This window comes from Pinus tabuliformis, chromosome X, assembly GCF_031772625.1.
Source record: "Pinus tabuliformis cultivar Carrire ecotype Pingquan chromosome X, CPIR1, whole genome shotgun sequence".
Lineage (NCBI taxonomy): Eukaryota > Viridiplantae > Streptophyta > Pinopsida > Pinales > Pinaceae > Pinus > Pinus tabuliformis.
The window spans coordinates 1509891259-1509963347 of NC_142308.1; positions in this window are offsets into that span (position 1 = coordinate 1509891259).

A 72089-nucleotide genomic window follows, 5' to 3' on the forward strand; every position below is an offset into this window, starting at 1 on the left:
ATTTCCCTTTCTCAGTCCAAGTATGCCTGTGATATTCTATGCCATTTTCACATGGAAGACTGTAAGCCTGCCCCTTCTCCCTTTCAGTCTGGAGTCAAACTTTCGGTCACTTGTACTTCTCTTGAATTTGATGCTACCTTATACCGTCAAATTGTAGGAAAACTTTTGTATCTAACCCATACTCGTCCTGACCTTTCCTTTGCTATTGGCCTTGTTGCTCGGTTTATGCAAAACCCACGTGAAAATAATTGGAAAGCAGCTAAAAGAATACTTCGTTATGTTTGAGGTACAGTTCAATTTGGGATTCATTACAGTGCCGAAGAAGCTCCTCTATTGGTTGGTTTCACTGATTCCGATTGGGCTGGTGACCCTGATGATCGGAAGTCTACTGCAAGTTATGTGTTCACTCTTGATTCAAGACCTATTACATGGGCTTGCAAGAAACAAGGTGCCATTTCTCTTTCTTCACCAGAAGCAGAGTATCGTGGTATCGTAGAAACTAGTAAGGAAGCCTTGTGGCTTCGTCAGATCCTGTTAGAGTTTGGCTTTGAGCAGCAGCATCCGACTACACTTTGGTGTGATAATCAAAGTTCCATTCATGTATGCAAAGATCTAGTCCAACATCAGCGCAACAAACAGATTAAACTGCACATGCAGTTCATCAGAAAGCTCATTCATGACCATGTTCTTGAAGTGCGATATTGTTCAACAGATGATCAAGTTGCAGACATCTTTACAAAGGCTCTCACAGAGGCGAAGTTCACTAAACTTCGATTTGTGGTTGGAGTTCAGGAAGTTGTCACTAAGGGGGGATAGGCTCTAGTGCCTCCTTCCTTCTCCTATTGTGTCATATTTTTAAATCCTTCAATCCTATCCCAAGTTGTTCTTAAGGGGGGATGTTAGGATATTCCGACACATAGGAAATAGTTAAGTACAACTTGGTCTAGTATAGAGTTAGGTATAGAGTTAGGTAAAGTGTGTTTCTTTACTATGTACATTTTGTAACTTACAGTCTGACGGTTCATTCTCTCCTTGGTATTACTGACACTTGATCCGTGGCTTAACACCCGATTGTTCCATGATCTCTATTTAAAGAGCATGGAGGGTCATTTGTAGGGTAATCCGTCTATGAGAGAAGCATATGTAAATTTTCATTCTTTTATTAATAAATTGCCTGAAGTGGCCGCGTTGGCTCAGGCCGTGGACTGTTTCCCTCTTTGAGGGTTTTAACCACGTCAAAATACTGGTGTATTGATCTGTGATCTATTTGTGAGAAGTGTCCTTTGGTGTTCTGTTTGAGGAACTTACCCTGTAAATTCCTACAGCCATATGAATTAGTGTACGATGCTAAAGATATATTTCCAACATCACTTGGAGTACCTGTAATGGAACTAATTCAAGGACTAGAAGAGCAACCAAATGCTATACAAAGGAGAATCAATCAGCTGATAGCCTTGCAAGAGAAGATAAATGAAGTGTATGATAGTCGTCAACATGGTTAGAATAGAATCAAGAATACATTTGATAAAAAGACCAAAGAAGTTAGTTTTCAAATCCATGACAAAGTGCTGAAATGGGAAGCCAAAATCGAAGAAGGCAGGCACGGTAAGTTTGAGAATTTGTGGAAAGGTCCTTATCAGATTGCTGCTTTTCATGGAAATTTAACACGTACATTCTGCAGGAAATTGATGGAGAATCATATGCTGGAGGACCTATCAATGGCAGGTTCCTAAAGCATTATCATTGTTGAAGTACTATCAATATTTCATAACATTATATATATCTGTTTTATCACCTTTATTTTCGCTAATAATGACAAGTTGAAACATAAGGCTTAAGCCCGAGGTGAAGGTCCAAGTAGCTTAAAGGGGATGCTTGTCAAATAAATTTATTTTTGTCATAAGGGGATGAAACACTGGACCTATGAGTTCTTAGTGTCCCACAAGGGCACACTATCCCAAGTGGAGCCACTATTATCACTTAAGAAAAAAAATTTGAATTCTGAAACCTAGAAGGGAGTCTTGTTGGTATTGTCAAATACGGTCAACACTCTAGTTTTGCCTATCACTGGTCCCGCATCACCCATAAATTTCCATGTGTCAAACTCGTGTCAAGGTTTTCATGTGTTACGAAACTGCCTAGGAGTTTTCGTAACGCAAAACCTAGAATTTGCACTAGTTGCGCTACAAAATTGGGGATTCGTGAAGATTCATGTCAAATATCACCTAGCTGTCCATTCTATCTGAATCTGTTAAATCTTACATCATCAACTATCAGTCCATACACCATGCTTATCACATGCAACTGCTCATTCTCATTATTAGGTTCATTAGGTGTCTTGGTACGCTCGAGTTTCAAATTTCAAAAAAGTGTCCAGGTGTTTTTAGTTATGATTATGTTTGTTCTCATGCATGAGAAGCAAATTGACAGGCATTAAATCAGAATTCTTTGAAGTCCAAGTGAGGCAGCTTCCCTTTCCATTTCAAGCGAGGTAGTGATCGAGATAAGCCGGTGGAAGCTCCTTCAATTTTCATTTTGTAGGAATTCCATTGAGATGTCTACAGAAAAGAAAGATCATAGGTTAGGCAGGTGTTTGAGGAATGAGCCTAAAGGTTTATATGTTCTCCTGAAGAACAACAAAGTTGAACAAGCTTTCAAACAGGTTGGTTGTTCGAAATTTTGTGAAAAACTTCAACGAAGCCACATGCAAGTCACCAAGGAATTTACTTTCAATTTCATAGGATTAAATTTGAAGGTTGGAGTGCTTGAATCACCTATCTCTCCAGAGGTCATATCTACAGTCACTAAAATTCCAAGCGGACAAGAGAAGTGGTTTAAAAACTTCAAGTTTGATATGACTCCTTGCAAGGAATTCTTAAAGCCAGAGTTCGCTGATTCAAACCTAAACAAGTCAGTGCCTGGGATCTTTGTCAAGGATTCATATGCTAATTTTCTTACTTGCATACAGAGGCACTTTACCTATGAAGGAAGGTATCATAAGGTGTATTCCTATCACTTCAAACTTCTGCTTCATTTCACTGGAAATATATCTTTGGATTTGCCTTTCTACATGTTTCATAGCCTAGGAAAATGTGTGACAAGGGTTAGTTGAAGAAGGAAGATTGTGAGACCTCGTTGTTTCATCATGGCTTAGTCAAATTGATTATTTTACATGAGCTCTAGAAAATAGATAGGAAGTGGTCTGTTTTCTATTTTATGTCTGGCTTCAGAAATGAAACTGGTCTCAGCCCTCAGGCTACGAGGATTTCTTCATCAGCAGTAAGTCATCGGGAGGAAACCAGATCAAGAAGATTCGTGAAATTGAAAGCCGGAAAGCAGGTGAAGGAGCCCATGAGACCACTAGTAATTCAAGGCACACCTTAAAAGTCACAAGAAAGGAAAGATCGGATCAAAGAAGGTGTAGAAGAGAAATCCACAGGTGAAACGTCCAAAGAAGAGTAACCAAGAGCCAACTAGCTAGAGAAAAATGTAAGACAATGATTACTGAGGGGAGCCCAACTTCAAAAGGAAGTTTGAATAATTTGATTCAAGCTATTGACATTGAAGAATCTCATCTGGTCTGAGCAGACTTAATTGAAGCAAGTAAAGCCAAAATGGGAAAATCCAAAACCTCTGAGAAGCTCAAATTTACTCAGCAGGCTTATGAATTTGTTTTTAAGCTAAGAAGACTCGTGACAAGGCATTCAAAAGAGATACAAGAGGCACAACCAGAATAAAGTGAGACGAGGGAGGTAGTTATCACTCAACAAGAGGAATGTAGTTTTGAAGAGTTGAAAAAGAAATTGAAGCTGGAAAATCTTGAAATTGCCAAACTTAGAAAAACCTTAAGGAAACATGCAATCAAGGAAGCTCATTTTAACAAAATGGAGGCTCTGTGGGAAGATAAAACAATTTCAATACCCGAAGTGGTTAGCTGTCATGCTTAGTACTTCACCTTGATGGTCCCTGCTGTTAGCTACCTATACCAATAGGTTTCATTTTTCATGATTGGCAGGGGAAGTGCCAAATATGCTCTACTTTGATGATGCAAAGATCTCATATTTTTGTGGAAAATACCTATCTACAGTTTTTTGATGTTGTCCTACTTCTGAATGGGTGATCCAACAGTCTAAGTTGGGTCATGCCATATTTCAGTTTTTGTTGTAGACTAGAGAAAGAAATCTGTCCAAACTGTTCAATCTTGGCAGATAAGTAGTTAGGTAGAGAATGAAGGTTCCCAACAGCTTAATCTGGGGCCTTGGAAGTAATAAGGCTAGCCTTAGATATAAAACAAAAAGAAAATGGAAAAGGAAAAGAAAAAGAGCAATTGAGGGTTTGCCATTCTAAGTGCACCCTCCTTGAAGTAACAAAAAATGCTAGGCAATAGAATGGGTAGGTAGATGGGGTTGCGGAAGCATGATTTCTTTCATATCACTGGCCTAAGCAAAGGAAACACATGGTGGCCAGTGCAGATCTTCCTATTCAACAGTTTTGTAGCAACAAAGTGAAGCATGTCTAACTTCCCAATCATCGCCTATCAGACTTATTTCTAACATCCCAATACCACCTTTGTTCGTAAGAGAAGTCAAACTCTTTTGTTGATTCTTGTTACATAAAGAGCCACATTTCTTGTGTAAAAATCTTTTCATTTTGATCTACTCTCGTAACTAAGTTTCTTCCCTAAAAGGCTTAGTGTTTGATCTTTCACCTCCATATTTCCCACCCAATACTAACTACTAACTCCATTACTACTTAACTCCCTATACTTCCCTTTTTCCCTACTACTATATCACTATTGTGAAAAGGCCCACTAAATATGTAAATCCCCCCTTTTTTTGGCATTATAGCCATATATTCAAATATTTGGAAAATCAGGCAGAATCAACGGTTTTGTTTGGTTTGCTTGAAGTTAGGGATTAAACTAACACTTGGTTAGTTTAATAACCTATTCCCAACCCTATCCCCTTCACAAACCCACTATGATGTATAACCCGCGCTATTTGCATAAAACCCGGTTAAAACCCATTTCCTCCACTTATCCTAAGTTTTTACCTCTCGGCGCACTTACCACAAAAAACAAAGGAAAAATATTATTTAAATGTCGTCGGGTCCCGCCGTATCATGCTGGCGATTTGCCCTCCCGTCGTCCGTAGGATCTGGGCCCTCCCTTCTGACGGCTCACATCAATATTGGACCGCCTCCGATGACCAGACGATAGCGCCCGAAATCTATCAGACCATGACGTCAGGGATCGGACGCGTGTCATTCCCAGACTGTATCGGAAGGCCGCCTGCCAAAACCGCTCCCATATAATAAGCGGTCTGAAATTACCACTTACCGCCTTTGTTTCTCCGCCATACGTCACGTCCATGTCATGCGTACGTCACTGCCACCTTAGCGTCGCATCACCACTCCATCCACTATTGCTCCGAGCTTTCCACCATGTCACCTACCCTCGTGGAGCCACTCACTGGCCGCCACATCATCACTCCATACCTGACCCCACCCATGACGTCATGCTGACATCATCCGACAAAAACGCGCCAAAAGCCAAATTTTCACTATTTTGCCCAAAAAACCCGTTTTTTCGCGTTATTTGCAATATTCATCCACTGTGCTCTTGCATGAGTTAGAACGTCGTTCACTTGCCAACTTCAAAGACTACACCCGTGCTGCAGACGCCCCGAATTCACCTACTTTTCCACCATTGCCCGAGTATACCTGGTATTTATCAAAATTTCCCCTCCGCGCCTGGCTTTTCACATAATTCACTGAACAAGCTAAGAGAAGAAAAACACAGTAAGTTCAAGAAATCCTCATGAACTAGTGCTCCTCTTCCACACTGTAAGCCCAATTTCACTCACAGAAGTCCCCATTCTGTCCGATTTCCACAAATTCACCGTTTTGTTTGCGCATTCGCAAATCTGAACCTCTGCTAGATGAATTCACTGGGAAAGCAAGTCCCAAATCCTAGAATTTGCTCTCTGAATCTATCCTAAGTGCATTTTGACTCATTTTTACCCCAGTTTACCTCTTCCCCTCTGCAAATTGCCTTGCTCCTACAAAATTCATTGCTCTGTGTTGCTGTGCCCAGAAAAACAAGTTCAAATACAATTCAAAGTACCAATTGACCATGGAGACTCCAGTAGCTCTAAACATTCCACCTTTAAATGCCCCACAAAGAGAGCTAGAATGGCTGGCCCTGGCTGACAGAGACTACCAGATGGCAGTGGGAATCCCAGATTACAACAAATACCATATTCATGTACTCAATGAGCTGAAAGCCAAACATCTCAGTGGAAATGATATTCTAGGGATTTGGGACTCCAATTTGCCCATCTTCAATCTTCCTCAAGTCAATATCCTCCCAGATTTAATCCATCGATGTAATGCCAACTATGATCCATGTCAGGGAGCTGTCCTCAATCCCTCAGGCTCAGTTTTGTTCCATGTCACCCCGGAGGCCATAAATCAAATGCTGCACTTTCATACTACAAAGCCATTGACTCCTCTATCTATGATGGACTTGATAAAGCAAGGAGGCAAGTTGTCTAGTGCCCAAATCATAGAGATTAATCAACTATTCATTCAATCAGGCTCTCAAACTGTGAAGACTCCTCCTATTGGAAATGTATATCTCAATGAGTTGGGAAAAATGCTTGTGGATATGATCAGTTATGTCCTGGGATACAGATCAACTGAGGATGTTGATGAAACCATTCTGGCAATGATGTCTATCTTCTCCCCTGGAAAGCCTCTTTCTGTTCACTATGATTATGCTACATACATTGCCAATAAAATTCATGAGCAATTGATGAATCTAGAAAAGGAAAGGATATTTAGATACACTTCTTACATCTATCACTTGTTCCTATTTTATCAGCTTGATAGCTTCCCTATTACCCTCAAGAAGTTTGATACCCAGGGGAACCAAAGGTCTGTGGTATTTTGGTCTTCAATCTTTCATCACATATCTTTTTCACCATACAGCTACTGTGAATTCATAGACCTTTTTATCCATCCAACCATGTCCTTACTGTTGAGTTCCCCTCCTCCAAGATTGACAGATGAGATGCAAAGAATCCTCCAGCTCTCAAAGGCCTACAGCATTGGGGATTGGTACTTTTACCAACACCATACAGTGATCAGAATATATGGTTGTGAGTTAGCCCCATATAGGCTACCAAGATTTCTCCCTATGAGACTTTTTGCTTTAGAATATTTCAGACAATTTGGAAATGCAGACATGATTCATTTCCACAGTAAGAATAAAAGGGCTCAACTCAAAGTCAAAAACCAACTTGGCCCATTTATTTATAACAAAAGAGAAGACGCATGGCAAGAAGCAGACAAGATCCTAAAGTGCCTCGGGTTGAAAACCAGTTTCCTCTGGATAACCTATGATCCCAATCATTTCATTAGTCTTAGAAGGGTCAAATATAAGTTGGCTAGCTATGATCATGTCAGGTTGCCTCATATTGAAAAATATGCAAATCTATTAAGATGGAAAGAGGGCACCCTAGAAGAGGCAAGTTCTAAAGAAGAAATAGCACAAAAAGAAGCAAAGAAACTTGAGAAGGAAGCTGACTTGGAATATTTTGGACAAGTTTCTTCTTCTTACCATACTCAACTTGGAGTAGCTACCTCATCTTCTACAGCCCCCCAGCAAGCAGCTCAAACTACTCCTCAAGCAGCTAGCACAGAAAAGGGAAAAGAAATGGAGCAGGAGCAGACACTCCCAACAACAGAACAACAGAAAGAACCGATAGAACAGCAAGAGGAAATGGTTGAGGCCCCTCTATCCACAGAGCAACAGGCTCAAGAAAATGTGCCTCCAAGGCAGGAAACAGCAATGGATACCTCGGTACTTCAAACCCCAATAAATGAAGAGAGAACTGGGAAGAGGGACAGACAGCAAGAAACTCCCCTCACTACATCAGCAAGTCAAAAAGGGGAGAAAAGGCAAAGATTAAACCCTTTTTTTGAAGAAGAGATGCCTATTGGACCATCCATGGGTATGGGCCCTCCTAGCATGGAAGCATCAGCCAGTTCCTTCCAACAGGAACAAGAAAGACCACCTGGAGGAGAGGTAAGCTCCTCAAGCCAGTAAAGAAGGTCAGAGTCTGGAATTAAGAAGCAATTCATGGATATAAAAGCTAGGAATGAGCCAGTCAGACTCCAGCTTTACAATCATTTACTCAAGATGGCTCCCACCAACCAACAGAGGCTCATGTTAGCATATGACATTGCAGAAGGGAAGATGACTATGAGCCATTTCATGCCTGCCTTGCTGCAGCCACAGTTAGTTGCAGATTACATCAGGACCAACCTAGAAGTGTTTGCAAAGGACATCCACCAAATGGACCAAATAGAGCTACACAAGCAAACGGGTGAGATGGTCTACTCTACTCTTGCAGATAAAACACTTCTAGCCCGCAAACTGCAGAATTCTCTCCATAATACTACTGCCCAACTAGAATTTGAGAAATCTTCTTCTCAAGCCAAAGACAATAGGATTAGGTCTTTGGAAGATATCATTATAAAGCTTGGGCATGACCCAAGTGATCCCAAAGTTGTGCAAGCACTAATGAAGAAAAAAGATGAAGATATATCAGCTTTGAGGAAGATGGTCAAACTTCCATCAACCCTTCACCCCCAAACAGAAGATGTTGCTCAGCAGAGAAAGGATCAAGATGTAGCAGCCATGCTACTGACATTACACAAGCAATTAGTAGAAACAGAAGGACGATTGGTAGCAATAGAGGGTGCATTAGAGGCAGCCTTGAAACAGAAACAAGGAGAGTAGGTACCTCGGCCCTCTCAACCAGTAATAAATCTTGAGGAGCCTCCTCAAATTGTAAGTCCTCCCCTGGTACAAACAATAGGAGCAGGTACCTCAACTGCTGGGCCTCAACCCACAGAAAAAGAAGCAGCAGCAGAGCAAGCTCCAGGCCTCGATATGAGAGATATGATGAAGGAACTGCAAGCTCTTCAAACCCAAATGAATGAGCTGAAGGATTCCGAAGAAAAGCTGGCCCAGCTAGATGAGAAATACGATAAATCTAAGCAGCAAGTGGCAGAAAAGACCAGGGAAGTTAGGACACTAGAAAGAATGATAAAAGAGCTTGAAAAGGAGCTCACCATGAGCAAGGTCATAACTGAGGTCAAGAAGATCCTATGGGCTAAGATTGGCCGGTCAATCACAGATCAGTGGCAATACATAGAGACAATTCATGAGCAAATGGATCTGCTGAACAGGGCTCATGCTGAAAGCCAAAGGGCCAGAGCCTCTCTGGGAAGTATGCCTGATATTGCTACCAGGATGATCAATGTCCTGAATAATAAAACTGGCCTTCAATTGGCATCAATGGGTATCAGTGATAGTACTGATACAATTTTCTTAATCAAAAGGGTGCACACCCTTAGAAGCTATGTACAAACATTAGAAAGAAAGTGCCAAGATATTCAAGCAGAAATCAATGCTTTTGCCACCAAAATCACAGCATTACATGTCAGAGGGCTTCCCAGCCTAGTGACCAGTGCAGGAAGATTGTTGTCCCATGAATAGTATGCTAAAAGGGTCAACAATTATGTAGCTAATCAGTTGACAGCTACAGCAAGCAGTTCAGAAGAAGTTGGCCCACCTTCAGGGCAGGAAATTTATAATAAATTTGAGAATTTATTCTTCATAGAACATGAAATTAAACATCTTTTTGAAGTGCCCCCTAATTATTATAAGTATACAGAGGCAGATGAGACCCTCATTAAGATGCAGAGACATCAAATTCCCACTGATGAATGGTGGACGAATATGATAAAGACTCTGCTTTAAATCATGTCTGAATTTTGTTCTAAAAAGTTTTCACAACAACAGGAAAGCAATTGAATGAGGTGGACAGTGACCATGCATAGCTGGAGCATCACAGATGACCTGTCCGAATAGAGCACTGCCCTAACGCGATAGCAGAAAGGCAAAAGCAATCAAAATCACCGAAAGGAGCTCAGACGGCCCATAAACTCAAAAGTCAAGAATTTCTGACAAACAACAAACAGATGTTGTATGTGTATTTAAGTAGCTTTTAATTTTGTAAGAAATATCTTAGAAAGTTGGCAGGAGCAGTTATTGTGCAATAACTCAGTGCTGAGATATTTTTGTGATATTTTTGTATATATGCACCCCCGCATAGCTTATTGGGGGTTGTTGTTACTCATTTGTTCAAGAGAACTCGGCTGTACATCCTATGAAAGATATAATACACAGGAGCTGTTGGTTTCCAAAGGAATGAGTTTGGCTTGGAGCTGATGTGATGAAATTATTGACTGCTGCAGGATTCTTGTGTTATGGCGTGATACAATAAGTGTTTTCTAACTGTATCTGTGTTTCATCTCTTGCATAATCTGTCTGTGATGTATGGTAATTAGTCTTGGTAGAAAAGAAAAGGAATAGTTCAGGATTTGTCCACTAAGAACACCCTAAACTCAATATTTACTACTAAATATGTTTTCTCCAGGGTTAGCTGCAACTATGGAATTCTTAAATGCTCCTGTTTGCTCTAATCACATGATAAGTCTTTATTCAGTAATTCTTATTTGCTGTTGATTATGATTTGTCTATTATTCTCTGTTACACTATGAAAGAACTCTTAACTGCCTTTTACTGGTGTAATTTATACTGTTTATTGTCTAAAAATCAAAGTTTGTATCATGAATACCCATCTGGCCCTGCAGTGAACCTCTCTTTATCACATATAGCAAACACTTTCATTTCTGGACTCCACATGCCCAATGGATTGAACTCTCTTTGATATTTGCATGCCCTTCCTTGAACAACAGCCTGCAACCAAAATTCAAACAAAACTCCCATCTCATAACTAGCCTAAAATCTTCAAAAAACAAAGTTAAAACTAAAAGAGAGAGCCCTCTCTGATTATAGGTAGGCTAGAACCTGTAATCCAAAGTTTGGTTAGTGGTTACCCCGGCCGTATTCCCTCGGGAGTCAAAGGGAACAACCTGGGTGTTAACATAAATGGCGACTCCACTGGGGAACTGAATGAAATTCATAAACCCCTGTCTGATTCTTAATACTGTAGATAAAGCCTGAGTGACAACCAGACAGCCTTAGAAACTGCCTCTGCTTTGCATTTGCAGGAGTATATAAAAGCTGCCTCAGTCAATCTTTATTCAGTCTTAAGTTCCATACAGTTGTGCTATACTTGATCAGTCCTTGTCAAACATCAATACTTCTTAGAAAATTCTCCTAAAGAAAATCATAGAAACTGGCTCCTAAGAAGAAAACTCGTCATACAAGATCTAACCCGGATCCAGATCCATCACCTGAGTTCCAAAATCCAAACTTGATTCCAAGAATCCTTAAGAAACACAAATCAGAAGGGACTTTATCAGATTCAAGTTCTGAAGCAGGATTTCAAACTAATATTCCAACCCCAGCTAAGGTTTCTCTACATCCTCATACCACCGTTCCACACTCTCCTAGTTCTTCGTCCACTTCACAAGGTGTCCTTTCAACCCCTCCATCAACTACACATACCCTTCTCATCCCCTTTCCTCCACTTGTCCCATTAGTTCCTGTTATCCCTATTTTCCCACCAAACATGGCTAATAGATATGCTCCACTGCAGTTACCTGCCAATCCAGGGCCTATGCCCCAAGATTATCAAACCAAAATATCATATTTTGATGGTACTGGCTCTCATTCATCCCTCCAACATACTAAGAAAATGCAGGATTATTTTGAAAATTATGAGATAGATGATGATGGGGTTAGAATGAAGATTTTTGTGCAAAGCCTAATAGGAGATGTAAGGTCATGGTTTAGGTCACTCCCAGCAAACTCCATAGCTGACCCGGAAGCCCTGTATCAAACCTTTATCAACAGATGGGAGAAGAAAAAGGATCCACTCCATATTTTATCTGAATACAATGCTATCAAAAGAGGTCCCCAAGAAATTGTCTTGGACTATTGTGCTCGATTCAACAATGTCTACAATGCTATTCCGCAAAATCTCAGACCCCCACCTAATCTGGCTCTATACGCTTTTCCTGATGGGTTTGATTCAGATATGGCATACCAATTGAGAGAAAGAGCTCCCCAAACTTTAGCTGAGATGCAAGATATAGCAGTTAGTGTAGAAGCCAACCTGATAGCTAAGAGAAATAGGACCAAAACTGAAACAAAGACTACCTTCAAAGAAGAGCCTTCAGGCTGGGATCAGAAATTAGATGCAATAATCATTGGTATGCATAGATTAGGTGCTAGAGTAGAATCAGTTGAGAGGAAGTCATCATGGGAAGCACCACAGAATAATCCTATCAGGAATCCCAATTTTAGAAGAAATCAAAATCCTAATGTTGGCAAGGCCAGCCCTGAACCAGAGATTAGACCTCCATTCCAAGAAAACTATGCTGAAGCATCCACTTCTAATGAGCAGATAGACGATACCCATATTAATTTAATGGGCCTGAATGATGATCAGCAAGTTTTTGTGAGTCAAGAGGATCACAAAGATGTTGACATTAATCAGTTCCAAACTAAATCAGGTGAATCATTAGATTTCAAACAAGGCTATGACACAGCTGTTTTTGAAGTTCATAAGCAATACAAATTGAGAAGCAGAACTATAAATGTGACACAGCTTGAGAAAACAAAGGATAGCCAGGAGCCTAAGAAGGCTATTGTCACAGAGCCAATTGACAAAACTGATTCAATTACAAATGATGTAACAGTTGAAGAGATAACTGAAGCATTTCCCTCAAATCAACAACCATTGGCTACACCTCCTTTACAGCACAATCCAAGCAACACTTTTCAAAAGGTGAACAAAAAGGACAAACCTCAAGATCAGATTGAAAGTCAAGAAGAAACCTCTAAAAACTCAATTGAGAAAGAAAAAGTTGTTAACCAGAACACCAAGATCCAATCTGAAAAACCTTTTGACTTAGAAGCTGAAATTGGTAAATTAAAGATAGCCATTCCTCTTTCAGAGCTAGCCAAACATAACATCTACAAGAAACAAATCAAGAAGTCCCTTCAACTGACCCATAATAAGGATGATGTCAATGTGTTGGATGATACCCCAGAATTACTTTTCGGTCCAGAAGTTGATGGAAAGACAGGAGGTACTGGAATCTTACCTTTTTATGTGAGCTTGCATATTCATGATAAGATATTACACAATGAAATGTTTGATTCAGGCGCCTCTCATAACCTTATGCCTAAGTCAGTAATGGAGAGATTGAATCTAGACATCACAAGACCATATAAGGATCTATTTTCATTTGACTCCAGCCAAGTTAAGTGTTTAGGCTTGATAAAAGATCTATGTGTGTCCCTTGTCCAGTACCCAAATAAAACAATTTTAATGGATGTGGTAGTTGCTGATATCCCACCTAAATATGGAATGTTGTTATCAAGATCATGGGGAGCTAAACTCCAAGGTTCCCTGCAATTGGACATGTCATATGCCACTATCTCTGTCTTTGGGCAGCCAAAGAGGCTATACAGAGAATCACTCATGAAATACATGGTGAGCAGTGAAGAAAAACCTCAAAATTTCCCTATTTATGCAGTCCATTCTGACATGGATTCCTTCATTCTGTTCAATGATGATATAAGTCCAATATGTGGAGACAAATCTGTCTTACTTGAACAAGATCTGCATATGAATGAGTAGTCAAGTTCCCAAGAAATCTAGGCTCGGCAATCAATTGATGACACCATTCCAGAAGACAAACCAGATGAAAGACAAGATCTCCAGCTTATAATCCCAAGTCATAGAGAGGTTGTTAAACCTCCTCTAAATCACGAAATCCTTTGGTTTCTTGAGTTTGATGGATCAGTCAACAAATTAGGGGCAGGAGCTGGAGTGTGTATTCATAACAAACAAAGAAATCATGCAGAAGGTCAAGACTATAGGCTTAATTTTAGATGTACTAATAATATGGCAGAGTATGAGGCTCTTCTGCTAGGCCTCAAACTGGTAAGATCCTTACAGGCCACAAAAGTTTCAATCCTGGGAGACTCAAACCTCATTATTCAACAAGTGAAAGGCAATTTTGTCACCAATGACAAAAGACTAAGATCATATAGGTCTGTTTCTATTGAAATACTCAAAGCTTTCACTGAATTTCAAATGACCAAAATACCTAGGACCCATAACCTTCATGCACATAGTTTAGCTACATTTGCCAGTACATGAAAATTGCCTTTTGAACCCAACCATTGTTTTACAGCTGAGATAAAACACAGACCTTCTATCCCAAACAATGTTAAAGATTGGCAAGTATTTGAGGATGACACACAGATAAATAGCTTCTTGACCTTGCAGCATGAATTTTCAGGTTTAAATATTGATGTTGATTCTGTGAAAGACACACAACCACTAAGTGGACAGGACCAAACAACTATATCGCCCAAAACAACAAATCAAATACTTTGCCCAACAACCTTTGACAAGAAAAATATACAAGAACTCAAACAATTGCATTTTGATGAAATAGTTGGTGCAGAGGCTGAAATCATACAGCTAAAAGACAATTTTCTACCAACAGGCCTGACTCCATTGGAGGACATTTTTGACTCAAATGATGTTCCTAGAAAACCAAAAATGCAACCCCTTAATGCTGCCATTGAAGAATGCAACATTGGAACTATTGAAAAACCCAAGATAATAAAAATGTTTGCATCTTTACCTCCTGACCAGAAGCCCAAATAGATTGACCTCTTTAAAGAGTTCCAAGATGTGTTTGCATGGAGTTATAAGGATTTGAAATCCTATGACACCTCTGTTATTCAACACACCATCCCTCTCAAGCCTAATCAAAAGCCATTCAAGCAAAAATTAAGAAGAATCAATCCTATGCTTCTCCCATCAATTTATAAAGAGGTACAAAAAATGTTTAAAGCTGGTATCATAGCACCAATCAGGTTTTCAGACTGGATTTCAAATTTGGTCCCCACAAGAAAGAAAACTGGTGAGATTAGGCTTTGTGTTGATCTAAGGAATTTGAATCAAGTGTCCCTCAAAGACAATTATCCCTTACCTAAAATGGATCACATTCTCCAAAGAGTGGTGGGGACTTCAAGAATCTCATTGCTTGATGGGTTTTCAGGTTTCAATCAGATCCTAGTCCACCCTGATGATCAAGATAAAATAGCATTCACAACCCCATGGGGAACTTTCAAGTATGTCAAAATGCCTTTTGGGTTGAAAAATGCAGGAGCTACATTTCAGAGAGCAATGGATATTGCTTTTGCTAAAGAGATTCGTTATTTCCTTGTTATTTACTTAGATGACCTCACACCTTTTTCAAAGTCTGACCAAGAACATCTGAAACACTTGAGACAAATATTCATAACATGTAGGAAATATGGAATTTCCTTAAATCCTAAGAAGTCTCTATTTGGTTTGGAAGAAGGTAAGCTATTGGGTCATATAATTTCAAAGGATGGCATTCGAATTGATCCAGACAGAATACAGGCCATTTTGCAAATGCCCCATCCAAGAAATATTAAAGAATTACAAGCCTTCTTGGGAAAGATCAACTTTTTAAGGAGATTTATCCCAAACTTAGAAGAATTGATCAGATTACTAAACAACATGCTAAAAAAGGATTCAAAAGTGGAGTGGACAGTAGAAGCAAATCAAGCTTTTAAAGGTATTAAATTGGCCCTCACCCAAACCCCAGTCTTAACAAATTCTCAATTTGACAGAGAATTTATCATTTTCTCTTTTGCTTCCCAGCATACCATTGCTGCTGTCTTATTGCAGAAAGATGATCAAGGGAATGAAAAACCTATTGCTTTCTTTAGTAGAGCCCTTAGAGATGCACCTCTGAAATATCAAATCATCGAAAAGCAAGCTTATGCTTTGGTTAAGGCCATCAAAGACTTTAGGATTTACATCCTATACTCCCATGTTATTGCTTATGTACCGAATGCCATTGTGAAAGACATATTGACTCAAGAAAGTTTAGAGGTCAGAAGAGGAAAATGGATTGCTAACATTTTAGAATTTGACATTGAAATAAGACCTACAAAACTGATAAAGGGGCAAGGTTTGGCTAAATTGATGTCTGAAGAAAACTTCCAAGCCTTGGATATTAACCAACTGGACAATGAACTGGAGCTGGCGACCCCAAAGATCAATGTAACCTTTGAACAATCCCTGTGGTATTCTGATATCTGTTATATATTGCAAAACATGTGTGCTCCCCCAGGATTGTCCAGAACCAAATTTAGATTTTTAAAAATGAAAGCTTCAAGATTTTGTGTTATAGATGGTAATTTACTATGGAAAAATCATGAAGGCATATTGTTCAATTGTTTGAATATGGATGAGAAAAACAATGTTATGAAAGAATTTCATGCAGGTGATTGTGGTGGACATTTGTACTGGAAGTCCACTGTGGATAAGATATTAAGGGCAGGTTACTATTGGCCCACTCTGTTCTCTGATGTTAAAAGTTTCACCACTTCATGTCACAAGTGTCAAGTGTTTGAGGGAAAAAGAAAGTTACTACCACTCCCCTTAAAGCCTATTGCAACAGAAAGGCCCTTTCAACAACGGGGCTTGGACTTCATTGGGGAGATTCATCCTTCATATTCAGGCCAACATAAATGGATCCTAATAGCCACAGATTATTTTACTAAATGGATTGAGGCTGTTCCATGCAGACAAGAAAATGATTCTACTATCATTCAGTTCCTGGAAACTAATATTCTTTCAAGATTTGGTTGTCCTGATAAGATTATAACAGACAATGCTGCTACTTTCAGATCCAAGAAGATGGTGAACTTTTGCCATAAATTCCATATTACTTTGGGCCATTCTACTGCATACTACCCTCAAGGCAATGGTTTAGCTGAATCATCTAATAAAAGTCTTATCAACATCATTAAGAAGATACTGGAAGAGAATAAGAAAAATTGGCATAAGAAGCTGGTAAATGCCTTATGGGCAGATAGGCTAACAACTAAAAGATCTATTGGGGTCAGCCCATATGAGTTGGTTTATGGAATGGAAGCCAAATTCCATTCTTCATTAGGGGCCCCTGTCATGAAGCTACTTCAAGAAAGTCAGGCTGAACCAAATGACATGCAAAGAAGAATCAATCAGATAATTTGTTTACAGCAAACCAGAGATCAAGTGTACAGCAGAGTTCAAGTCCTACAAGAGAAGCTGAAGAAAGCCTTTGATAGAAGAACCAAGGCTGAAGATTTCTTTATTGGTGATAAAGTGATTAAATGGGATTCAAGAAGAGAAGACAAGGGAAAGCATGGCAAATTTGACTCCCTTTGGAGGGGACCCTATGTAATTCAAGCAGAACAAGGAAATAACACTTATTTCTTGAAGAATTTAGATGACACTGAAGCTGAAGAGGGCCCTGTGAATGGCCGGATGTTAAATTACTTTGACTACTTTCCATGTATATAGCATGGCTCTGCCCTGTACATTATCAGTTGTATATAGTATTTTCTTTCAGCATATAGATAGTTCAGCTTAAGAAGTTTTGTAAATAAGCAGGAAAAGGCTTTTTATTTCAGAAGTTCCACAATGGTGAAAGATTCCAGCTTTGAAATCTAAAGAGAAAGCTTTCAAGTTTTGATAAGAAGTCAAAAGCCAAGGTAGTCTGACCTGTTGTTCTTGGTCTTTCAGAGTAGAAAAACCATCCCCGAGTGGAGCCACTGTTAGCTACCTATAGCAATAGGTTTCATTTTTCATGATTGGCAGGGGAAGTGCCAAATATGCTCTATTTTGATGATGCAAAGATCTCATATTTTTGTGGAAAACACCTATCTACAGTTGTTTGATGCTGTCCTACTTCTGAATGGGTGATCCAACAGTCTAAGCTGGGTCATGCCATATTTCAATTTTTGTTGTAGACTAGAGAAAGAAATCTGTCCAAACTGTTCAATCTTGGTAGATAAGTAGTTAGGTAGAGAATGAAGGTTCCCAACTGCTTAATCTGGGGCCTTGGAAGTAATAAGGCTAGCCTTTAGAAAATCAAAAGAAAATGGAAAAGGAAAAGAAAAAGAGCAATTGAGGGTTTTCCAGTCTAAGTGCACCCTCCTTGAAGTAACAAAAAATGCTAGGCAATAGAATGGGTAGGTAGATGGGGTTGCAGAAGCATGATTTATTTCATATCACTGGCCTAAGCAAAGGAAACACATGGTGGCCAGTGCAGCTCTTCCTATTCAGCAGTTTTGTAGCAACAAAGTGAAGCATGTCTAACTTCCTAATCATCCCCTATCAGACTTCTTTATAACATCCCAATACCACCTTTGTTCATAAGAGAAGTCAAACTCTTTTGTTGATTCTTGTTACATAAAGAGCCACATTTCTTGTGTAAAAATCTTTTCATTTTGATCTACTCTCCTAACTAAGTTTCTTCCCTAAAAGGCTTAGTGTTTGATCCTTCTCCTCCATATTTCCCACCCAATACTAACTACTAACTCCATTACTACTTAACTCCCTATACTTCCCTTTTTCCCTACTACTATATCACTATTGTGAAAAGGCCCACTAAATATGTAAATCCCCCCTTTTTTGGCATTATAGCCATATGTTCAAATATTTGGAAAATCAGGCAGAATCAACGGTTTTGTTTGGTTTGCTTGAAGTTAGGGATTAAACTAACACTTGGTTAGTTTAATAACCTATTCCCAACCCTATCCCCTTCACAAACCCACTATGATGTATAACCCGCGCTATTTGCATAAAACCCGATTAAAACCCATTTCCTCTGCTTATCCTAAGTTTTTACCTCTCAGCGCACTTACCACAAAAAACAAAGGAAAAATATTATTTAAATGCTGTCGGGTCCCGCCGTATCATGTTGGTGATTTTCCCTCCCGTCGTCCGTCGGATCTGGGCCCTCCCATCTGACAGCTCACATCAATATTGGACCGCCTCTGATGCCCGGACGATAGCGCCCGAAATCTGTCAGAGCATGACGTTAGGGCTCGGACGCGTGTCGTTCCCAGATTGTATCGGGAGGCCGCCTGCCAAAACCGCTCCCGTACAATAAGCGGTCCGAAATTACCACTTACCGCCTTTGTTTCTCCGCCATACGTCACGTCCATGTCACGCGTACGTCACTGCCACCTCAGCGTCGCATCACCGCTCCATCCACTATCGCTCTGAGCTGTCCGCCATGTCACCTACCCACGTGGAGCCACTCACTGGCCGCCACGTCATCACTCCGTTTCCGACCCCACCCATGACATCATGCTGACGTCATCCGAAAAAACGTGCCAAAAGCCAAATTTTCACTATTTTGCCCAAAAAACCCATTTTTTCGCGTTATTTGCAATATTCATGCACTGTTCTCTTGCATGAGTTAGAACGTCGTTTACCTGCCAACTTCGAAGACAGCTGCCATGCTGCCGGCGCCCCGAATTCACCTGGTTTTCCACCATTTCCCGAGTATACCAGGTATTTATGAAAATTTTCCCTCCGCGCCTGGTTTTTCACATAATTCACTGAACAAGCTAAGAGAAGTAAAACACAGTAAGTTCAAGAAATCCTCATGAACCAGTGCTCCTCTTCCATACTGTAAGCCCAATTTCACTCACAGAAGTCCCCATTCTGTCCGATTTCCACAAATTCACCATTTTGTTTGCGCATTCGCAAATCTGAACCTCTGCTAGATGAATTCACTGGGAAAGCAAGTCCCAAATCCTAGCATTTTCTCTCTGAATCTATCCTAAGTGCATTTTGACTCAGTTTTACCCCAGTTTACCTCTTCCCCTCTGCAAATTGCCCTGCTCCTGCAAAATTCATTGCTTTGTGTTGCTGTGCCCAGAAAAACAAGTTTAAATACAATTCAAAGTATCAATTGACCATGGAGACTCCAGTAGCTCTAAACATTCCACCTTTAAATGCCCCACAAAGAGAGCTAGAATGGTTGGCCCTGGCTGACAGAGACTACCAGATGGCAGAGGGAATCCCAGATTACAGCAAATACCATATTCATGTACTCAATGAGCTGAAAGCCAAACATCTTAGTGGAAATGATATTCTAGGGATTTGGGACTCCAATTTTCCCATCTTCAATCTTCCTCAAGTCAATATCCTCCCAGATTTAATCCATCGATGTAGTGCCAACTATGATCCATGTCAGAGAGCTATCCTCAGTCCCTCAGGCTCAGTTTTGTTCCATGTCACCCCTGAGGCCATAAATCAAATGCTGCACTTTCATACTACAAAGCCATTGACTCCTCTATCTATGATGGACTTGATAAAGCAAGGAGGCAAGCTGTCCAGTGCCCAAATCATAGAGATTAATCAACTATTCATTCAATCAAGCTCTCAAACTGTGAGGACTCCTCCTATTGGAAATGTATATCTCAATGAGTTGGGAAAAATTCTTGTGGATATGATTAGTTATGTCCTGGGATATAGATCAACTGAGGATGTTGATGAAACCATTCTGGCAATGATGTCTATCTTCTCCGCTGGAAAACCTCCTTCTGTTCACTATGATTATGCTACATACATTGCCAATAAAATTCATGAGCAATTGATGAATCTAGAGAGGGAAAGGATATATAGATACACTTCTTACATCTATCACTTGTTCCTAATTTATCAGCCTGATAGCTTCCCTATTACCCTCAAGAAGTTTGATGCCCAGGGGAACCAAAGTTCTATGGTATTTTTGTCTTCAATCTTTCATCACATATCTTTTTCACCATACAGCTACTGTGAATTCATACACCTTTTTATCCATCCAGCCATGTCCTTGCTGTTAAGTTCCCCTCCTTCAAGATTGACAGATGAGATGAAAAGAATCCTCCAGCTCTCAAAGGCCTACAACATTGGGGATTGGTACTTTTACCAACACCATACAGTGATCAGAATATATGGTTGTGAGTTAGCCCCATATAGGCTACCAAGATATGTCCCTATGAGACTTTTTGCTTTAGAATATTTCAGACAATTTGGAAATGCAGACATGATTCATTTCCATAGTAAGAATAAAAAGGCTCAACTCAAAGTCAAAAACCAACTTGGCCCATTTATTTATAACAAAAGAGAAGAGGCATGGCAAGAAGCAGACAAGATCCTAAAGTGCCTCGGGTTGCAAACCAGTTTCCTCCGGATACCCTATGATCCCAATCATTTCATTAGTCTTAGAAGGGTCAAATATAAGTTGGCTAGCTATGATCATGTCAGGTTGCCTCATATTGAAAAATATGCAAATCTATTAAGATGGAAAGAGGGCACCCTAGAAGAGGCAAGTTCTAAAGAAGAAATAGCACCAAAAGAAGCAAAGAAACTTGAGAAGGAAGCTGACTTGGAATATTGTGGATAGGTTTCTCCTTCTTACCATACTCAACTTGGAGCAGTTGCCTCATCTTCTACAGCCCCCCAGCAAGCAGCTCAAACTACTCCTCAAGCAGCTAGCACAGAAAAGGGAAAATAAATGGAGCAGGAGCAGACACTCCCAACAACAGAACAACAGAAAGAACCGACAGAACAGCAAGAGGAAATGGCTGAGGCCCCTCTATCCATAGAGCAACAGGCTCAATAAAATGTGCCTCCAAGGCATGAAACAACAATGGATACCTCGGTACTTCAAACCCCAATAAATTAAGAGAGAACTAGGAAGAGGGACAGACAGCAAGAAACTCCCCTCACTACATTAGCAAGTCAACGAGGGGAGAAAAGGCAAAGATTAAACCCTTTTTCTGAAGAAGAGATGCCTATTGGACCATCCATGGGTATGGGCCCTCCTAGCATGGAAGCTGTTGTGGGGAAAAGTATCTGATGCGGATGACCCTATCCCTACTCTAAAGGTGACAGTCTTTAGCAACAACTGAAAGTAAAGTTTTGATGATTTCCTTTATGAAAGTACAGAGAGAATGAAGAAAGATTAACCAACCTGGTGTCTTTCGCTTAGTCGATCCTTATCCTCTCTCTTTGTCTCTTGTTCCCAGCTCCTTGCTCTCTTTGCCGGTCTAGCTACACACAGATCCTGCACAAACAAGAGAGCAAACTACAAGATACATGTACTCATAACTGAAGCATGGATTAGGATGAATCAAATATACATGTAAATACAATACATCAATGCAATACAAGTATATAGGAGAACATGCAAAACTTTATTGATAGAAGTAACAGGGTTCTGAGAAGGTTACAACCAATGATGGCTCCAATCCAGCAGCACCTCCCCAGCAGCAAGAACTCTCCTCTTCACCTCTAGTAAAACAATCACCCAATAGCTCTAACTGTAAACCAACAACACCTCCTTGCTTTACACAAAATTCCAGCCTCCTTAGAACTCATAGAAGAGCTCTATATATAGGAGAGAAGAAGAGAGGATGAGTCAGCTTGAGACTAACATGAAGCTGCCTTGTGTCCTCTCCCTCTTCAGTTAAACTTCAGTCCTTGAGTCCACTTGGAGATCCTTGCTTACACATGGTGATCAAGTACCTCTTACTCATCACAGGGCGAATCTCATGAACCAAGTGTCAGTTTGGAAGCTTCCTAGGCAGTTGACACCTTGCAGGATGACTGTGCCACTTGGCCAATCTCGCCCAGCGCAGGTAGCCTTCATTAATCTTGACTTCCAGCGCAGGTACAAGGAGGGACAGTTGCATTCCAGCGCAGATGCTCAGTGGAGCAGCTGACATGATCCAAAATTAGCCTGTTTTGAAGTGTTTTCAGGTGGAGAACTGATTGGAAGTGCTGTTGTTTGATGACCTTGTTCTTTTAGGGGTAAGAACAACATGTTTAGGGACTGAGGATCCCTGTAATTACTGACATTTCATGCTCCATGCTGCGAGGCACAAAAATGTCTATAACAGTTGCCCCCTAGAGTATGAGGCCGTTTATCGGGTGAAATGCTTTATCTAGAGGATCCGAAGTTCATTCTAGTGCTGAGGAGTGCCCTGTAATACAATACAATACAATACATTATTTTTCATTCTGTTTTCATGATCTAGCTGAGGCGGGCATTCCCATGCTCAGCTTTATAAATACATTTTGGTACATATGACAGACGATCGTCTGAAGGTAGACTGATAATTTTCTGCTGAAATTATCATCCTTTGAATAGGATGATCATCTGTTGCAATGATGTACATGACAAATGCTTTTATATTTCCTGAATATATATCGCAACCCGGATGGATGAAACTAGATCCGGGGTCTTCAAACTCGTTCGATCTTCACTCTAAGTACAAGTCGATCCATGTGAGAATTGCGCTGAAGTCGAACATGGAAAGACATCGCTTGATTACCGGTCAATAATGAAAACCGTTAACAAGCGCGAGAGGAATCACCAATAATGACGATGACCCTCAAGGTACTGCAGTACAATTCACGTGGCGTGAATAAAGGACTTGGCGTCGAACGCCACGCAAAATCTTCTGGTCGAAGGTCATTGATGTATACCTGTCGCCGGAAGTGAGAAACTTGCCATTGAGGCATGCAAGCTTCAAAGTACTGATGGGGGTGTTCCTAGATCAACTTCTTGGATAATGAGCTGAAGTCGACAAGAAGCGATCCTGTCAAAGGAGGGCCTTAATGAATCCTACAGCAATGACACGGAACGGAGCTAATGACTTTAGTGGAGGTGAAAACAAACTGTGACATATGATTCAGGGTGGCGATCATGAATGGATGAAGGATAATGTATGGCAGTGGATGGGACACGGTTGACACTTTCAGAATGACCCCTCTTGAACATATAACGACACTGATGCGATGGATCGGTAGCATTACCCCAAATGTGGATGGTTTGGCGAGGACCATGGCGGTGAGACCGGTGAATGAAACAACCCAACCCGATGTGGTACGGAGGAAAAGTGTCATGTTCAAGAGTGACTTGCTACCATTAAACTTTGATGTTCTCCCAATTTTTCCCCAGTCATTTCTGACTAGTACCTCTTTATTTTTGTCAAGCTTGAGGAGGATAACATATGCTTGTTCTATAACCTGCCCTTCGGGCAAGCCCATCGCTATGATTTAACGAGCCTAGCGATAGGGAAACTCGTTCTCGTCTAAAGACAAGTTTGTCGCTATTTAATCATTTTAACGAGTCTAACGACAAAGAAAACTCGGTCCTTTTCATTTTTAGAGAGTCTGAAAAGGTACGGAAAGTCAACTCCATAATTCCTTTTTCGTCAGCAAATCCCTTAAGTCCGAAAAAGTATAAAACAATACAGAAGGGATGGCTGTTCGGTACTTTTAACGAGCCGAACAAGACAAGCGCTCGATCCTTTTGTGCAATAATCCCTCAGGTCCAAAAAGATTAAAATTTAGAGGAGGGATAGCGTTCCGGTCATTTAACGAGCTGGAAGGCCAAAACTCGGCAAACTTTTCATATTTTACGAGTCAGTGAAAAGAGCTGAAAGAAGACTCGTCTTTTGAGGAACGAGTGATAAACAGGGATAGCTACAGATTCCAGGTACAGGTTGGAATTTTCCAATCACGGCAGTGTTACGAGGATGGCTAGGTGGAATCACTCTTCGCAGCTGTTTCTCAAAAGAGGTAAACACACAAATGGAAGTGAATGATCGGCCAAATGAACGGTGGAGGTGATGGATGAAAACACGATCAAGGTTCTTATGGCTGATGAATTTACAATCTCAAAAGGTTATTTACCGGGATAGGTTCATTTTTTCCATGAGCTTGAACTCTGGGGGAAACTTTTGCTCACACTTTTCTATTTTTTAACGAGCATAAATTCAGTCATAAAACTGCTCGAATTTTGCGTTTATTTTTTAACGAGCATGAACTATATGCTAAAACTGCTCGATATACCAGTCGTAAAAAGAACGCCTCCCGTAAGGACCAATTTTTATAGAGCTTATGCCTTACCACAGCTATGCTCACTTTTGGCAAATTTTACTTTTGCCCCACAAGCTTCTCTCATGCAAGTTTGGAAACGGCTAATCTTAAAACCAGATAAATAACCACCCCTAGCTTGCACTCCAGAAGGTTTTCATGCCCCCAGGTATAGGATAGAATTTCGAGGCTGCCCCTCCTCTCCCCTACTTCTGCTTTTCTTTGGGTGTTCACAGTTACTTGTCATCTTGCCAATCTAATGTTAACGATACTTGTCTTCTCGTTATTCTAAGGGGTCTTACGCAGTACTCAGGCTTCCCGTCGGCCCACTTTTAACAAACAGCTATTTGTGACAATGGAAGAACACTACTCAAAGATAAAACATTGGTATTATTGAGGGAGGCTTGCCTCTTTCTTATTATTCCAAAGACGGTTCGATTTGCTGCCGCAAATCAATCTCTTTCTTCGGCAATGTCTAACGTTGGGTTACTAAAGATGGTGACCACCCGTTGTAGCAATAGAATCTCTTTGAAGGCTGCCCCTGCTTATCCTTCAAAACATTTGTTTTAATGGGCGAGGCTTGAATTCAAAGACGGTTACTACTTGTTACCGCAAACGGTCTTCATCTTCGGTGTCCCTATTACCTAGACAAGGGGAGCGAGAAGCCAATTATCTCACTCACATAACTTTGACAAAAGAATATTATTCCAGAACAACCCCACTTCCTTCCACGGACGGGGTACGGACTACTCATATTCTTTTGCGGAAATTCTTCCTTATACCCGGGGTTTCTTCTGCCCGAAGCAGACCAGGGTGCATGCCCCCTGGGTTCTAGTCTTTCTTTCCGAATCACTCGCACTCATCGGGAAGAAGGACTGAGGGTGGAGGCGAATCTTGAGTGAACAGACCATTTAGGAATGGTATTTGACTATTTGCGATGCGAGATCCCGGAAACGAAAGTTGGTCTACGAGCTTGACCACCCTTCCTTCGTGTGGAAAACACATTACTCTAAAGAGTGAGGAGACTATCGCTCCCATGCAATAAATATAGTCCCGCCCAAGGAGTAGGTTATAATCCAAAGGTCCTTGGACGACCATCACGTTCATCTCGACGGTCTTCCCTTTCAATGTAACAGGTACATTGGGGAGGATCCCTAATGGTCGACTGGTTCCTTTATCAAAACCTGAGAGATTTCTCAACTCAGGTAAAAGCGCTGGGGAACCCAGTGCTTTCCAAGCAACAGAGGAAAGGATACTCACAGACGCCCCTTCATCAATGATAGTACCAGCCATGATTATTCTATAGATCTGGACAATGATTCTGAATGGTACACTGGCTGGTAACCGGGGTCTGCCTAGTTGATTCCAATCAAAGGATACAACCAGGTTGCTTGGTGGTGGGACCGAATATACGGCCGGATATGACTCTGATGATGTTCCTTCCTGCGATAAAGGAATGGGCACATTGCCCTGACGCTCATCGGAGTCGGTGCTGATGAAAAGAACCTGGATGGTGTCATCCTTATTCTCTTCAGTGAGGGTGTCGCATGAAGACGACTCTTCGGCGACGGTGTCATTTGAAGACGGATCTTCAATGACGGAGTCATTGGACGATAGAACCTCTGAAGGAAGAACCGGGTCAACTGCCGTTTCGACCTTTAGACTTTCGTCTGGTCTGGATCCAGTAGGTTCATTCTCAATGACCGACACTTCAGCTGACCACTTGAGCGGGCCAGCTGGATTTTCAACTATCGAGGGATTAGGCACGAGTTTTTGGTATCCAGGAGGAAGTTGCAACGGTGAAACCGGGCGATCTTCCAAAACTCTCTTTGCCTCATCTAAGAATGGACATTTGTGGAGGGCATGATTGCCTTCACACAATAGACAGGGTGATCTTGGTCCCCTTCTTCATCCTTCACTCTCGCTAGTTGACGGAATGCAATCAACATGACAACCAGAGGTTGATGCTACCGGATTGTGCAACCTTGGGGACCAGTCCCTTAGTATCTGGGGAATACAAGGACAATCACGATGGAAGTGGATCCCTTTGCAAATGACACATGGTGATTTAGGCCCGGTCGGTGCAGTGTGTGGGTTTTTGTCAGCTTTCTTCTGCTTGCCCCCAGTCGCCTTCGCCAGAGGCTCCTTCTGCTTCTTTTCTCTCTTCTTCTTTTCTTTCTTCTCCTTGGGAGGCTGACTTTTGCCAGCTCTACCTTGCGAAGATGAAGGATCAGAGGAAGTGTCATAAGAAGTGGAAGGCTGGTGGGTAGTTCTAGATTGTTCTGACTGTTGATTCGACTGCTCAGGATTAGTGGCGATCTGGACTACATTAGTTGAAAAGAGCCATACAAGGAGGCCAATTGTCAATCCTGGAAGTGACAATGTAGCCATATGAGGCGCACCAACATCTCCCCAAGAGGAGAAGGGATTTGGACTTCCACCAAGGTTACTTCCTTGGTTGGTGGGCTCCATACTTTTCAACTGAAAGATCAACGTGGGAATAACAGGTGATTATGTTCCGCTTAAAATAAATTTTATTAACGACGCTTTTAGACACAAACTTGCTTTTTCATGTTTTAAGAGTCGAGAAAAAGCTAAAGATGACTTTAGTCGCCTTCGATGTATTAACGAGCCCGAAGTGACAAATGCTCGGCTGGACTTTTTCAGTTATAGAGTTTGAAAAAGGCCAAAAGAAACTGCTCTGGAGATCTAGGCAGAGGGTGTGCCAAACCTTTCGCGAAACCACAGAATACGTTTTACGGTACGGGTGGTCGATCTTCGTGAATGCTGTGTTCACTGCATCGCGATCAGTAGGGCGGCCGACACGGTTTCCTAAGGATAAAGGATAAAAGCCTATAGGGGTCTCCCAATATACGCGACGGTACGCGGGAGCTCAAGTCCGTGTTAGTGCCACCGACTCTCAGGAGGAATCACCCACCTTCGTAGAGATCGACAGTCACTATGTTTAACGACGCCGGAACACGTCTCTACCTAGACCTCTAGATGTTTGCGTTAAATTCCAAATCGTTGTTATGTAAATTGAGTTTATTTTAATGTTGATCTTTCTTAACAGTTTTCCTTTCAGGTTCGCCACGAGATGTATATATACAACTTCCTATATGCAATCTAAGAATGAGAAGCAAATCTTTTCAATCTTTCAACTTTGAAAACCTTAATCTACTTGAGGGAAAAGAAAGACACAACTTTTTCCACAGATCAAAGAACACACACTAAAATGCACATCTTCCTAAATCGTCAAGCATACAGTCAAATGCAAAATGCACAATGCATGTATTTCTTTTCGTTATCCTTAATGTTGATGCTAGACAGAAAGGAAACTGTTGTATAATTTTGAATCTAATTTCAAGTAGAAATAAACAAGCTTCTCCACAATCAAAAAGACACCTTATGATAGACTTGTTTAAAATACAGGAAATGTATAGATTCAAACCATGAAATGAAAAGCAAACAAACTCAAACAGCCATGAACAGTAATAAAACTAGCTCTTAAGATCACAAAGACACTTTTACAGTTCAGGATCTAAGAGGCCACAGCTATACTGGTTCGCTTTTCACAATGGGAAACTGTAACTGAAGCAAGAAATACTGAAAGAACATTCACAGTTTCATCACACAACTGAGGCGGAATAATGTCAAGGAGAAGTGGTCTACAGCAAGTACAATGACCATCAAGCAATCAGCTAAAAATCAATGAAAACAGGGCCAAGACACGAAGGGAAAGCTGAGCAAGACAATGGCTAACTGGACCAGCGCAGGTTCTAGTCTGCCATTTTGACTCTCAGCGCAGTTCCCGAAGGGAGCACCTGCGCTGTAATGTAGACTGCCTGTGGACAGCCTGCACTGACACACGAGAGTTGCGTCTGCAAAGAATTCAGGGTCATAAAAAGCTCAAAAATGCACTGTTTTTGCTGAAATAAAAAGCTATAGGTCAAGTACAGGCTAAGGGATGATCAAGAGGATGAAGATCTATCACAAAGAGTAAAGAGTCTTTTGTAGATAAGCTCTTCAAATCTTGAATTTGCTCAACAAATGAGCAAGAGTAGCAGTCCCTCTACTTCGCTTTTGATATAGTCAAAAGCTTTTCGATTTGGTACTCTTTTCTTCAAGAAATGAATAGCAAAATACTACAAACACCAACAAGATACGGGAATCCCCAGCGGAGTCGCCAGTTTGTTGTGGGGAAAAGTATCCGATGCGGATGACCCTATCCCTACTCTAAAGGTGACAGTCTTTAGCAACAACTGAAAGTAAAGTTTTGATGATTTCCTTTATGAAAGTACAGAGAGAATGAAGAAAGATTAACCAACCTGGTGTCTTTCGCTTAGTCGATCCTTATCCTCTCTCTTTGTCTCTTGTTCCCAGCTCCTTGCTCTCTTTGCCGGTCCAGCTACACACAGATCCTGCACAAACAAGAGAGCAAACTACAAGATACATGTACTCATAACTGAAGCATGGATTAGGATGAATCAAATATACATGTAAATACAATACATCAATGCAATACAAGTATATAGGAGAACATGCAAAACTTTATTGATAGAAGTAACAGGGTTCTGAGAAGGTTACAACCAATGATGGCTCCAATCCAACAGCACCTCCCCAGCAGCAAGAACTCTGCTCTTCACCTCTAGTAAAACAATCACCCAATAGCTCTAACTGTAAACCAACAGCACCTCCTTGCTTTACACAAAATTCCAGCCTCCTTAGACCTCATAGAAGAGCTCTATATATAGGAGAGAAGAAGAGAGGATGAGTCAGCTTGAGACTGACATGAAGCTGCCTTGTGTCCTCTCCCTCTTCAGTTAAACTTCAGTCCTTGAGTCCACTTGGAGATCCTTGCTTACACATGGTGATCAAGTACCTCTTACTCATCACAAGGCGAATCTCATGAACCAAGTGTCAGTTTGGAAGCTTCCTGGGCAGTTGACACCTTGCAGGATGACTGTGCCACTTGGCCAATCTCGCCCAGCGCAGGTAGCCTTCATTAATCTTGACTTCCAGCACAGGTACAAGGAGGGACAGTTGCATTCCAGCGTAGATGCTCAGTGGAGCAGCTGACATGATCCAAAATTAGCCTGTTTTGAAGTGTTTTCAGGTGGAGAACTGATTGGAAGTGCTGTTGTTTGATGACCTTGTTCTTTTAGGGGTAAGAACAACATGTTTAGGGACTGAGGATCCCTGTAATTACTGACATTTCATGCTCCATGCTGCGAGGCACAAAAATGTCTATAACAGAAGCATCAGCCAGTTCCTTCCAACATGAACAAGAAAGACCACTTGGAGGAGAGGTCAGCTCCTCAAGCCAGCAAAGAAGGGCAGAGTCTGGAATCAAGAAGCAATTCATGGATATAAAAGCTAGAAATGAGCCAGTCAGACTCCATCTTTACAATCATTTACTCGAGATGGCTCCCACCAACCAACAGAGGCTCATGTCAGCATATGACATTGCAGAAGGGAAGATGACTGATGAGCCCCAATTTTTGGTATAATTTGGGCTCATTTGGCCTACTTTCTTTGCTCAAACCATTCACTTTTTACTGCTTATGCATGCATTTCTTAGTTTATTCGTGTTGTTTGTAGGAAGAAGGGTAGACATTTTATCTACGTGACTAATGCATGATGCTTTCAGGTTTTTGGCATTAAAAGGGAGAAAAAGACAACGAAAAAGGAGACAAGGAGACAATGACGTGGCACTGCTGGTTTTTAGGAGAGGATGTCCACGGTCTTGGGGACCTTCCTCGTGATTCCCACCAAGAACTCCGAGCTCCAATCCATCTCCCCACCGAGCTTAGAAGCAGCCAGCTGTTCTACAGGAACAGCAGTTATAACTGTTCTACAGGAACAGTAGTTATGACTGTCCTACAGGATCAGCAGTTAAACTTTAGTTGGACAGTCGAGCTCCTAAAATCAAGGACATCTGTTGGATGATCGTTTTTGCATAAATACTGAGGCCGTAGCCTTGCATAGGAGCTTTTTGAACCTTGGCATCACTCTTGTAATTGAAAAGTACGAGCTAGAGCTCAGTTTTTGTTCCTTTTTGTAAGCCAATTTGGCATGACATCAAATTATGAATAAAGAAGGCAGATTTTGATCTAGTTCTGAGTTTTCCCAAGGAGCTATAGCTCTCAGGTTAGGGCCCAACCTGAGAGCAATAGATCTCCTCAGTGTTGTAATGTGTTTGCATTTCGTTCCAGCACTTTGAGTTTGTTTATTTTCACATGCAATTCGAATTCACAGTTTGGTAATTTAGTCATTTTCATGAGCATAGATAGGACTAGTTTATGGTGATTTGCTTTCAGTTGCTTAAGTTTGATAGGAGGATAGATATAATCTCTTGGAGCTCCAGCAAAAAGGTTGTAAAGGCTCACTACCATCTCTCTATTTGGAGATTGGAGTGCAGCCTATACCAACCACAAAAATACGCAGTTCTTCACTTTATACATGCTGGAAGATAGTCTCGTTTATGATAGATCTTTCCATGCACTTCACTCTTGCACCATACACCTTCATCACCGCTTCATGCACATTCCTCTACATGCTTTATATTGCTGTTCATTGAGTTCATAAGCCATTTGTTTTATTTACACTGCTTTTCATCGTTCTATTACCTCCTTCTTCGTCTTGATCACGTATACAACCACATCCTTGACCTCTGCTCCGCTCTGTTATCTCCCAAACTCCTCCACTCCTCACGTAACTTCATTCTTTAGACATTTCGTTGTTATACTCTTCCATCCATCAACCCACTTCATACACTTGTTCTCCATCCTACTTCTCCACTCCTGAGCCATCACCAGCTTTATTCCTACCTTGCACATCTCCCCCTACCATTCCATCACTCCACCATCACTTCAAACACCCACGGTAGGTCATCCTGTAGCAATTTGTAGACTTCCTGTAGAAACCCCTGCATTTCCTATAGAATCCCCTGCAGACATCCTGTAGGAGGCCACTCACTCGGTTGCTGAGCCTCTGAACGTGAGGAACCTCTGCGGACTAATGCTAAGGATCTCTGGGGACCTCTCCTAGCCTCCCCAACCTTTCCCAAGCTTTCCTTCCTTCCGCATCACGTCTGCACAACCAAACCCTAATAAGCACAAAATCACAATCACTCCATCCACTTAAAGAAAAAATATAAAAACATGTCTTTTAAGATGCAAGTAGATTAGATTCATGCATTTTCACTTATTAGAAGTAATGGCATCATTGCTAGAAGTTTCCTTCACATTCTTTGCATCATAGAGGTTAGACTAGTTAAATTAGGGTTTCCTAGGGTTTCCATGTTTTGATTTGCTTTCAGTTCATTTTCGCCAAGTAGATTAGTCTTCTTTGATCTAGCTTTCATCCATCATTTAACAAGCTTCTTCTGAGAGCCTATAGAAGTTGGCTTGAGCCCTAGCGGACTTGTGCCAGCTGACCAAGTGACAGCTGTGACAAGAGCTAGTACTTGTGCATACAGCACCGTCGCTTCCAAGTTTGTACGAACTACCGGGTTCATAAAATTAAGAGACAGGAAGCCCCAGGAGTTGTAGCATTATTGCTACAATACTGGAGCTCACCATCTTTTTGGCGTCGTTGCCGGGGAAGCGTCAGAGTATTAGCAATTGTTGCTTTTCTTCTACTTTCTTACTCTTACCTTCTGCTAAGTAGTTTACTTCATTTCCATTCTGCAAAAGTAGCATAGCATTTCCTTCTTTCATAGATTAGCATTTCCTTTCTGCAAGCGTAGACTAGCATTTCCATTCCTGCAATTTCATTTGAGCAAAGTAGATTAGTCCTTTCCTGCTTTCAGTTAATTTTGCATCTTTCATAGATAGTTGTAGATTAATTTGTCTCAGTTTTGCAGGTACCAAAAGAAAAGCAAAGCAAAAGCAATCAAAGAGAAAAAAAGAAAGTCTTTTCCATTTCATGCCTCGTAGGAACCGAGATAGATCAGGCAAATTCCTACCAAACACCCCCACCACATCACTGAGTCACCCTTCTCTCCTCTTTGGTGACATTGACCCAGAAGAACCTATAGGTGAACATCCTGAGATATCCAAAGATCCTATAGAAGAAGAAGAGTTAGAGACTACTCCATTTGAAGCTATGGCTGATAATAGAAGAGAAGATGAGAGAATAGAAGGTGCCTTCCCCATCCGAGAGACCAATGGAGAGATGAAAATGAAAAACATTAGCCCCTCCGCCTTACCTCACTTCCATGGGTTGACCACTGAAGATCCAGATACCTTCCTGTTTGAGTTTGCTGTCCTTTGTAGAACCTATGACTATACTGAAGATGAGCAAAAGTTGAAACTTTTCCCTTCCACTCTCAAGGATGCAGCACTACGCTGGTTCATGGGTTTACCTGTGAATAGTATCACTACTTGGGCTCAGATGCAGCAAGCTTTCAACACCAAGTACCGGGATTACTGTAGGTCCAAGGAAACAAAGGGGGAAATCTTTCGGATGTCCATGGGAAATGATGAGTCCTTAGAGGATTATGAGGAGAGGTTCCAACTAAGCTATAAGCGGGCCAGGTGCACACTTGACCCTGAATCCCTCAAGTTGGTCCTACTCCGAGGAGTCCCTGAAGACCTCTTAGATACCCTTCACATGTTAGCTGGGGGGGACATTTACCAACTGCCTTATGAGGACATCAATACTGTGTTTAGAAACCACTCCAGGGCAGCTCAGAAACGAGGTAGAGGAAACCACCTCTCAACTAGTGTCCCTTTCTCCAAACATGAGCTTGCAAACCAATTAGAAGATCTTAAGAGTGAGGTGAGACAAACCATTGCCATGCAGCTTGATACATTCAGGATTCAGCAAAAGAAAGAAGAGGCTGAGAGAGCCTTGGCTGTCTTCTGTCCTAGGTGCACAAGGAGGCACCCTAAGAACGAATGTCCATTTCATTCGGTTGAAGTGTGTTTCGTTTGTGAGGAGGACCATCCCACAAATCAGTGTCCAACCTTACCTGGGTTTAAAGCCATGTACCAAGGGGCCGAAGCTCCCACAGAGCCTTTCTATTACCTCAACCAAAGGAGGCCACAAGGATCTAGACCTTATCAGCAGGGGATGCAAGGGGCATATCAAGCTTATTACAACCCCAACCAGTCAACTCCTATGCCTTCCTGGGGTCCCCCTGCTCATCCTTCATGGTCCATGCCTCCTCCATGGTCTTATCCACCTCAGTACCCCACTCAACCTACTTCTCATCCATATCACTCACATACCCAGCCACAGCCTCAATGGAATGCACCTCAGTCGGGGTGGAGGCCCCAATACAACACTCCTCCTGCCATTTTTCCTCCACCACCAGTTCAACCTCAACCATTACCTCCTGCTCCTCCAAGGCAACCTCAAATGCCTGCTCAACCGAACCCGAACCCCAACAATAGACAGGCCCAACAGCTATACACTGGGGAAACCTCATGCCCTACCTATGCTGTGGAGATCTAGGAGATCAACCTTCGATCTGGAAAAACTCTACCAGATCGCCCACCTCCTCCCCTAGAGGATGAGGAAGATAAACAGGAAAGTGAACCAAAGGTTATTCCACCCTTTCCTGAGAGACTAACAACCACCACACAACCTAACCCAGAAGAAGATGAGCTTTTGGGTGAGCTCAAGCAGTTGTGTGTAAAAATCCCACTTCTCCAAGCCATCAAGGATGTGCCAATATATAACAAGCTGGTTAAGGAGAAGTGTTTCAAACACCCAGGCAGATGGAAGAAAGATGCCTCAACTATCAATGTCATAGGACAACTGTCTGACCTTATGCTAGGACAAGTCATCTGCCCAAAGTACCTAGATCCTGGAAGTCCTGTAGTAGATGTTCACATCAATGGCACCATTATCCCCCACACCTTGATTGATCTGGTGGCGGCCATCAATGTGATGACCAGGGATACCATGCTTAAACTCAATCTTGAGGGTTCCTTGAGGAAGACATCGACAGTACTGCAATTAGCAGATCGCTCCACCATGACTCCCGAAGGGATTGTGGAGGATGTCATGGTCTCCATTGATTCTTGGGAATACCCTGCAGACTTCTTGGTTCTGCAACCAAAGGCCAAGCTCACTGGATATCCTCTCATTTTGGGAAGGCCTTGGTAAGCTACTGCAGATGCTTACATAAGTTGTCGGGCAGGAAACATGACCATCAAAAATGGTCCCATGTCCAAGCAGCTAGTCCTATATCCTCCTGCCCAACCTTCTTTAGAGCATGATTTACCACTCTAGTTGGAAGAAGGAGAAGAAGACGAGGTGTACTCAGCACCTCTGTGCACCTTAGATACCACTAGAAAAGACCCCCCAACCGAGGATGACTTGATCGAGACCTTGATCCAGAATCCACCTTCCAGTGCACTACCCTTAGAGGAATTGGTGGAGGTTGCCCAAGCTAGCACCTTAGTGGATCTCTGTACAACCAACCCTGTTACTCCCAGAGTCAAGAATGTGGAGTTCGGCCCTGAGAAAGCATTGAAGATCAGCTCCTCCCTATCTCCTTCCCAGGAAAAGGAGTTGTGTAGTCTGTTGGCCAACCACCTAGATGCTTTTGCTTGGAGCTATAAGGAAATGAAAGGAGTCCATCCTTCAGTCTGTACCCATCATATATACATCAAAGAGGATTGTAAACTGGTTAGGAAACCTCAGAGGAGAATGAATCCAGCCCTTAAAGACATTGTCAAGGAAGAATTTCAGAAACTGTTGGATGCCAGATTCATCTACCCCATCTCAGATAGTGAATGGGTGTCCCCTCTAGTGTTGGTTCCCAAGAAAAATGGGAAATGGAGAATTTGTGTGGACTACCGAGAACTGAACAAAGCTACCAAGGAGGACCATTTCCCTCTACCTTTCATAGATCAAGTGTTGGATGGACTGGCAGGAAAGAAGTTCTTCTCTTTCCTGGATGGGTTTAGCGGGTACAATCAAATCCAAATCAGCCCGGAAGACCAAGATAAGACCACCTTCACTTGTCCTTGGGGTACCTTTGCCTATCGAGTCCTTCCCTTTGGGCTATGCAATGCTCCTGCTACCTTTCAGAGAGCTGTCTTGAGCATCTTCTCGGAGCTGGTCCATGATGCAGTGGAAATATACATGGATGACTTTACTCCTTATGGGGCCAACTTCCAGGAAGCATTGTCCAACCTGGGGAAAGTCCTAACCAAATGCACCGAGATGAACTTGTCCCTTAGTCCTAAAAAATGTGAATTCCTAATGACTGAGGGGACCGTGCTAGGCCATACCATTTCTTCCCAAGGATTGTAGGTGGATCCTAACAAAATTGCTTTCATCAAGAGGGTTCCACCTCCTCAAAAGGTAAGGGATGTCCGGAGTTTCTTGGGATTAGCAGGATACTACCGGAGATTCATTAAATATTTCAGCAAGCTAGCCTCGCCATTGTTTGGTCTGTTGGCAAAAGATGTGGAGTTTAAATGGACTGACGATTGTCAGAGGGCTTTAAATGAATTGAAGGACAAGTTGGTGTCAGCCCTAATCTTGAGAGGTCCAAACTGGGCCCTACCTTTCCACATCCACACTGATGCCTCGAACAAAGCCATAGGTGCAGCTTTAGGACAAGTTGAGCAGAAACTTCCATATGCCATTTACTTTGTTAGCAAAAACTTGTCCAAAGCTGAGCTGAATTGCACTGTAACCGAGAAAGAATTCTTGGTTGTGGTCGATGCATTGAACAAGTTCCGACGTTATATTACTGGTTACCAGACCTTTGTACATACTGAACATGCTGCTATTAGATATTTGATGAATAAACCAGATGTGAATGCTCGTATTATTAGATGGTTACTTTTATTGCAGCAGTTTGATCTAACCATTGTTGATAAACCAGGTAGAGAAAATCTTGTTGCTGACTTTTTATCTAGATTGGATTTGTCTGCAGATGAGGATGGAACAGTGGACGATCAGATGCCTGATGAACATCTGTTTGCTATTTCAGTACTCTCTCCATGGTTTGCTGATATAGCAAACTATCTTGTTTCAGCACAGTTCCCTCCACACCTATCTTCCAGAGAGAAGAGCAGAATCATCAGAAAAAGTGCCTCATTCACTTGGAACGAGGGCGATCTATTCAAGCTTGGCCCCGATCAGATCTTAAGGCGTTGTGTAAGGGAGGAGGAAGTCTTTGATATCCTCCTCACTTGTCATGATGGGCCTTGTGGAGGGCATTTTGCAGCAAAGAGAACTGCCTCCAAGATCCTGCAGGCAGGCTACTATTGGCCCACACTTCATCAAGATGTCAGAAGATATGTCAGTCAGTGTGACCAATGCCAAAGAATGGGGAAACCGACCCAAAGGGATGAGATGCCTCTCTAACCTCAAGTGACTCTTGAGCCATTTGAGAAGTGGGGCATGGACTTTGTGGTCCCAATCAACCCCTCTTCGAGGCAAAGGACTTACATCATTGTGTGTACTGACTATTTGACAAAGTGGGCAGAGACCAAAGCAATCAAAGCAGCAACAGAAGAAAAGGTGGCCGAGTTCCTAAGAGAGAACATTTTCTATAAGTTTGGCTATCCAAGAGAGCTGGTCACCGATCAAGGGAGCCAGTTCACCTCCAACCTGGTTGAAGATCTCATAGCTCATCACAAGATCAAGCACAGGACTTCCACCCCTTATCACCCTCAAGCAAATGGGCAGGTGGAAGTCACCAATAGAGAATTAGAAGGGATCTTGACTAAAGTGGTGAGCAGGAGCAGAAAGGACTGGGCAGATTGCCTGGTAGAAGCCACATGGGCCTACAACACCACTTGGAAGACCACCACCGGTTTCACACCATATGAGCTGGTCTATGGGAAGAAAGCTTTGCTGTCCATTGAGTTTGAATACAACACCTTGAGGATGGCAGCTCAGCTGGACCTAGATCTCAGCCATGCACAACAAGAGAGGCTGCTGCAGCTGAATGGCCTGGACGAGCACCGCATGCAGGCTCTCCTTCACTCAGAAGTGGTTCAACTTCAGAGGAAGGTGTGGCATGACCAACATCTCCATGACAAGCAATTTCAGCTGGGAGATTGGGCTTTGTTGTATGATTCCAGATACAAAGATTTCAAGGGGAAGTTGAGAACCAGATGGCTAGGACCATATACAGTGGAGAAATGCCATGACAATGGATCTGTCCTCATTCGAACCATTGATGAGGAAGCCATTCCCATGCTTGTCAATGGGCATCGATTGAAGATCTACAGGAGATCTCTCTCAAGACAAGAGTTTGTCAAAACTATGGAGAAATCTGTATTGGTCTTAGAGAAGGGTTCTGCCTCTGCCTCTGGCACACCCTGAAAGAAGATCTGAAAAAAAAAAAAGAAAAAAAAAAAGAAAAAAAAAGAGAAAAAAGAAAAAAGAAATAAAGATCCTTGGGTGAAAACCTCTCTGAGGCGCCCAAGGCAGGTAGTAGGGGTGAAAACCTCATCGAGGCGCTCCTATTTCTTTCCAAAAAAAAAAAAGAAAAAAAAAAAAAAAAAAAGCTTGAAAAAGATCCTTGAGTGAAAACCTCTCTGAGGCGCTCAAGGCAGATGGTACGGCTGAAAACCTCCTTGAGGCGCCCCTGTTATCTTTCAAAAAAAAAAAAAAAAAAAAAAAAAAAAAAAAGAGAAAAAAGAAAACACAATAAGCAAAATATGGTAAAAATTGCAGGTTGCAGATGCTCTATGGAGAAGAGGAAGCCCTTCAACTCACAGCCAAGGGTCCTTATCATACTGTCAAGGAACCTCATCAGTACCTCCTCCAACAGCACCCATGTTTTTCAAGGTATGTGCAATTTTATCATGGTTTGAATCTTCTACAGGAAGCTGTTGTCTTTCTACAGGAAGGCGCAGTCTTTCTACAGGAGGGCGCAGTCTTTCTACAGGAAGGCGCGGATTTTTTACAGGAAAGTGCAGACATTCTACAGGAAGGCTGAACTTTCTACAGGAATCTTTGTGTCTACAGGAAACTTCTTGTAGGAGTTTTGGATGGCCAGAATTCATCTTAAAAAGAGATTTCGCGACCATGGATTGGTTTGGATGCACGCCAGCCTTTTTTGGCATCCTTGCACGTTGCCGTCACCATGCTCCACCACCCGTGTCGACATGCGGCCAAGTCCCTGCACAAACAAATAAAATCGATGAGTTCTCGCGGGAAATCCATTTCCAAAGTTAACAAATGATGGAATCTCATACCACATGCATCAAGAGCTCCGGGATTGTGATCGAGAAGCCAGAACCGCCATCGTGCATCATGCACCGAAGGAGAAAGGACTGTTACGAGACCCCTCACGGGGATCCTGTAACAGTTCAACCTGCTCGAGTGGATACCATTCACAGCACCGCCATCCGAAATGAAACGCGGGCGCATGCAAGCAAAACCACCCACTCCAGCGTTGGCAGCCTGTACCCACGAGCTTCCGGGTCTGTGTAAGTCGCACGCAGCAGGTAGATCTACTCACCATCGTCCGAGAACTGGAAAAATCGTGTGCAGCCGCGCAGGTAAGTGTCTCCACCCTTCCTTCCATCAAATCGCATGAATCTAACTTTGAAATTGTTTGCAAAGCGTAAAATTGAATGGTTGAGCGGCCGTATGGCCAGTCGACTGGCCACGTCGGCTAGTTAAAGTGTAACTGGATGTTTGGGTGGCGGCCACGACAAAGAGAATGAACGGCATGCACGTGGGAACACTCTCGTCAGAAGCATGAGTTTAACAGGAAAGGCGGCGGCAAATCTCTGGGAATGAATGCAGCAGCAAGTGAATACGCAGGCGGAGGATGGATGATGTCGCCCAACGGTCCGGCTGGGACAGCTCATCCCCCGCACCACGGATTGCGCCGATTCAAAATCCAATCGGCTAAATCGTGCGCATGCATTTATCAGCCAACACTTCAACTCGGATAACTAATCTGATCTCCTCTGCACTTTGATACGCCGAGTTGTTGGCTACCAGAACGCTGTTCAAGCACACCGCGAGCGCGGCCAACTACAGTCCTCCCCGAGAATTGCGTGCGGCTTCTATAGGAACCCAGTTCTACAGGAACGCAGTTCTACAGGAGCGCAGTTCTATAGGAACACAGTCTATAGGAACGGAGTCATCTACAGGAAAGCGGGTGCCTCGCGAAAAAAGGTGGCCAATGAAGGAGGTAACCCTGAACTCTTAATGTAACTGGTTATTAGAAGTGGCAAGACCATCGTCCACGGTCGGGTTATAAAGATATTGGTGGAATTGTTGTTTGCTGTGCCGTTGCTACCATTCTACAGGATGTTGGTATAAGTAGTCTGTGTTGAAATTTTGTATGTGCATGCTCTGTCTTCATAGACCAAATCTCTTTTGCATCTACCACCGTTTGTTAAAACGACCGTGTTCATCATGCCGGGTGGGTTTATAAGTGTTACACAGTAATTTGTCACTGCCTTCCTGTCAGTCACCCTGCTGTGCCAATCACTAAGCTTCATGCCTTCTGAACTAGCCCAAAAAACCCATTTTCCTAAAGTTTTATTCACCAGTGCGTCTGTTTGCAAAATACCCGCGATGACTGGCGCTCCATAGTGTATCCCGCGCGCCGCCAGCTCGGAAGGACATAACTTTTCCGCGCTGGTAGCCAGCGCACCTTTCCCGTGTTCTTCCGCGCTGACATGACTGTCGTAGTTATGTGAACACGGCGACATCGCATCAGTTGCCTCATAATCCGCGCTGATCCAGTTTGGGCGAATTTGTTCAAACAACCAGCCTTCTAGATAACTCCAGGCTTGGTTGTTAGCTTTGTGAATGTCGACTCCCTTCTATGGCATGTCTGTTCGACCCTTTGCAACCATTTCCCTCAAGGATAAGCTCATCCTTCCACCCTTTTAGGAGGCTCCTTCTCCTATATAAACTCTCACCATTACCATGAGCAGCTAGTTAGACTTAGCTTGGAATAGCTTGGATTGTACAGAGCTTGTAGTGCTCAGATTGCTGCTATAGGTTTGGTGTGCTAGGTGTGGAAGTGATTGATTGCTTAGGGAAGGTTGTTTTGTGCTATTGGTGTGAGAGAGAGAGTTGTTTGTCTTGGGAGAATCATGCTCAAAGGTGAATGCTTGAGATACATGCTGACTGGCCCCTCCTGAGAAGGTTACCGACGTCAGAACATTTGGTTGTACTCTTCTCTATTCTGATTAATAATAGATGACTGCTATTATTGTTCCATTCTCATTTGTCTATGCAATGGTTAAATGTGAATTACATCTTTTCTGACTGATGTATGGTTGCTTTTACTAGATTTCACGCTTGTGTTTGTTTCCCCTTCGTGTGTGCAGGTATCTATTAGCGGAGATCGCGGAGGATTGTGACCAGCCGAAGCGGAGGAGCGAAGGCAACATCTCTTCGTCAAACGACAGTGCAGGAATCCAAGTAGGTGCTCTTTACCTCTTGTTTAATTGTAATTAGGAACATGCGTAGCAGCATTGTGTGATTATTGCTAGACCCCTGCTGGACTAGTAGGGATCGCCTCTATTTGGAGAGGGGATTTACCTCTCCAAAAATTTGGCGACTCCGCTGGGGATTAGCCTTTTTGTCTCTTGAGTCCACTTTTTTGTTTGGCTTTGATTGATCTCTTTTCGAGTTTTTGGGATTGTCTCTTTTGCTTATGAACTTTCTGGGTGTTTCTGGGAAGCATCTTTATTGTAAAAAGGCTCTTGCCTTTGGTTTGGGAAGTTTTTATTTTGGCCTTCCTTGTTTTTTGCTCTCAGCGCGTTTTAATTCCGAACAGTCGCGCTGACATCGCGACCCTGTTCTTTGGTTTTCTTTCCATCGCGCCTGTACGTCTAACAGTCGCGCTGACCTCGTTTTCAAAGGCAGCGTGCTTTATTCGTGTCCTTCCGCGCTGGCATCGCGCCCCCGCTTCTTTGTGGTTTTTGTCATCGCGTCTGTGTGTTTTATTTCCGCGCTGACCTCGTTTTTCTAAGACAACGCGCTTTATCCCTGTTCTTCCGCGCTGACGTCGCAAATTTGCTACAGGCCTCCCCCTGTCAGCGCCGAGTTGCTGAAGGCTACCCGCGCTGATCCTGTAAAACTCATTCTTGACCAAATTGGCCTCCTGAACCTCTTGCTGTGACTTTCCCTTCTTCTCTCCACCTGTCTGATGACTTGTTTTTCACTGTCTGAACTCTGAACTGCTTGATTGCGGAGCTTGGTTCCATAGGGTTTCGTTTTTGCTCAGTTTTTAAGTTTGCAAATACCTTCCCTTTTGCTTTCGCTGCTTGGATCGTGTTTCCACCATTACTTTTGCAATTGCCGGATTGTGTCGAGTCTCTAATTGACTAGTTGTGGCTCTCATCCTTCGGGTGTTCGCTTTTCTCTATTGATTTCGCACTCTAGCCCTAGGACATCTAGAGGCCGTGTGTGTGTCAAGCCTGCCATAGGAATCTTGTTTGCTTGTTGACCAGCTGATTTCAGATTTGTTTTCGCACTCGTTCAGTGATTGTTGGAGTGTTTTGGATTGTGTTTTCGAGTGGTTTCTTTTCGCTTTCGCCTTGCTTGCAGTCCTTGCTTGTCTTGCAAGAGCTTAGATCACATAGCTCGTGCGGAATTTTGTTTTCCTTTGATTTGGAAGCTTTGGTTGAGTATTTTGGGAACTTTGTGTGCTTTCATTAAGTAGTTTACTTGGTGTTCCGGTTCCTCCAAATTCATTTAGGTGCTTTGTGTCATTGAAAAGAAATCAAACTAGTAGCTTTGCTTTAAAAAATTGAAAAGGAAAAGAACATTTTGTTGGTTTGCATCTTCAAAAGAAAAATTTCCTTTCTTCGCTTTAGTTGCATTAAGTTGCTTGTTTGCTTGTACTTGTTTTGTTTGGTTAAAAATTCCTTGCCCTCTCATAGCTAGAATTCATCGAACAAAACGGAATTCTTTGGCATGTAGATTGCATCTAGGTAATTGTGAGAGAACATACGATAGAGCTTGAAATCGAAACTTAATCTCAAGATCAACTGTAAAATGAACTGAATTAACCTAAAAACGCATTGGAACTAAACACAAATATCTAGAGGTCTAGGTTAGAGACGTGTTCCGGCGTCTTTAAACATAGTCACTATTGTTTCACATTACGGTTGGGTGATTCCTCCGTCTGTGACTCGATAGTGGTCTAACACGGACTGCGCTCCCACGTACCGTCGCATATATAGGGAGACCCCACTAGGCTTTTATCCTTTATCCATAGGAAGCCGAGTCTGCCGCCTTGTGAACCGTAACGCACCGAACACAGCATTCGGGAAGATTGACTACAGTACGGAAAGTCCTTGGCTCTCATACGATTGTTGAGGTGTATAAGCAGTTTTACGGGTCGCTTGGTAAACCTTATACCTAGAGTCTCCAGAGCAGTCACTTTTGATTCTTTTCGGACTCCCTAAATGAAAAGGTGCCTGTGAGCGTCTTGTGACTTCGTGCTCATTAAACATTCGAAGGAGACTGGAGTCATCTTTTCGTCCTTTTCTCGACTCTTGAAACATGAAAAGGTCAAGTTTGGTTCCTATGTTTTAAAAATTTATTCGGCCACGATAACATCACCTGGTTGGATTTTGTGTGCGTTAGCTTGAGTAGGTTTCATTTTTGTTTGCTATGGCAACTTTTCCGGGATTCACTAACCCAGGTTCCCCCTCTGATGGGAATCCAGGACAATTCCCTCCTCTTGGGAATGTGGGTGCTCCGTATATGGCGACGTTGTCCCTACTAGGGTTGACTATCGGGTTGCCTGTGTGGTTGTTTTCAACCTCTTTGGTCCCTACCGTATCGGCTGTTAGTCCATCAGTCCCTCCACCTGAACAACATCATGTTGATCCTAAGGTGGACCTCTCCCCTTCGACCCCTACTTCTACGTCCTCATCTTCGACTTCGCCTGGTGAAAGTCTCGATTCGCATAACCAGGTGGCTAAGAAGAAGAAGAAGAAGACCAAGAAGAGGAAGTCTCATAAGGGAGAGCTTAGACACACAGTCCCCCCCTCAAGTCCAGCTATCCACTCCAGTATACCTGAAGTCGGGTCACCTTCTGCTCCTCGGCGGAAGGTCAACTTTCCTTGTCGATTATGCAAGGAAGACCATCCTCTTCGTGATTGTCCTGGCATTCCCAGGGTATTAGAAGTTTGGTCTCACGATTCGGCCCGCCCTTCATCGTCCACTGATGATCATGGCGATGCTACCTCATCAGTTGGGAATGGTAAGGAGAAAGGGAAGCTTCGAATCCCCTGTCGACTTTGTGAAGGAAAACATCCCCTTCACCTTTGTCCACTCATGGATAAAGCCTCTGCTGTGTTGGAAAGTCTTGCTCCTCCTCTGAATCCATTTCCCGCTGGTTATCAATGTCTTTCTGCAGCTGCAGATCATTCACCTCCCGACAATGAGATTGGTTCACATTTTTCTCTTGTCCAGGCCCCTCTTCCCAAACCTGGCTGTGTCCAGCCTGTTCCAGACCAACCATTGGTCGGAAATAGTGTTGACTGGAGTCCACCTCCTGTCGACCACTCTGTTTCGGAAGAGAAAAATTCTCATATTCTTCTCGTCTCCTCAGATTCTCCTGAGCTTGATAAAGGTTCTCCTATTGCAACCTCTCCGGAGAATTCAGAGTCGGTTCCTTCCGAGCAGGGGGGCACCCATATGGTTCCCCCACCAAGTAGTTCGGTCATTTCCTTCGATTGGAGTTGTTTGACTACCCCTCCCCTTCCATCCCATGTGCCTTTCTGGGTCACCGCCTATGCCTCCCATATGGCGCTGCCTGGCACTGTGTTGGATGAAGGCGCATCGGTTAGTCTTATGCCCGTTACTACTTGGCAGGCTTTGGGTTCCCCATCGCTTGTACCTGTCGCACCGAATCTCACTGCCTTTGACGGAGGAACGAGTCAACCATTAGGGATCCTTCCACAGTTTCCTATTACTTTGGGAGGCAAGACCGTCTATATAGACGTCTCAGTTACCCAAGGTTCTTTAGACTTCATTCTTCTCCTTGGTCGTGATTATGTGTATGCCATGGGAGCCCTTGTTTCTTCACTTTTCCGTGTGGTTTGTTTTCCACACGATGGAAGAATCGTGACGTTCGATCAATTATCATTCGTTCGTCCACAAGCCCCTCCGGCGCACTCGTCCTTCCCTCCTGGCTTTCATCCACAAGTTGCATCTGCCTCGCCGCAAATCAACTATGTGGCCACCTACCCCGTGCCCGTACCCCGTGATGACACCATCGTGCATAGTGTCCTGGGGGCATTAGGTCCTGATTTCCGAGATATTGACCTTCCACCGGGAGCGCCACTCTTGGAAGCCCCGACTTCCTGTTCATTATGATGAAGTTCGGGCAGAGCATAGTTCACTTTCCTATGTCAAGCTCCCTAAAAAATGAAATTAGGTCTGAATGGAGCATAGTTCCTTTCCGGTGTCAAGCTCCTTAAAACATGAAACTAGGTTTAGTCCGAGGATAGTTCTGATCTTGTGTCTACCTCGTTAAAAAATGAAACAAGGAGCGGAGCATAGTTCCTGCTCTTGTGTCAAGCTCGTTAAAAAATGAAACAAGGGTTATGAGGATAGTTCTTTTACTGTGTCAACCTCATTAAAACAATGAAACACCTCCCTTTCAAAATCGAGTCTTTTGATTAAGATCTTGTAAAATACAAGTCGAGTCTTTCATCGATCTCGAGAGTGAACCTTCATTCCATCCACTTTGTTGAATGCAATGAAGCTTGGGGGGCATGTACCTCGATTTGCGTTATTATGCTGGGGGCATGCGAACTTATAACAAGCATAGTTTTTTGTTTCAAGCTTGTGTAAACATGAAACCGAATCCAAGCAGAGTTCTCCATGGTTCAAGCTTGTGTAAAAATGAACCCATACCCGATTTACATCTCGTGATTGCCATTTTTATCCGCTGAATTCTGCTAGATGAGCCTTGGTTGTTTCATTCCATTGCTACCATCTCTTTGGCCGATCATATGCTCTCACTTGGTTGTTTATCCTTTCCTGAGGAACCGCAGCGATGAGTGGTTTTGATTAGCCAGCCTCTTGACCATTACATGTTTTGAGAAGTTCCACCATCTCCGGAACCAGTTGCTACCTTTTATACCACTCATTCCTCTAGGACGAGTCACCTTTAAGCTCTTTTCTGACTCGTAAAATGTGAAAAGATTGCCGAGTATTTTTCCCTTTTTGACTCATTAAAGAAAATAAAAATGGAGGTCTGCTTTCAGCTCTTTTCTGACCGTTTAAAGATGAAAAGATGGCCGAGCCTCCTTTCAGCTCGTTAAAGGGAACGAGAGGCGGTCATTTTAAGCTCTTTTTCCGACCGTATAACTTAAAAAGATTGTCGGGTGTTTGTCATTTCGCACTCGTTATCGGCTCTAAAACGACGTGTTTTCGACCGCTTTTTTACTTTTTCTGGTCAAGAACACTATTTACGAAAAGTACTCCTCGATCGTAATGGTCGGGCGGTTCTTTCGAGCATTGTTTTATACTTTTTCGGGCTCGAGAGACACAACTGTACGAAAAAGGACCCCCCTGGAGTCTTCTTTTCTGCTGTCTTTTCAGGCTCTCTAAACAAGAAAAGATGCCAAGTTTTTCCTTTGTCAGGCTCATTAAACACTTGGTGACATCGGGTATTGTCGAAATGACACTCTTCAAGCATATGCTATCCCCGTCAAGCTTGTCATCCAAAAATAACCGGGGTACCTGCCAGAAATGGTGGGGAAAATGGAACTGTAATCATAGTCGTGTCGGCAGTATGTCGCTCTTAAACATGGCACTCTTCTACTTCGTGTCTGGGTGGGACCATCTCATCTTGTTTTTCACTGGCCTCCGTGGGTTTGGGTTATCCTATTCGACCTCTCATCTGCCCATTTCCATCATCACTATACCCTTTTCTCATTTGATGTCAAATACTGCCAAACCCGCTACAGTGCCGCCGGATATGTTCAAGAGAAGTTGACCTCTGCAATAATACAACCTCATCTGCTATCTCACACAAATCATTTTTCCTCTGTCTCGCGTCGATGATGTGGGAAACATTATGGCCCACCTTCGATCAAGGTCACTTCCTGTCGACTTCAGTTCATTATCCGGGAAGGTGACTTAGAGACTCCCTTCAGGTGCCTTAGAGCCTGCATGCCTCAATGGCAGGTTCTTCGTGTTTGACGCGAGGTTTACATCATTGGCCTCCGATCGAATGATTCCGTGGGTGTTCGACACCAGCTCATTGATTCACATGCCGCAGATTGTACCTATAGTACCTTGAGGGCCATTGTCATTATTGGTGGTACCTCTCGCGTCTGTTAATAGTTTTCATCATTGACTGGTAATCAGACGATGTTCATGCATGTTCGACTTCAACCCATGTATTCACATGCTTGAACTTGTACTTTGTTCGGATCGGGACGGAGCGCAAGACCCTGGATCCCTGTCTGTTTATGGTCCAGGTTGTGATTTTGTGGATGATCATTACATGACTCATTGATGGATGGCTGCGCCCATACCTGAGTCTTCATGGATGGCTGCGACCATACCTTATCATTATTCTGGTCTCTTTAGCTGGGTGGCTGTGTCCATTCCACAGACCTTTTCGCATGTCCTTTGGATGGCTGCGCCCATGCCTAGACTGCATGTATTTGATTGATAGAGATTTTCGGTCCTTCCTGGTGGTGTTCCAGTTCGGCGTGTGTTGTAAAGCATTTCACCCCTCCCACTCTCTCGGTCTTCATGCTTTAGGGGGCATCTGTTACACAGTAATTTGTCACTGCCTTCCTGTCAGTCACCCTACTGTGCCAATCACTAAGCTTCATGCCTTCTGAACTGGCCCAAAAAACCCATTTTCCTAAAGTTTTATTCACCAGCCCGTCTGTTTGCAAAATACCCGCGATGACTGGCGCTCCATAGTGTATCCCGCGCGCCGCCAGCTCGGAAGGACATAACTTTTCCGCGCTGGTAGCCAGCGCGCCTTTCCCGTGTTCTTCCTCGCTGACATGACTGTCGTAGTTATGTGAATGCGGCGACATCGCGTCAGTTGCCTCATAATCCGCGCTGATCCAATTTGGCCGAATTTTTTCAAACAACCAGCCTTCCAGATAACTCCAGGCTTGGTTGTTAGCTTTGTGAATGTCGACTCCCTTCTATGGCATGTCTGTTCGACCCTTTGCAACCATTTCCCTCAAGGATAAGCTCATCCTTCCACCCTTTTAGGAGGCTCCTTCTCCTATATAAACTCTCACCATTACCATGAGCAGCTAGTTAGACTTAGCTTGGAATAGCTTGGATTGTACAGAGCTTGTAGTGCTCAGATTGCTGCTATAGGTTTGGTGTGCTAGGTGTGGAAGTGATTGATTGCTTAGGGAAGGTTGTTTTGTGCTATTGGTGTGAGAGAGAGAGTTGTTTGTCTTGGGAGAATCATGCTCAAAGGTGAATGCTTGAGATACATGCTGACTGGCCCCTCCTGAGAAGGTTACCGACGTCAGAACATTTGGTTGTACTCTTCTCTATTCTGATTAATAATAGATGACTGCTATTATTGTTCCATTCTCATTTGTCTATGCAATGGTTAAATGTGAATTACATCTTTTCTGACTGATGTATGGTAGCTTTTACTAGATTTCACGCTTGTGTTTGTTTCCCCTTCGTGTGTGCAGGTATCTATTCGCGGATATCGCGGAGGATTGTGACCAGCCGAAGCGAAGGAGCGAAGGCAACATCTCTTCGTCAAACGACAGCGCAGGAATCCAAGTAGGTGCTCTTTACCTCTTGTTTAATTGTAATTAGGAACATGCATAGCAGCATTGTGTGATTGTTGCTAGACCCCTGCTGGGCTAGTAGGGATCGCCTCTATCCGTAGAGGGGATTTACCTCTCCAACAATAAGACGAGAGCCCACTGATTCAATTAACTTAAGGAGAAACCCGGCAGTGGTAGAGCTCTTCACCAGAGCACAATGGATGCCTTTTTGTGATAAGCTACAGGGCTACGATGATGAAGTAGCCGAGGAATTCTTGCAGGCTTTGAAGCCTAAATCCTAGACACTGGCCACAGTAAACATCAGAGGTCTAAGCCTCAAACTCACCCCAGAACATATCAGTCAGGTCACAGAACTTCCTATGGGTCTGCCGTGGGATAAAGAAGAGAAAAAGCTGAGTCAGCAGGCAAGAAGGAATTCTTTCCACCTGAGGAAGAATTCTCGGAGGATAAAAATGGGGTGAGAAGAACGAGTCTATCACCACCTTGGAATGAAGTTAGTTTGCAAATCATGAAATATATTACTTGTGAAGGCTGGTTCAGCATCGTGTATGCATATCACTTTCGGCTACTCACTGAGTTGAGGCACCGAATTGACCTTCCTGTAGAGCAAAAACTGAGCATCCCTTATTATCTCCTGCAGTCCCTAATGGAGTGTGCTACAAAGCTAAGAGAGGGCATACCTGATCAGATAGCCCACCATGGGTTAATAAAGCTGCTTGTGGAAGATGCATTGCACTCATATAAGGTCCCCCTCTCATGGGAATCCTTCCGCAATTTGACCAAAGATGGGGATATTAAAATGTTGATCGAAGAAACGGGTTCCTCTAGCAGTGAGGAACACGAAGCAGTGGCCGAAGAACAAAGGAAGAAGCATGAGGAAAAGAAGGACCAAGAAAAAGGTGGCACACCTATCCTGTCAGCAAGGGAAAAGAGGATGAAGAGCAGAATGGACAAAGCAGAGGTGGCCCACGTCAGCCCAAGTACCTCAACAGCACCTGCACCCAAAGCAAAAAGCAAAACTCAAGCAGGCAAGCAAGCGGAAGTGGAGACACCTGTGTCTACAGGAAAGCAAAAACAGGCTTCTACAGGAAGCCCGAAAACACAAACTCAGGCTTCTACAGGAAGCCCAAAAATCATTGAAAAACAGGCTTCTACAGGAAGCCCGAAAACAAAGACAAAGGCTTCTACAGGAAGCCCGAAGATCAGTGAGAAACAGGCTTCTACAGGAAGCCCAAAAGCAAAGACCAAGGCTTCTACAGGAAGCGCAAAAATCGTTGGAGAACAGGCTTCTACAGGAAGCCCAAAAACGGAGACAAAGGCTTCTACAGGAAGCCCGAAAGTGCAAACACAGGCTTCTACAGGAAGCCCGAAGACAGAGACAAGGGCTTCTACAGGAAGCCCGAAATTGGAAAAGGGGGCTTCTACAAGAGGCCCGAAAGTCATTGAGAAACAACCTCCTACAGAGAGTCTGAAGGCAGAGAGAGGGCCTTCTTCAGGAAGCCCAACGACGGGAAAGAAAGAATCTTCTACCGGAGGCCCGGAAGTGGGCAAAGCAGGGTCTTCCACAGGAAGCCCGAAATCTGAAAAGGGGGGGCCCTCTACAAGGAGCTCTGAGAGAGCAAAACGCAAGAAAGAGAAGGTTGGCATTCTCGAAAAGGAGGCAACAACGACACTGGCTGCCCTCAGCACACCTCCAAAACCGAAGGAGAAAAGGGAGAGGGAGACCCCTCTACCATCTGAAGCCAGGAGAAGCAAGAGGATGACCACGGGCAAGCCAAAACCTCTACCCGGCAGCCAAACCACTTCAGGGGATGTCCCTACTTCACCCAGTGCAAGAACCCCCTCTAAAACATCAGCCACCCCAGAAAAGGGGAGCCCAAAAATAACTTCCTAGACACGAAAAATAGGCCAGTCGCCTTCCGAAGCCCAGCTCAAGGAAATAGGAAAGGGGAAGGAAGCATCACCTTCGTCACCACCAGGGGCAGCAAAGGCAGGGCCGCCAAAAACGGGAAAGGGAGAAGCGCCACCCTCGGCAGAAAAGGCAGAACCACCAAAATCAGGGGAGGAAAAGCGTGCTCCGGGCTCTAGTTCTCGGCCAAAGACAAGGAGCCAGGGAAAAGTTGCTCAAGGATGAGCAAATAGTTTAGCTGGGGGGTGATGATGAGCCCCAATTTTTGGTATAATTTGGGATCATTTGGCCTACTTGCTTTGCTCAAACCATTCACTTTTTACTGCTTATGCATGCATTTCTTAGTTTATTCGTGTTTTTTGTAGGAAGAAGGGTAGACATTTTATCTACGTGACTAATGCATGATGCTTTCAGGTTTTTGGCATTAAAAGGGAGAAAAAGACAACGAAAAAGGAGACAAGGAGACAATGAGGTGGCACTGCTGGTTTTTAGGAGAGGATGTCCACGGTCTTGGGGACCTTCCTCGTGATTCCCACCAAGAACTTTGAGCTTCAATCCATCTCACCACCGAGCTTAGAAGCAGCCAGCTGTTCTACAGGAACAGCAGTTATAACTGTTCTACAGGAATAGTAGTTATGACTGTCCTACAGGATCAGCAGTTAAACTTTAGTTGGACAGCCGAGCTCCTAAAATCAAGGACATCTATTGGATGATCGTTTTTGCATAAATACTGAGGCCGTAGCCTTGCAGAGGAGCTTTTTGAACCTTGGCATCACTCTTGTAATTGAAAAGTACGAGCTAGAGCTCAGTCTTTGTTCCTTTTTGTAAGCCGATTTGGCATGACATCAGATTATGAATAAAGAAGGCAGATTTTGATCTAGTTCTGAGTTTTCCCAAGGAGCTATAGCTCTCAGGTTAGGGCCCAACCTGAGAGCAATAGATCTCCTCAGTGTTGTAATGTGTTTGCATTTCGTTCCAGCACTTTGAGTTTGTTTATTTTCACATGCAATTCGAATTCACAGTTTGGTAATTTAGTCGTTTTCATGAGCATAGATAGGACTAGTTTATGGTGATTTGCTTTCAGTTGCTTAAGTTTGATAGGAGGATAGATATAATCTCTTGGAGCTCCAGCAAAAAGGTTGTAAAGGCTCACTGCCATCTCTCTGTTTGGAGATTGGAGTGCAGCCTATACCAACCACAAAAATACGCAGTTCTTCACTTTATACATGCTGCAACATAGTCTCGTTTATGATAGATCTTTCCATGCACTTCACTCTTGCACCATACACCTTCATCACCGCTTCATGCACATTCCTCTACACGCTTTATATTGCTGTTCATTGAGTTCATAAGCCATTTGTTTTATTTACACTGCTTTTCATCGTTCTATTACCTCCTTCTTCGTCTTGATCACGCATACAACCACATCCTTGACCTCTGCTCCGCTCTGTTATCTCCCAAACTCCTCCACTCCTCACGTAACTTCATTCTTTAGACATTTCATTGTTATACCCTTCCATCCATCAACCCACTTCATACACTCATTCTCCATCCTACTTCTCCACTCCTGAGCCATCACCAGATTTATTCCTACCTTTCACATCTCCCCCTACCATTCCATCACTCCACTATCACTTCAAACACCCACGATAGGTCATCCTGTAGCAATTTGTAGACTTCCTGTAGAAACCCCTGCGTTTCCTGTAGAATCCCTTGCAGACATCCTGTAGGAGGCCACTCACTCGGTTGCTGAGACTCTGAACGTGAGGAACCTCTGTGGACTGATGCTAAGGATCTCTGGGGACCTCTCCTAGCCTCCCCAACCTTTCCCAAGCTTTCCTTCCTTCCGCATCACATCTGCACAACCAAACCCTAATAAGCACAAAATCACAATCACTCCATCCACTTAAAGAAAAAATATAAAAACATGTCTTTTAAGATGCAAGTAGATTAGATTCATGCATTTTCACTTATTAGAAGTAATGGCATCATTGGTAGAAGTTTCCTTCACATTCTTTGCATCATAGAGGTTAGACTAGTTAAATTAGGGTTTCCTAGGGTTTCCATGTTTTGATTTGCTTTCAGTTCATTTTCGCCAAGTAGATTAGTCTTCTTTGAGCTAGCTTTCGTCCATCATTTAACAAGCTTCTTCTGAGAGCCTATAGAAGTTGGCTTGAGCCCTAGCGGACTTGTGCCAGCTGATCAAGTGACAGCTGCGACAAGAGCTAGTACTTGTGCATACAGCACCATCGCTTCCAAGTTTGTACGAACTACTGGGTTGATAAAATTAAGAGACAGGAAGCCCCAGGAGTTGTAGCATTATTGCTACAATACTGGAGCTCACCAATGACTATGAGCCATTTCATGCTTGCCTTACTGCAGCCACAGTCAGCTGCAGATTACATCAAGACCAACCTAGAAGTGTTTGCAAAGGACATCCACCCAATGGACCAAATAGAGCTACACAAGCAAATGGGTGAGTTGGTCTACTCTACTCTTGCAGATAAAACACTTGTAGCCCTTAAACTACAGAATTCTCTCCATAATACTACTGCCCAACTAGAATTGGAGAAAGCTTCTTCTCAAGCCAAATACAATAGGATTAGGTCTTTGGAAGATATCATTATAGAGCTTGGGCATGACCAATGTTGCACGAAGCGGGAGCGAAGCGGAAGCGTTTTTTGGAAGCGGGGACGCCAAAGCGTCATTTTCCAAAAATCTAGGAAGCGAAGCGTCCGCGGAAGCGTCTGCTATATATATATATGTGTTATTTTTTTTTGCATTTATACTCAAAACAAACATCCCAAATACCAAATTAATTGTAGAAGACATGAAAACATGCATATTTTTGCATAAATCAAGATAGATATAACATCCATTGTACATTAATGATCTAGAATCTAGATTCTTCTCCTCTTGTCTAGCCTTTGCCTCTACCTCGATTGTCTAGGGATATTAGTCAACATTGCCCAATTTTGATCAAACTACCTAATTCAAGACTTAAAATATGGTAGAAAAAGCTTAACATGTTTGATCGATGATTTTGACTTGATTGAAAGGTAATTTTTTGCTAAGGGCGTGCCGCGTGACAAAGGAGTTCAACAATTAACACCACCAACAGCAGGGTACATATAGGGCTTGGTGCTCTTGATTAAATGCTAATCGCATACCTTAATACTTGATATAATCTAATGAAATGCCACAATCCCATTGATCCTGAATACCTGAAAACTGTTAAGTCTGCTGAATTTTGAATAGGATATGAAATTCTATTTTCTCCATATGAAGTCCAATGAGGCTGGAACCACTCTCAAACATTCTGAGTCATTTCATGGTAATGTTAAAAATTTAAGTAAAAGGATGAAAATGAAAAATAAAGGAGAATGTCACTTTTACTTTAAGAATTTAACATTACCATGAGGGAGCATCTGCTATATTTATATTTTTTTTTGCTTTCATTTGTCACCCTAACCTAAGGTGGACCCACCCCCAACAAGCAAACTCACCTAAAATTTAAAAAAAAATTGAAAAAAAAATGATTTTCTAAATGCTTTTCCGGAAGCTTTTCTGGAAGCGTACGGAAGCGTCTGGGAAGCATCTGGGAAGTGTCTGGGAAGCACTTGGGAAGCATCTAGGAACCGTCTGGGAAGTGCCGTACAAAGCGCGCTTCGGCGCTTTGGAAGCGCCAGTGCTTCCAAATTTCCAGGAAGCGGCTAAAAAAGCCGAAGCGGCGATTCCGAATTTCGGAAGCGCACTTCTGGCCAAGCTTCCTAGGCGCTTCCGTACGGGACACGCTTCGGGGCTTGGAACCAGGGGAGGGGGGGGGGGGTGCTTCGTGCAACACTGGGCATGACCCAAGTGATCCCAAAGCTGTGCAGGCACTAATGAAGAAAAAAGATGAAGATATATCAGCTTTGAGGAAGATGGTCAAACTTCCATCAACCCTTCACCCCCAAACAAAAGATGTTGCTCAGCAGAGAAAGGATCAAGATGCAGCTGCCATGTTGCTGACATTACACAAGCAATTAGTAGAAACAGAAGGACGATTGGTAGCAAGAGAGGGTGCATTAGTGGCAGCCCTGAAACAGAAACAAGGAGAGTAGATACCTCGGCCCTCTCAACCAGTAATAAATCTTGAGGAGCCTCCTCAAATTGTAAGTCCTCCTCTGGTACAAACAACAGGAGTAGGTACCTCAATTGTTGGGCCTCAACCCACAGAAAAAGAAGCAGCAGCAGAGCAAGCTCCAGGCCTCGGTATGGGAGATATGATGAAGGAGCTGCAAGCTCTTGAAACCCAAATGAATGAGCTGAAGGATGCCAAAGAAAAGCTGGCCCAGCTAGATGAGAAATATGATAAATATAAGCAGCAAGTGGCAGAAAAGACCAGGGAAGTTAGGACACTAGAAAGAAGGATAAATGAGCTTGAAAAGGATCTCACCATGAGCAAGGTCATAACTGAGGTCAAGAAGATCCTATGGGCTAAGATTGGCCAGTCAATCACAGATCAGTGGCAATACATAGGGACAATTCATGAGCAAATGGATCTGCTGAATAGGGCTCATGCTGAAAGCCAAAGGGCCAGAGCCTCTCTGGGAAGTATGCCTGATATTGCTACCAGGATGATCAATGTCCTGAATAATAAAACTGGCCTTCAATTGGCATCAATGGGTATCAGGGATAGGACTGATACAATTTTGTTAATCAAAAGGGTACACACCCTTAGAAGCTATGTACAAACATTAGAAAGAAAGTGCCAAGATATTCAAGCAGAAATCAATGCTTTTGCCACCAAAATCACAGCCCTTGCATGGCAGACGGCTTCCCAGCCTAGTGACCAGTGCAGGAAGACTGTTGTCCCATGAACAGTATGCTAAAAGGGTCAACAATTATGTAGCTAAACAGTTGACAGCTACGGCAAGCAGTTCAGAAGCAGTTGGCCCACCTTCAGGGCAAGAAATTTATGATAAATTAGAGAATTTATTCTTCATAGAACATGAAATTAAACATCTTTTTGAAGTGCCCCCTAATTATTATAAGTATACAGAGGCAGATGAGACCCTCATCAAGATGCAGAGACATCAAATGCCCACTGATGAATGGTGGACGAATATGATAAAGACTCTGCTTTAAATCAAGTCTAAATTTTGTTCTAAAAAGTTTTCACAGCAACAGGAAAGCAATTGAATGAGGTGGACAGTGACCATGCACAGCTGGAGCATCACAGATGACCTGTCCAAATATAGCATTGCCCTAACGCAGTAGCAGAAAGGAAAAAGCAATCAAAATCACCGCAAGGAGCTCAGACGGCCCATAAACTCAAAAGTCAAGAATTTCTGACAAACAGCAAACAGCTGTTGTATGTGTATTTAAGTAGCTTTTAATTTTGTAAGAAATATCTTAGAAGGTTGGCAGGAGCAGTTATTGTGCAATAACTCAGTGCTGAGATATTTTTGTGATATTTTTGTATATATGCACCCCCGCATAACTTATTGGGGGTTGTTGTTACTCATTTTTTCAAGAGAACTCGGCTGTATATCCTCTGAAAGATATAATACAAAGGAGCTGTTGGTTTCCAAAGGAATGAGTTTGGCTTGGAGCTGATGTGATGAAATTATTGACTGCTGCAGGATTCTTGTGTTATGGCGTGATACAATAAATGTTTTCTAACTGTATCTGTGTTTCATCTCTTGCATAATCTATCTGTGATGTATGGTAATTAGTCTTGGTAGAAAAGAAAAAGAATAGTTCAGGATTTGTCCACTAAGAACACCCTAAACTCAATCTTTACTACTAAATATGTTTTCTCCAGGGTTAGTTGCAACTATGGAATTCTTAAATGCTCCTTTTTTCTCTAATCACATGATAAGTCTTTATTCAGTAATTCTTATTGGTTGCTGATTATGATTTGTCTGTTATTCTCTGATTACACTGTGAAAGAACACTTAACTGCCTTTTACTGGTGTAATTTATACTGTTTATTGTCTAAAAATCAAAGTTTGCATCATGAATACCCATCTGGACCTGAAGTGAACCTCTCTTTATCACATATAGCGAAAAATTTCATTTCTGGACTCCACATGCCCAATGGATTGAACTCTCTTTGATATTTGCATGCCCTTCCTTGAACAACAGCCTGCAACCAAAATTCAAACAAAGCTCCCATCTCATAACTAGCCTAAAATCTTCAAAAAACAAAGTTAAAACTAAAAGAGAGAGCCCTCTCTGGTTACAGGTAGGCTAGAACCTGTAATCCAAAGTTTGGTTAGTGGTTACCCCGGCCGTATTCCCTCAGGAGTCAAAGGGAACAACCTGGGTGTTAAAACCTGCAATAAAAGAAGCAAGATACATTAGAAAGGTCAATGCAAAATTGAGAGTTGGAATATGAATTATGAAGAGGAAAATCGATGATCTAAAGATATAGCTGAACCAACCTGAAGGACATCCTCAGCTAAGAAAAACTACATAGCAAGTTAGGCTAAATCCTAAAATTTTGATGTGGATCACCTTTCAAGTTTACTTTGAAGAATAGTATCAATTTGTTCAGTTTTGAACAACTTCATGGCATATGGAAGAGTCATTTCAAAGGAAAGAAAACCCAAGGAAGTCAAATTTTTGCATAAAACTGTGTTTTCGAAATCACACAACAGTTTCATAGTGCGTTAAGAAACTGCTGTAGGTGATGGCTAATACACAACAGTTTCGTAGCTCGCTACGAAACTGCATAGCTACACATAATGGTTTTCTGGCCCAATTTTGAGAAGAAAAAGGAAATATTTTTGAAGATGGGCTTCTAAAAAGGATTACTTACAAGGTGTAAACATCAAGCAAGGGCAAAACAACGAAAGGAAAGACATCTATGAACTCCAAGCTTTATGTTATGAAAATGGTCATTGTTTCGTAGCTAGAACTGTTCATGATGCTTCCGGCAGCATTAAAGGAGCTTTCGTCTTACCACGAGTATAGGAACAAGGTCCACAGCATATGGAAAACATGCTAATCCAATGCATTTTATGTATTTAAGAGGAGCAATAGGGATAATAAATTTCAAAGATTCTTTTGGAGACCAAAAGCAGAAGAACAGGAACAACCTCCTAATATCCAGGAACAGTCAAAGGATAAGGCATTAAGGGTCAGTGGGGAGTTTAAAGCCACCACCCAAGCCAAACTAAAGAAGGCCACTTGTTAGAGAATGAGTTTATATTTTAATCAATGCTACTACCAACATAATGAGGAGTTACACTCCTAATTGTTTTAGGTCTCTAAAACTGCCAGGTAACATTCAGTTATATTAAATAATTGGTTTTAAGTGTCAATAGGTGTCAAATTAGGAGAAATTCGAATTCTCCTCATGCTAGAGGAAGGAATCTAAGTCATGTAATGAACTCTATATATGGGAGAAAATCTAATGTATCAAGGGTTGGAATTTTTTGTAAAGAACACTCATATTGTGCTTTTCTGTAAGACTTTGTTTTAAGTAATATAGTATTTGGATTTATTTCTTAGGATTCAGAAGGAATTTAATGTTCAAAATGTCTTATGATTGTCCTCTTCTCATTACTTACAATGGTATCAATGTATTATTACTTAGAATTCATTGGATATGCTCTAACTTCCTTCATACATTTGTGGACTGTGTTTTCCTTTATGCTTCTGATGTACTCTCCATATGTTGAATTCTAGATGCCCTAACTTCCATGTAAAGCTAACATTATTGTCATACTGAAACATTTTTGACTCCATAAGCCCAATGAATGTTTACTAATTGTGTTTCAACCATTCACACCTGTTCACTTATTTCATAGAGTTAGCCATCTAATCCTTATCAAAAATCTTTAATCTCGTGAGGGAGCCCTCTCAGGTTGAGGAGGCTAAGCCTCAGCTAGAAGTTGGTTTGAAGGAGTTACACAATGTCGTCCTGATCAACAGCTTATCAAGGTTGGGTTTTGTGATAATAGACAGCAAAACAAAAAAATTCGAAGGATGTAAAGTGTTCTCTGCTGGACATGCATGTGTAATTTATAGGGGATTTTGAATTCAAATTTGACCTTTCCCTCCAAAATCCATCCATTAATGCTAAATTGGCGGTAGATATTCAAATATTTCAGCCTTAAATGTCAGTCACCCACTTCTATTAACCATCTCCTAGCTGACAAACCATGAATAGTGACTCTAACAGTCACTTGTTGGTTGCGCTGCGCGGAATCTCCCTCCATAGCACAACTCCATTCGCACCACTTCTGGGACTATGACATCACCCTTTCACGTAGCTCCTTTGTTGCATAGCTCCCAAAACTAGGTAGTGTAGTTTATAGTCCCGCCCTCCCTCACAACTATTTGAAGCACTAATACTTTCCTGCCATCAGGTAGTCATTGAGCCATATCTCCTACATATAGTTTCAACTAGCTCCCGTTCACTTTTCCTAGGAAAGGTTCTCCGTTCAGCTTTGCGAGCTGAACCGTGCCCCCATCTGTGATTTCTTTGATGACATATGGTCCCAACGAGTGCATATGAAACTTTCTTGGAAATTTAGCAAACTTACTATCATATAATAAAACCAAATCATTTACCTTGAATGTGCACAGTTTGATGTATCGGTCGTGCCCTATTGTTTCATGTTCCTTTTGTACTCACTGATGAAATCAAGCCAAGAATCTGTCCTCTTCGATCTCCATCAATAGCGCAAGCCATTATTCCAAGGCTCTGTGGTCCTCCATCAATATGAAGGTTGCTATACATAGACCAGGCATGATATATTCCAAAGGCACCACAACTTCTATGCCATAGACCAACTGGAAAGGTATTTGACCGGTTAGTTTATTACAGTAGTCCTGTACGCCCATAATATTGCCAGTACGTGCATGTTCCAATCATTCTGTTGCGTGTTGCAAATCTTTGTAGGTGCATTCTTCTATATCTTACTGAAGGCATCCATTGTTCAATTAGCCTGGGGGTGACATGGCATACTCTTCTGATGATAAACCTGAAATTCTTCTATTAGTGCGTTCATCGTTTCATTGAGGAAGTGTGTACCATGATCACTCATTAACACTTTTGGGCAGCCAAACCTAATCAAAACGTATTCAAATAATAATTTAGTGGTTTTCTCTCTTATACAATCCTTCACGGTTGTGCCTTCACCTATCTGGTTAGATATTCTATCGCGGTGATGATATATCACGTAATTGTTTTCTTACCTTGGGGCTGGATTGGTCCTACAAAGTCAATAGCCCATTTCTCAAATGGTTGTAATGACACCTGAGGATTTAGAGGCATCGCATCCCTTCGTGATGGCATGCCCATTCTCTGACATGCATCACACACCCTACAATAGGCTTTGGTATCCTTTTGTAATGTATGCCACCACAACCTGGTGCACAAAATCTTCTTCATCGTTGCCTTTCTTGCATAATTCCCTCTTGTAGCCCCTCCATGAGACTCCGCGAGGATGTTGCTTCTTTTTAACTTGGGCACATACCATCGAAATATCTCATCTAAACCCATCTTGTATAAATGTCCTACAACTACCGAGAAATCAGTTGTGTATATTACCAATTATTTCTTCTGCTGACTGGTGTAGCCTTTTGGAGTTGTCCTTGTAGTAAAAAAATGGATAATATATGCAAAGTAGTTGTCTGATACGAGCACCATGAAGAGTTGAGTGTCGGGTAGCCCTTCCTCTAAATTAGTAGGCTCCTCCCCCATTTCAATTCGTGACAAATGTTCAGGTCCAGAATTCAACCTTCCTACATTGACAATTACCTCAAAATCATATTCTTGAACCAACAACAACCATTTACATATCTCCCTCCCCCAACACAGGCTTATTTACTAGGTACTTTAAGGTGGAGTGATCTATGTACATCTTGAAATATCTACCCAACAAATAGTGTCAAAACGTTTGGAGCGCATATACCATAGTTAATCCCTTGCGCTCTGTTGTTGATTAGTTCTTCTCATGCTTGGATAACTTCCTACTCGCAAAAGCTATAAGGCCATCCATCTCTCATTCACTAGCTTGTGTCAACACTGCTCCCAACGCAATACAGGGCTCATCAATGTGCGCATGGAATTCTTTCTTCTACTTTGGGAAGATCAAGATCAGTGCAGTGACCATATTTTCCTTCAAGACACCAATACTATGCTGACATTCTTCATCCCAATAGAATATAGCATCCTTCCTCAACAACTTCTCCATGTGCACGGGAATCTGGGCATAAGCTTTGATGAACTTTCGATAATATCCAGTTTGGCCCAGTGTTGTGTGTAGCTGTTTGACACTCTGTGGGGCTTCCAAATTGATTATTACCACAATCTTGGCAGGGTCCACCATTATTCCTTACTTTGATACCACATGACCCAGCAAGATCCCAAAGGGGATGCAAAACAAGCACTTTGTTAGGTTCAATGTGATCTAATATCTTCGACAGGTATCCAACATTAATTTCATACAGGCTACATGGCTCTTGCCCAACCCAAACACTATCTAGTAACCAAAATATACCTACAATAATTTATGAATAAACTCTTTGAACGTCACAATGACTACACGAGATAATATTGTTGGCACATTCTTGAGACCGAAGGGCATCACCGTATACTGAAAAAACCGCCATTCTATCATGAAGGTTGTTTTACTCCTATATTTTGGTGCGATTTTGATCTCATAGTATCCATAGAACCCATTAGTAAATGAGTATGCCTCCTGCCGTCCAACATTGTCCAATACCTCGTCAGCAAATGGTGTCATGAAATGAACATGAAAACAGGAATTGTTAAGCTTTCTTAGATCTACATAAATCCTTATCTCTCCCTTCTACTTCTCATCTTGAACTACCATTGAGCTCACCCAATTAGATTCGTCCACTAGTTCAATAATACCTGACTTAGGCATCTTGTCTAATTCCAAGTGCAACTTTTCCTTGTACTTGGGATTAACGTGATATGGCCTCTTCTTAGCAGGGTTCAGGCTCGGCTTCAAAATTATTTTCATCATTCCCAAATTGCCTATGATGCCTTTCAAGTCTGAAAATTTTGTAGGAAAAAGACCCTGGTACTTGCGGAGTAACTCAACAACCTTATCCACTATGGCATCATCCCAATAATTTCTAATCTTTGCAAAATTAGGCTCCGCTTTAGTACTAATGTTTACCTTCTTGGTTTTCAGTGGGGTGGTGATATCCGGGTTCTCTATCTACGAACTTTCAACCTCGCGTTGGCCTTCCACTTCTGGGACATTGATATTTCTTGGATCCTCATCCTCCCCTTCAATAGTGATGCAATAGCATTCCAATGCATGGTGCAGTTGGGTGTTCCAATCTGGTTAACCAATTCCAAAGGATCCTATGGAATTCAGAAGATCGATGCATTAACCTCCTAAAGAACCTGACCAATGCTATCGAATCCATCATCAAAGTTGAAGGCCATCAAGAATCCTTCTCTAAATATATCCCACTCCATGCTGCCATGTCAGAGCTCCGTTTCCAAATACCAATTCATAGGGATTATATTTAGAGTGTGATAGAATAAATGCACCCATTCTAGCTCAGGCTTCGTTCCATACATTTTAGTCCATTTTTCTAAATGATCATATAGATCATTTCTCCCACATATCTCTCAGTTAACCATTCTTTATGATGAGAAAATCACATCCTCATCAACCTCATGTAATCGCTCCACTCATCAAAGTTGTCTTTATGCATACCCCACCATTGAGCGGGCGTAGCGTGCAATGCCAAATCTAGTGCCTGAAAGAGATGATCCTATGGAACTTCTCTTTCAAAAGCATCCAAAAATTTATCTACGTCAGTTAAACCATCGTAATAAGGTAAATTTATTACCTCCGATGACAGAACGTAGTGATTTGTTCATCATGTTACAATGCAATGTGAATACTTCGTGCAACCTATTTTTCCAATGTTCCAAATCTTCATCTGAATCTGAGGTATAAGAATTTTTGCGGTCCCATGCAATCTGTCCATCATTCATTGGATTGACCCAATCTTGGTCTCCCGCCCTAATTTTTTAGATTTGATCCAAATCATCATCACTTTCCTCATAATCGAGGACCTGTTCAGTATAGCATGGTCCTTCTGCAAGGCCCAATCGTACTACAACGCAAAGTGATTTTTTTCAAATGAAATGATTTTCTTCTTCAGGTTGATCACCCAATTCATATCAATAGCCCAATCTATTCCCAGGAGCACAGGGTATGGATTGTTGTCATCAACATTTTCTATTACTTCAAAATCAACTAGTGCACTCGCACCTTCTATATCTATGGTCACTCCCTGCAATTGTCCCATTGGGATAATCTTCTGCTAGTTCTCCATCGTCAGTTGAATCAAAGACCACTGCAACACAGGTCTACCCATTCTCTCCTAGCTCTATTTATGCAATACATTCACATCAGACCCCAAATTCAAAATAACTTGGTCCATATCATAGTGTCCTATTTTTGCGCTAAGCCTCATCTCACGCCCTGTTCTCGCCTTATGCTTACCAATTTTTCTGACTACGCGGGGTCCATCAGGAGAATTATCCTTACCGACACACTTGTTTATCAAATCTTGTATCCCTTTCACAGCTGTTCTATCGCGCAATAGTTTCATACAATTTTCCAAGAAGGTGGTAAGCACAGAGGGATCAACTCTGTAGGCGTGCTGGTGTCTAGAATTTGGTTTTGACTTCTCAAGGTAGAGGTTTCAACGAATATTTTCTTTTCTTCCATGAATATTCCTTTGTGTGCTCTAGATCGAAACCAGTCTCCTTTTCCGGGGCCTTGCAGATCCATACACCTTCTTCAGGCTATTATCCCTTATGATGACGATTCTTAATCCCACTTCCTATTATGATATTCACATTCGAGTCGTCTTTGTCGGGCTTGACCCTCATCATCTATAAGTTTTGGATAGGATGTTGACGTTGTGCCTTCTTCTCCTACATTTTGGCCATCAGCATAGGACACTCTTCGATTGTATGGTCAAACAGAGTGTAGTATTGACATGACGGGCATGTCAGATAATTACACTCCTGCAAGTAGTGTCCTAGCATTCCATATTTGTAGAAAATGACCTGCCCACAACCCCTACCATGTCCTTCTCCTCCTTAGCCTTGTCCGCGACCTTAATATCCTTCACAAATTCTCCCATCACCCTAATCCAAAGGCTGAGTTTCCGCTTGCATTCAATACATAGGAATCCTCTCCATCATTATTTCATAGGTATGGGAGTGGCGCTCATCGTCGCCCACTAATTTGCAAAAATCACAGAACAATTGTTGTGGTGTTTGTACGAACTTTTGCAGAAAATGACAATTATCTGTATATGTTTTCCTTCCACCTGATAGACAGCGCACCATAGTGCGGGTCCCACACTTGGTCCTGCTGGAGCTTCCTGCCTTAGGGGCATCGGTCCCCCTCCTGTTATATAATTTGTGATGATAGGGAAATGATCTTTATCATTCCCCCAGCTCTTACACTTGAGGCACCAGACATCTTCGCACACCTCTGTCATGGCCTCCTTTTCTTTTTCCAAGCTCTTCAACTTGAAACAGAGGTTCTGCAAATGCGAGTGAATTTGTTGGACTCCCAAAGACGTATCCTAAATAGGTGTCTCATGCAATCTCATCATGATTTCCAAAGCTTTTGCCTGAGTTCCTATCTTTTTTTATGATAAATAAATCCTTACGTGGGGAAGGATCATGGCTATAAACCAATCACGATGCTGACTATCTGTGATATTCATATTAGCTTCATGAATCTTGCAGTTCAGTATTTGATTTAGCTCCCATGGTGTTTCACCGAGCCTCATTGTGATTTCCTTAAATCTAATTACCGATTGCAAGACAGACTTAGGCTTACCAAATTCTTTGTTCAAAGTGGTCTCAGTATATTCTAATGACGCCAATAGATTATCAGTTCAGTACTTAATGTACCATGTCAGCACATGATCCTACAGAGTGGTAACCAAATGCACCTTCTTTATATTATCAGCTATAATTTGTTGTGTTGTCCAACAACCTTCACAACAAAACAAAACTTATCAAGATCCTCACTTCCTAAGCCCTTGAAAACTGGAAACTTCATTGTATTCGACATGTTGACCGATGGTGGTGGTGGTGGCAGTGCGGGCAAAGGTGTGTGTTGTGGAGATTAAGGTGTAAGCAGCATCGTGGGATGAGGTACTTGCAGAAAAACCTATTTTATCAACTGGACAACACTCTGCAATGAAGCCTATGCTTCTCCCTCATTGTCACTCACAGCAGGTTCAGTCAACGTGCTATATCTAGGGCTTGTTATTCCCCTATACCTGAAGACCTTCCCACTTCACATAGCTCCAAATGTCAAGATAGTTGCATAACTCGTTTCTCACACAACAACATCTTAATCCAAGTGTTCAAATATCTTAGATACTTACCTCGCAATCCTTTGAAGAAGCATCACTCTGCTTTACTGTAGCTGATTGAGGTATCAACCGCGAACTCTGTAACAAATCCTCCTATAACCTGATCAAACCTATGGTCAACAACACGTGCGACATTATCTTTACAAGCTTCTAACCTCTTCACTAGCTCTAGAGTCCACACTATTGGACTGTCAAGCTTCCACCTTCCTTGGTCATCTACCAATTTCGATATCCACTCATATAGTTCGATTGAGAAGGTGCAGAAGAAGATTTCATGTATTTCTATGCACAAATATATGTCCAACCATAGTTCTTTTGTTAGGCACAGATTCCAGTTTTCATGCGCTATGGATTCATGGATATTTCTATTGAAAAACTTCTCAATTTCCTTCTTGGTTGGATTCTAGTGATTCAACATCACACATCTCTTTATGTAGATCTCGATGCTAGCAACATAACCATTTTTTGGCTAAGGGGGTCTTGACCCAAGTTCAGATTTAGTTGTAACAAACAAATCCCTACACTACTCGCCCTTTCAGCATCAATCCGCGGTGTGCGGACTGAAATCTCACCCGAAGTAGTATAGGGTGATGCTAGAACCAAGTTTCCACACCCAAAGATCAGTGTGATGTCCTTCTGCAATGTAGATCTGCCTTCGCGTAGATCTCTAAGCCCTTATCGCTTGTCTCCGTAACTTCCTTTAATCAACCTCTAGAACTCCACGAAGGTATACAACTGGCTATTGTGGACCTTGAACATGCGAATTAGCTAATTACACTCACCATAGATTACTCTTAGACCATCATTCACTCGGGACTACCTAAGTGTTCGATAACTTTAACAAAACGTGTTATGATCTTCACATAAACACCTAACATTAATTGCATTCAAATAATAAGATGGATCAAGTAAATTCACACATCAATACATCATTATTTTATAAATACATCATTCCATCACTACATATATCTCAATCATACATAACAGAAGTAAAGAGATAAAACACAGGTTAACAATCTCATGTATTGATCTTTAGTGTAAGTTTATAGACTCAATACTTCCCTACGCAATCAACTACAGGGGTCTACGCACTCAACTGAGAACACTACTCTAAGCCTCTGCACACTCAACTGTAGAGCCTTTTCCTTCTCTAAGACTTCTATCTCTGTGCTAGACTTCCTTGCTCGCACCCATAGAAAAAATTCGATTTTTGCCTTAGACTCTCTAAGACAAACCTATTTATACAATCCCATGGTCCACGGACCATGGGTAGATATTTTATAAAGCAACTCAAGCTTACATAAAGGAGGGTAAAACCCTTTTTTACTCTTAACTAGCTACACGCTCTGCGACCATAACTTGTGGAGACTTTTCATATTTTTACATCAAAACTTGGGCTTTTGCCCCAAAACTGACCCCAAAGGACCCCATCCCAACACCAGTGAAGAAAGTAAATCAATTGATCTAAGCCATTTTACTCAACATGTGTTGAAGTACCAACGTGGTATAGTTGGTCATAACACAATTAGTTATTATTTGAGATATTCTTCAAACAATGAAGTACAATTGTAGGGATTCACAAATTCAAATTTGGTAGAGAGTGCACAAGATAGAAATAGTTCATCACAAAATTACTTCAATTTGGATTCTATTATGATTTCATTAATGAGTGGGAAGCAAACATTTTTCACACTCAGTACTGCAAAGTCAAAGTATCTCTCAACTTGGTTGGAAAATTGAGCGCAGTATCGCTTTAGAGGCTACTTACAAGATTCTTGATCAAGTGTATGTGATGACCTTGATGATAGGTCTAAGCATAGTGGTTTAATGCTGAGACATGATGCATAAGGGAGAAATGTAGATCCAGTACTATTTTAGAATCAAGAAAATTATCCTAGGATGAAGTTTGTATACCTTGAGGACAAGTTTGGAGTAATTGATCTTGCCTCTCTTAGCAAGAGAAAGTGATGAAATTGCAGCATCATTGATAATAATTTTCCTAGGCCAAGCTAACCATGATTATGAAAAACAGTCTAGATTATCAATAGAATCACAAACCAAAATTATCCTTGTGTCTAGTATATTTACCATATTAGGGGCAAATGGTATGCAAAATGAATGTCATCCTTCGTATATCATGTATGTTGACTAGATTAGAGAGAATGGTATAGTAGAGACCAATCATTCTCCTTGTGTCAAGTATGTTGACCGAAATTGAGGAGAATGGCCCTAGAGGCACAAAATCACTCACTTGAGTGCATATCATTCACCAATAGGTTTAAATTACTCTTTAGATAGGTGAACAAGCTCATTTAGCATCATGTCCTAGAATGAAGCCTTTGAAATTTTGACTAGATTGCTCAATTGGATTTATTGTTTTCCTAGGTTTTCACCATGAGTCAGACATTAACCATGATGATGGTGAACCAGGACTAGTTACTACACCATGGGTCAATGACAATGACCAACCGTAGGGTGACTAGTTGATGTTAATGATTTACTATGTTTCGTAGTTGTGACCCGATTATGGTACTTTGTAGGTGCTATTGATTTACCATGTGTCAATTGACCATATTATGGTACATGGATGGTGTTGATATTGATGAATTTTTAGAACCTTTTGTTAAAGAAATTTGTCAACATGAGAACATCTAGATAGTTGTTATGAATACCTCCCTAGCTAAGATGGAGTGTCGAATTTTGTAGCTATGGTTGGTCTTCATAATTAATATTTTAGCCCTCAATTATAAATTTAAATCATTTTCTTCATGCTAGTGTTGAAAGAAAAATTTTAAAACATGTTCTCCATGCTCTTTTCAAAAGAGAAAATTTGAAGTTTCAAAACTTGAATTCTTTTCTCCAAAGAAGGCAAGTCAACCCTCCTCCTAGTAAAATCAGCCTAGTCGTAGAGGCACCCAATCAACCATCTACTTTATCTAAGTGGATATTGGTGGCCACCCTCCTATTCCAGTCATACCCCCATCATTTTTTCTTTTCATTTTCCTTAACTATAGCACAACTTACTATTTTTGGAAATTTTTCGGGTCCTAAACTTTTGAAACATTTTGAGGGAATAAAAGACATTTTTAGGGAAAATCAAGAGACTGGAAAAGTCCCAATCTAGTTTAGAAGATTGTTTTCCTCCTCCTCTTCAAGATATCAAAAATGAGGTATTATGACAGCCAAATAGATATCTTATGCCATAGTTATGACCCCAGTAAGTTGGTGTACCAATTTACCTAAACGGGGCCCATAGTTTTGGTGCTTCATCTCCTAGGGTTAGGTTTTTGGATGTTTATGGTTTTCCATTTTTTCTCAATAATAAGTAGGCCTTTGAGCCTAATTGTAACACATTTTAGATGCATTTAGCTGCCACATCATTTCTCATAGATAAGCTACCACCGCCCGAGCTAGTTTATTTCCATTTCTATATGTAAGCATATTTCAATTCTTTAATATTAATGAAATGAAATAAAAATTTTGTTGCATCTTTTTGTTTATGTCTATATTCATATTTTTTTGCATTCCTGCATAATCCTGGATCAGTGGTCTACTATTTCTCTATTTTTCCTTGCATGTCCCTAATCAGGTTAAAGTATAAGGAGTTAGGGCTCGATCTAGTTGAACCTTTGCTAGACCAGCCTCACAAACCCCCACGACCTCCCATGGAAGAATAAAATAGATATGAGGGGGCAAGAGATCCTTTAAAAATATTTCTTGAGGAAGCCATTGAGTGAAAGAAGAACGTGATGATGGATAACTATGCCTAGATCCTTTGGTAGGTACCCATAGGCGATGGATCTTCATACAAAAACCACTTTGGAGGCACCACTGCTTTTAAGGTACAATTTAACTTTGACATTCACATATTTGAAGGATAGATAGATGTAGATGTCATAGATAGATGGTTAAATCCATTGGAAAAATATATTTCAGTTCATTACTTTTCCAATCAGGAAAATATTAGATTTTCACTCCTCAGAGTCACCCCACATGTCAAGGTTTGGTGGGAAGCGAACTTTGAACAAAAGGACCAGAGGGAGTCCTCAATGTTTTCAGCCTCACCCACTTCGAATTCTTTTTGAGACACCCTGAGAGAATAATATTACCCTATAAGGAGCTATGAAGATAAATACATAAAGTGTACCACACTATGGCAGGGAAGGGACAATATGTGTCATAGTTCACAAATGTTTTCCATACCCTTCGCACGAAGCTAGGTATCAAGGATTCTGATCAACATTTGGTACTAAAGTATACCAGTTGTCTAAAAAATTACATCCAAAATGACATGGAATTCCTAGACATCTCCTCACTCAGTGTTGTTTATTGATACACTCTAAATATAGAGTAGAAGTTTAAACATAAGTGTGACTTTGGATCTGTGAATCTGAAGCAACGTAAAAGCACCCACAAACCATAGAACAAAGGAAAAAGCATGGTTTTGGTGAGCAAAGAAAACTCGTAGAAGCTGCAAGAGAAGAAAACCACCACGAAGAAAAAGAAGGACACATGAAAATGGTGTGAGGTCCATAAGAGCCCCTCTCACAACACAAGTGAGTGTCGAGCTAAGCAGTCATTGGTGGTTGAGCTGAAGGCTTCCGAATCAGATGCATGTTCCAAATCTGAGTGAAAAAATGACAAGGGGAATGACAAAGGGAAGAAAATTATTGATGTAAGGCCTAGTGCAACTATTTCCACCACCAAGATCTAGAAGGAAGAGCCCAAATATCCAGAGGATGGGGAGCCTCTCTTAAACTCATAGATGTGGGTGAAGGGTTCTCCACTATATTTAATTGTTGATCATGGGAGCTGAAAGAACCTCATTTTAGTAAACATCATGAAGCAGTTGGGCCTACCGACCACACCACACCCATAGGTGTACACCATCGAGTGGCTAAACCAAGGGTGAGATCTCCACATCAACCAATAGTGTCACCTTCCCTACAACATCAATGCCTTCATAGATGAGGTACCGTGTGATGTTCCCCTTTTGAAGTTTATGATGTTTTATTAGCCCAAACATACTTGTGGAGGTGGCATGCTATATATGAGTCTAAGCCTTTCACTCTTATTATGACTTTGGGAAATAAGTTTACAAGATCTCGAAGGTAGGACCACCTATCACCATTTCTTTTATCACTGAAAGGAAATGTAGTAAGATATTCCCAAATGAGGAAATTAGTTTTCCTTATTATTCGCTCTCAGGGCAAGAATAATACCGTGGCCATGACCTCCAAATAGGGATCCTTCACATGGGAGAAATAAATGGACAAGGTTGTAGATGACTATAGGCACATCTTCACCTTGTTGTGTGTGGAGCCTGATTATCTTCTGTATTCAAAGGTTTCAGCTGGATGAATTCCCCAGGAAGACTGTACACCCCTCCATGTGGGGGAGTGCTGGGGGGACTTGTCCCCCCTAGTGGGGGTCTGGGGGGGCTATCCCCCCCTGGCTGGGGGGTCCGGGGGCCAGCAATCCCCCGGCAGGGGTTCGGGGGTAGCGCCCCCAAAGCTAAAAATAGATGTAAAATTGCCTTGTAAACGTCTAGTAATTTCTAGTCAATCTTTGCCATTCATTAGGTGGATGATCTGACGGTAGAAATTATGTTTAGCTTAGGGTTTTTTTCCCTAGGGGTAACCCTCACTATATATGAGCGAATTGTATTGTGTCTATGCAGATCTATATTCTGAGTGATGAAAAGAGAGGAGATTGAGAGCGAAGAGGGAGTTATAGTGGATCTGTTTTAGGTTGTATCTCTTTAAATTGTTGGATAATATAATAAAAGAAGGACTGGCTGTTTCTCTATGGATGTAGCCCAAACTGTGTGCACCATGTATATTCGTGTCTCTCTTGTTTTATGCATTTTCTATGTTTATATTTCTGCAATATTTTATGTGTTCCATTACTCTGTAATATATAATTTTCTAACACACCTCACCTGCAGGGGTACCTCTACACTGTCAGGGCATGCACTCCAATGATCTGACCCCAACAATGTTGCTACCCAATGGACCAATCTATTGACACTCTTCTCTAGAGAATGATCAAATCAAGAGGTGGATTCAAGAGTTGTTGTAGAAAGGGCACAACAGGCCAGGTTCATCACTTTGTGGGAGCTTGATCATGTTGGTATAGAAGGAGGATGGGACCTGAAGACTTTTTATTAACTATCAGGAACTAAATTAGATCACTCTCTCGAATAGGAATTGAATCCCATGGATTGATTTCCTTCTCGACCAACTCAATGTGGCCAAATATTTCAGCAAGATTGACTTGAAGTCTAGTTATCACCCGGTACTGACTGAATCCTCCAATGTGTGCAAGACTACCTTCAAATACAAGGAGGGCATTTTAGAATGGGTAGTCATGCCTTTTGAGCTGATGAATTCCCCCAAAACCTTCATGAGGTTGACGGAGGACACCTTGTGATTGTTGAGTAAAATTATAGCCTTATAATTTGATTAAAATAAATCATCAACCAAGGTAGGTAAGCTTGTGATATGCATGAAAAATATATGCAGACTTAACACTGTAAGTGTTGACTAATCTAACTAGTCAATCACACAAAACTGATGATGCTTTCGTACATAAATCACTTAGAAGCAAAGACTATAGAGTGGATAAAATTTCCCTCTACAACTCTTACGATTGCTAATGATGATTAGGAAAAAATACAGGAATCAACTTAGAACAAACATAGAAATTCAATCAACATTAGAAATCAAATCCTCCTTAACTAAATTCCACACATGAATAAGAAACTAGTTCATTTAATCCAGTGTTTCTGATATATTAGAAAAAAGTGCATTAGCTGTAAAAATAAATTAGTGCTACATAACAGAAATAAAATGTAGAAATACTAAACTGTGGGAGTTGTCATGAAAGGGGGCCCTCCCTTACTCACAACCACTTCAAATTAGAAGAGCTTTCTCACTAATATAGATAGAACATATATATTTATATTAATTTAAAAAAGATGCAGTCGAGTACAATATGATACATAGTCTTAGCTAGAGCCAACCGAGTAATTGCACAACCCCCTATCATAAAAACTAGGACAAAATTTATACATTTATGAAGTCCATAAATGGCTCGAAATAAAGGAGACTACTAATATAAGCCATCAGCTAACAATATTGTTACAAAATATCGATTTTAGCCATACTGGGTCTAATCCATGACTAAAAGCATGGATTCGAAGAAATTTTTTGCATGGCTGTAGCTTTCCTCCTAACGGCC